The 71,672-nt window shown below is 38.8% G+C and overlaps 4 protein-coding genes across 10 annotated transcripts; all 4 read left to right on the top strand.

The window, feature by feature from the left end:
* The first annotated feature begins 15,593 nt into the window (after positions 1-15,593).
* LOC144707728 (RNA-binding (RRM/RBD/RNP motifs) family protein) lies at positions 15,594-31,227 on the top strand. Of its 2 annotated transcripts, XM_078580959.1 has the most exons (22): positions 15,594-15,708; positions 15,841-16,055; positions 16,177-16,237; positions 21,549-21,585; positions 23,356-23,483; positions 23,572-23,652; positions 23,739-23,826; positions 24,896-25,029; positions 25,153-25,292; positions 26,377-26,427; positions 26,514-26,596; positions 26,704-26,758; positions 26,833-26,944; positions 27,263-27,725; positions 28,107-28,320; positions 28,401-28,471; positions 29,282-29,450; positions 29,525-29,654; positions 30,388-30,659; positions 30,744-30,770; positions 30,838-30,879; positions 30,964-31,227. In XM_078580959.1, exons 2-22 carry the CDS (start codon positions 15,933-15,935, stop codon positions 31,147-31,149), a joined length of 2,667 nt encoding a protein of 888 aa, XP_078437085.1. In that variant the 5' UTR covers positions 15,594-15,708; positions 15,841-15,932; the 3' UTR covers positions 31,150-31,227. The 2 variants fall into 2 exon arrangements, with proteins under 2 accessions (XP_078437085.1, XP_078437086.1); XM_078580960.1 differs by lacking the exon at positions 30,744-30,770.
* A 5,861-nt stretch (positions 31,228-37,088) lies between these two features.
* Positions 37,089-42,686, top strand: LOC144707549 (uncharacterized). 5 transcript variants are annotated; one of them, XM_078580722.1, is made up of 10 exons: positions 37,119-37,207; positions 37,308-37,370; positions 37,450-37,570; positions 38,927-39,160; positions 40,277-40,534; positions 41,312-41,365; positions 41,425-41,478; positions 41,538-41,591; positions 42,112-42,379; positions 42,486-42,686. In XM_078580722.1, exons 4-10 carry the CDS (start codon positions 38,927-38,929, stop codon positions 42,503-42,505), a joined length of 942 nt encoding a protein of 313 aa, XP_078436848.1. In that variant the 5' UTR covers positions 37,119-37,207; positions 37,308-37,370; positions 37,450-37,570; the 3' UTR covers positions 42,506-42,686. The 5 variants fall into 5 exon arrangements, with proteins under 5 accessions (XP_078436850.1, XP_078436848.1, XP_078436851.1 ...); XM_078580721.1 differs by lacking the exon at positions 37,119-37,207 and having other exon boundaries at positions 37,214-37,370; XM_078580723.1 differs by lacking the exon at positions 37,119-37,207 and having other exon boundaries at positions 37,216-37,353.
* Positions 42,687-45,292: 2,606 nt separating this feature from the next.
* On the top strand, positions 45,293-49,310 carry LOC144707547 (beta-glucuronosyltransferase GlcAT14B-like). Of its 2 annotated transcripts, none has more exons than XM_078580718.1 (6): positions 45,293-45,441; positions 45,564-45,737; positions 46,153-46,724; positions 47,705-47,780; positions 47,873-47,988; positions 48,059-49,310. In XM_078580718.1, the coding sequence occupies exons 3-6, from the start codon at positions 46,163-46,165 to the stop codon at positions 48,574-48,576; spliced, it is 1,272 nt and encodes a 423-aa protein (XP_078436844.1). In that variant the 5' UTR covers positions 45,293-45,441; positions 45,564-45,737; positions 46,153-46,162; the 3' UTR covers positions 48,577-49,310. The 2 variants fall into 2 exon arrangements, with proteins under 2 accessions (XP_078436844.1, XP_078436845.1); XM_078580719.1 differs by having other exon boundaries at positions 45,363-45,441; positions 45,608-45,737.
* Positions 49,311-52,106: 2,796 nt separating this feature from the next.
* Positions 52,107-57,683, top strand: LOC144707548 (putative prolyl 4-hydroxylase 6). The gene is made up of 8 exons (XM_078580720.1): positions 52,107-52,316; positions 52,677-52,721; positions 52,847-52,904; positions 53,018-53,122; positions 54,283-54,340; positions 54,441-54,616; positions 56,292-56,352; positions 57,311-57,683. The coding sequence occupies exons 1-8, from the start codon at positions 52,183-52,185 to the stop codon at positions 57,616-57,618; spliced, it is 945 nt and encodes a 314-aa protein (XP_078436846.1). The 5' UTR covers positions 52,107-52,182; the 3' UTR covers positions 57,619-57,683.
* The last annotated feature ends 13,989 nt before the right edge of the window (positions 57,684-71,672 follow it).

Below are 71,672 nucleotides of genomic sequence, written 5' to 3'. Positions count from 1 at the left end.
ATAATCCGGTACTACATGATAGAACAAAGCATATTGAGCTGAACAAGCATTAGATCAGAGAAAATATTTACCAAGTACATGTGAAAATAAACATTGTCAAGTCAGCTAGTCAAGTAGCTGACATTCTCATGAAAGATTGGCGAGATCCCTCTTTGACCGACTGATGAGCAAGATGGGAATCAGAAGTATCTGTTCACCTGCTTGAGGGGGGTGTCAGTCGGAGAGCTGTCTTTACTTATGTTTATTCTCCTTTTAGGGTTAGTCATTATGTAATGGGCCCAATAATGTTCGGGCCCACTTGTAAACACCATAAATATGGGGTGGAACTATCGTTTCAAGTAAGTTGTTGTTTTTTGTTTCAACCCTAACTATCTGCTAAGGGCGTCGTTACCATAAGAAGGATCTCAGGCCATCGCCACTAATAGTATTTCTTATTCTACCCCTATCTCTATCTCTATCTCTATCTCTATTTCTGTTTCTTATCTATACCTCTATCTCTTCTTCTATCTATCTCTATCATTATCACAATCTTTCTCTAGCTGTATCTCTATCTCTATTTCTGTTTTGTACCTACATCTCTATCCCTATTTCTTCTTGTATCTCTATATTTATATCTATTCATCTATACTGCTATCACTTTCTCTACCTTTATCTCTATCTCTATCTCCATCTCTATCTCTATCTCTATCTCTATCTCCATCTCTATCTCTATCTCTATCTATCTTTCTCTCAATGTCTATATTTATCTGTATCTCTATCTCTATATAAATGTATATAAACCTCTATAGGTATCTTTATATCTATATTTATGTCAGTCCCTATCAGCATCACTGTCTTCATCTATCTCTCTTTCTGTATCTCTATCTGTATTGGTATCTCTATATCGATTTATATCTATCTCTTTCTCTATGTCTACCCAAATATCTCTGTATCATTATCTCTATCTCTTGCTCTATCTGTCTTCATCTCTATCTCTCTATCTATCCCTATCTATTTTTATCTCTTTAACTAGGTGTATATTTATCTTTATCTCTTTATCTATCTCTATTTCTGTCTCTATCTCCATCTCTATCCCTATTTATTATTTGTCTATCTCTATCTTTATATATCTCGATCTCCCTCTCTATGTTTACCTTTATCTCTATCCCTATCTACCACAATCTCTATCTCTATCTATCTCAATATCAATCTTTATTTATCTTCATCTGTATCTCTATCTATCTCTATTGTTATCTCTTTATCTACCTCTATCTCTATCTCTAGCTATATATCTATAACTCTACATTTATCTATCTCTATCTATATCTCGATATCTATCTCTACCTTTATCTATCTCTATCTCTATAGTTATATTTATCTGTATCTTTATCTTTATCTATATCTCTATCACTATCATGGTGTATCTCTATCTATATCTCTATCTCTATCTCTATCTCTATCTCTATGCCTATCATTAGTTTCCTCTGTACCTTAATATTTATCCCTATTTCTTTTTCTATCTCTATCTCTGTACCTATCTCTATCTCTATCTCTTCTCTATATCTATCTCTATAAGAATCTCTGTCCCTACCTCTATCTATCTCTTTCTCTATCTCTATCTTATTTCTGTCTATCTTCATCTCTATCTCTATCTCTTTCTTTATTTTCAATTCCTACTCCAGGTATATCTCCGTCTCTATCTACATTTATATCTCTATTTATTGGTCTAATTATTTCTATCTCTATATCTCTATGCATATCTCTTATTCTATCTCTATTATCTATATCTCTATCTTTATTTCTATCTCTATCTTTCTCTATCTCTGTCTATATCTGTATCTCTAGCTTAATGTGAATCTCCATACTTATCCTTATTTATTTCTTTATCTCCATCACTATATCTATCTATATCTCTATCTTTATCTCTATCTGTATATCTATCACTATCTATATCTCTATCTCTATATCTCGCTTTATCCATCTCTATCTATTTTATCTCTATCTCTATTTCTATGTTTCTCTATCTCTATTTATCTCTATCTTTATTTCTATCTGTATCTATCTCTAACTGTATCGCTAGTATCTCCGGCTTTATTTCTATCTCTTTCTCTGTAGCTATCTATCTCTATCTGCATCTCTAGCTATCTCTATCTCTATCGCTACCTCTATCTCTAGCTATCTCTATCTCTTTATCTATCTCTATCTTTATATCTTCTCTATCAATATATCTCTCTATCACTATTTTTATCTCCATCGCTTTTTATCTCTTTATCTATCTCTATCTTTATATCTTCTCTATCAATATATCTCTCTATCACTATTTTTATCTCCATCGCTTTTTCTCTCTTTATCTATCTCTATCTTTATCTCTTCTCTATCAATATATCTGTCTATCTCTATTTTTATCTCCATCTCTTTTTATTTCTTTATCTATCTCTATTTCAATCTCTATATCTATCCTTATTTTTTCTTCTCACTCTATCTCTATCTATCTCTTTCCCTATCTTTTTCTCTATCTATTTTTATCTCTATCTCTATCTCTATTTCTATCTTTATCTCTGTACCTTTCTCTATCTTTATCTATGTCTATCTCTATCTCTACCATTATCTTTATAGCTATCTCTATCTATCTATGTCTATCTCTATCTCTACCATTATCTTTATAGCTATCTCTATCTATCTTTGTCTATCTCTATCTCTACCATTATCTTTATAGCTATCTCTATCTATCTTTTTCTATCTCTGTCTCTTTCTCTACCTCTATCTCTATCTATCTCTATCTATCTCTATCTCTACCTCATTATATATCTATCTCTATCTATATCTCTTTCTCTACCTCTATCTATATCTCTTTCTCTACTTCTATCTCTATCTATCTGTATATGTATTTCTACTGCTATCTTTATCTTTATATCACTCTACATATATATCAATCTCTATCTCTTTTTTTCTATCATTATCCAGTTCTCTATTTCTATCTCTATCTCTTTCTATATATCTATCTATCTCTATGTCTTTCTCTAGATATATCTGTATTTTTCTCTTTCTCTATCTCTATCTCTATCCTTATCTAGCTCTATATATATATTTATATCTATGTCTATCTCTATTTTTCTCCATATCTCCATCTCTAGTAATACTGGTTTTATATCTCTATCTCCCTCTCTCTCTATTTCTCTTAACGTCTATTTCTATCTCTATCTATTTCGATCACAGTCTCTATCCCTATTTTTATCTATCACAATCTGTATCCCTATCTCTATATATTTCTATATATATCACTATCTATATACATCTCTATCTATATCTATCTGTATTTATTTCTATCTCTATCTCTATATCATTCTCTCTCTATCTCTATCGATATCTTGATCTCTATCTTTATCCATATCATTTTCTCAATCATTATTTCTATCTCTATCTCTATCTACCTCTATCTCTATCTACCACTATCTTTTTTTCTCTATCTCTTTTTCTTTGTTTTAATAAATTACTTTTCATATTGATATAACTGTGAATTACAGTGTATAAAATGTTTTTGGGCAACCACCTTGGAGATAGGAGTGTAGAATGAGATGGGTGTTTTACATTAACTGAAACAATCTCCGGCTTGGTGAGATGGATGTTGCTAAAATGGTGGTTTCAGTGATTCCTCTTTTGATGCCAGTGTGCACAATAATTTCTCCGTGATTTCCCCAGTGTAGCTTTAGAATTTATAAAAATCTTCCTATGTCTATTATTCTTGTTTTAAGTTTTATTAGGCGTGTTAATGCAGCGGCAATGTAGAGGGCAATAGTTTAGTACTCTTTATGTATGGGATCCCCTTTTCTCTATATCTCTATGTATCTCCCTCTCTATATTTATCTATCTCTATCTCTATCTCTATCTCTATATATCTCTTTCTCTATCACTATCTAAATCACTACATCTATCTCTGTCTCTATTTCCATCTCTATCCCTATTTCTTGCTCAATCTTTATCTCAATACCTATCTCTATCTCTCTCTATCTGTCTCTATCACCTTCTCTATATCTATATCTATCTATTTCTCTCTAACTTTATCTCTATCTCTATTCCTATCTCTATCAATCTCAAGCTTAATTGCTTTATATCTCTATCTCTACCTCAGAAATTATATTTATCTCTATCTCTATCTCAAAATTTATCTTTATCTCTATCTCAACATTTATCTTTATCTCTATCTACATCTGTATCCCTATCACTATCTTTATCCCTATCTATCTCTATCTCTATCTCTATGTCCGTGTCTATCTTTGACTCTATCTCCATGTCTATTACTATAATTATCTATCTCTATCTCTATGTCCAATTATATCTTGATTTATCTCTATCTCTATCTATATCTTTCTCTCTATCTATCTCTATCTCTCTTGCAATCTCGACCTCTATCTCCATATATTCCGCTGTCTCTATCTCTATCTTTATCTCTCTCTCTCAGTCTCTATTTGTATGTCTATCTCTATCTCTTCGTATATATCTCTGAATCTATCTCTATCTCTTTATATATCTCTATCTCTATATCTATAATTATTTCTATTTCTATCTCTACATCTATTTCTATCTCTACATCTATTTCTATCTTTATCTCTATCTCTATCTATCTCTATATCTATCTCTACATCTATCTCTATTTCTATATCTCTCTCCATCTCTACCCCTATTTCTTTCTCGAGCTCTATCACCATTAATATCTCTCTCTATCTCTACCTTGATCTATGCCTCTATCTCTATATCTATCGTTATCTATCTCTATATCTATCGCAATGTATATCTCTACCTTTATCTTTATATCTATCTCGTTCTCTACTGCTATTTGTATCTGTATCTATGACATCTCCATCTCTATCGATAAATCTATATGTATCTCTATCTCTATATCTATCTATCTCTATCTCCATCTCTATATCAATCTTTTTTATCTCTTTCTTTATCTGTGTCTTTATCTTATTCTCTAGCCCTATCTATTTCTATCTATATTTTTATTCCTATCTTTATCTCTACATCTTTCTCTATCTATCTCTATTCCTATCTCTATCTCTATACCTATCTATTTCTATCTTTAAATCTATCTCTGTCTCTAGGTCTGTCTCAATCTACATTTATAACTCTATCTAAATATCTATATATATATATATATATATCTATCTCTGTGCATATATCTATCGTTATCTTCATTTGTATCTCGATCTCTATCTATACCTGCATATATCTCTCGATCTGCACCTATATCTCTGTCTCTATCCTTCTCTATCTATATCCCTATCTCTATCTCCAAATCTATCTATCTCTATCCCTATATCTTTATCTATCTCTACGTCTCTCTTTATCTGCATCTCTATCTATTCCAATCTATTTCTCTAACTCTGTCTACCTCTAGCTATCTCTATATGTATCTTTGTCTACCTCTAGCTATCTCTATATCTATCTTTGTCTACCTCTAGCTATCTCTATATCTATATCTTTCTCTTTCTGTATCTCTGTCTACCTCAAGCTATCTTTATATATATACCTCCATTTATATCTATCTTTATCTCTATCTCTTTATTTATATTCTGAATTCCTACTCTATCTACATCTCCAACTCTATCTCTATCTATTGATATAATTATTTCTATCTCTTATTCTGCCTCTATCTCTATCATTATTTTTTTGTCTATCTTTGACTCTATTTGCATCTCTAGCTAAATGTCTATTTCCATCTCTGGCCTTATTTATTTCTCTCTCTCCATTACTATATCTATCTCCATTGCTATATCCATCTCTATTGCTATCTTTATCTCTATCACTATCTATATCCCTATCTCTATATCTCTCTATCACTAGCACCATCTCTATCTCTATCTCCCTCTCTTGTAGTATCTTTATATTTATATCTATATATATATATATCTATATCTATATTTATCTCTATATCTATCTCTCTATCTATCTCTATATCTATCTCTCTATCTATCTCTATCTCTATATATCTCTATCTCTATATATCTCTATCTCTATCTCTATCTTTATCTCTATCACTATTTTTATCTATATTTCTATGTCTATTTCTATCTCTATATCTATATATCTTTATCTCTATCTCTATATTTATAGCTATTTATCTGTATGTCTATTTCTATCTCCATCTCTATCTCTATCTCCATCTCTATCTCAATCTTTATCTCTATCTCTATATTTATAGCTATTTATATGTATGTCTATTTCTATCTCCATCTCTATATCAATATTTATCTCTGTCTCGATCTCTATCTCTATCTCTATCTCTATCTCTATCTCTATCTCTATCTCTATCTCTATCTCTATCTCTATCTCTATCTCCATATCTATCTCTATCTCTATCTCTATCTCTATCTCTATCTCTATCTCTATCTCTATCTCTATCTCTATCTCTATCTCTATCTCTATCTCTATCTCTATCTCTATCTCTATCTCCATATTTATTGTTATCTCTATCTGTATCTCTATCTCTATCTGTATCTCTATCTCTATCTCTATCTCCATATCTATCTCTATCTCTATCTCTATCTCTATCTCTATCTCTATCTCTATCTCTATCTCTATCTCTATCTCTATCTCTATCTCTATCTCTATCTCTATCTCTATCTCTATCTCTATCTCTATCTCTATCTCTATCTCTATCTCTATCTCTATCTCTATCTCTATCTCTATCTCTATCTCTATCTCTATCTCTATCTCTATCTGTATCTCTATCTCTATCTCCATATCTATCTCTATCTCTATCTCTATCTCTATCTCTATCTCTATCTCTATCTCTATCTCTATCTCAATATTTATTGCTATCTCCATCTCTATCTCTATCTCTATCTCAATATTTATTGCTATCTCCATCTCCATCTCTATCTCAATTTCTGTATCTATTGCCATCCGTATCTCTATTTCTTTCTTTATCTATCTCTATATGTATCTCTACTTTTGTCTCTATCTTTGTCTCTAGCGATCGAGATCTCTATCTGTATCTGTATCTGTATGGGTATCTATATCTCTATTTCTATCTCTATCTTAATCTCTGTTTGTTATCAGTATACCTAGCTTTATCTATATCTTTATATCTAGTTGTACCTTTTTCTATATTTCTATCTTTGTCGCTATCTCTACCTTTATATTGATCTCTATTTCTAGATCTGTCTCTATCCCATCTCTCTCTCTCTCTCTCTCTCTCTCTCTCTCTCTCTCTCTCTCTCTCTCTCTCTCTCTCTCTATTTTGCAATTTCTATCTCTGTCTCTAGCTATCTCCACCTCTATCTCTATTTCTATTTCTATTTCTATTTTCTCCATATCTATCTCAATCCATAACTCTATCTATATCCCTATCAGTCTTTGTTGCTATCTCTGTCTCTTTTTTTATTTATCTCTATCTCTATCTCTATCTCTATTCCTATCTCTATTCGTTTCTCTAGCTATCTCGATCTCCATCTCTATCTGTATCAGTATCTCTCTCTATGTTAATGTGTATAATCCTCGGTCTCTATCTCTTTGTCTATCTCTATCGCTATCTTTATTTCTATCCCTGTCTATATCTATCTCTTTCTCTATCTCTTTCTCTACCTCTGTCTCTATCTATCGATATATATATATATATATACCCCTACCTTTATATATCTCTATCTCTATTTTTAACTAGCTCTTCCTGTATCTCTTTCCCTATCTCTTTCTCTATATCCATCTCTATCTCTATTTCTATCTTTATCTTTATCTTTTTCTCTGTCTATCTCTAACTATATCTATATCTCTCAGTTTCTCTATCTCTATCTCAATCTCTATATATTTATATCTATCTATCTCTATATCTATCTTTATAGTAGCTATGTCTCTATTTCCATCCCTATCCATGTTTCTTTCTTTATATCTATATCTGTCTATATCGCTACCTCTATCTCTATCTCGAAGTCTATGTCTATCTATCTCTATCTCTATTTGTATCTATGTCTATCTCTTTCGATATCTCCATCTATTTATATCTCTATCTCTCCCAATATTTCTATATCTCTCTTTCTCTATCTCCACCTATGTCTATCTCTATCTCTATCTCTGTCTCTATCTCTATGTCTATCTCTATGTGTACGTTTATTTCTATCTCTATATCTATATATCTTTATCTCTATCTCTATATTTATAGCTATTTATCTGTATGTCTATTTCTATCTCCATCTCTATCTATATCTCTATATCTATCTATATTTATCTGTATGCCCAAAAATTATGTTTGACTTAGGAATCAAACTAGGGACCTCATCATATTGGCAAGAGAAGATACAAAATCACCACTTAAAATAGCTGCATTTACTCCACCCCACGCCTCAAGTGGTGGGTAGGCTATGGCTTTCGGGGCTAGGAGGGCGTATAGGAGGTCCTTTCATGCGATCGAATTAGTTTTGGTGCGATTGTGGGGTTTGGTGTGAATTCTGAACCTCGCATTGCACACCATAAACGAGAACCACATTGCACTTCACACAACCCTTTGTGCAGTGCAAATGTGCCAATTGGTGTGAATTTTTGAAATCGACAACATTGAGGCATTCAGCGAGGCATTCTACAACATTCTGACAGCACTCGGCGAGGCATTTGGCAGTATTTTGGCTGCATTCACATAGTATTCCAAGGACTACACACAGAACAAAGATATTCAAAGGACTCACTTGATGGAAATATATGTGGCCGGCAAGCCAATCAGACATTCCACATCTCATTCCATGTTCATTTATAGAACATATTCATTATATTGCACGTGTGATGCTCATAATGAAGTCCATGAATACATGATCGGACTTAGTGAATTATGATGAGATCATAATACGGAGATCACTAGTCTTTAAGTATGTGTTCTAAACATTCCTATTCGAAGGATACGCGAGAAGGACATCGAAGTATCCAGATAGAATATCACTATCTAGCCTCACTCATATGATGAATATGGCCGTTCCTGTAGCCATTGGTGTGGGGACACTAAGGATAGATAGTGGGTGCTCTTTAGTGGAAAGAGTTCACTGAATTGATCCGTACGAATCCCTGAATGGTATTATACCGAACTATCAATCATGTTGATTCACGTCACAGTTGTGTGAGTGGTCCTTAGACCTGAGACACCAAAGATGTCTTGTGGACGGACGGTTATACTTTGGCTATGGCCAACGAGTCTCTAATCATGGGATTCTAAACGGTCTTAGTTCGAGTGCAGCAAGAAGTTCACGAAGATGAATGAATGGCCAAGATGGGATCATCCACATTTGGTAGAAGAGGTGACAGCTCAAGGAAGATGATGCGATGATGTCCTTGGCCAAGGAAGTGAAATATTAGAGAAGAGTTCTCCTATGATTTCCGAATGCATCAGTACTAACTCGGATGACTGATTAGGGTTTGACAGTTGGTCATACCCTAAGTCGTCCAAAGAGCATCAAGTGAATGAGGGACTAAACATACACGGGAATCGACGAAAAACAGGTTCCATGAGTGAGTCGATACACACTCATATGTATCTTCTAGAGCATGAGGTGTACCTTGGCACCCTACGTGTTGGAGACTCAACCTATCAAGTGGGTTGAATCGATCTGACATTAATTAATCTATACGATGATATATTTAATTAATTTGGAAGGCCAAGAAAGGTTATTGGGCCACTAGAGTCATTAACTAGACTGATACATGGGTCTAGAGGGTCATACGCAATGGTCGTTAGACTTCGGAAGATATACTTAAGTTTTGGGAGTTTTTATAAAAAATACCCACTTAGTATAAATAGGGAAAGACCATGAATGAAATTCACCCAGTCCTGAATTGTTCAGGGGCCTTCCCCTTCTTCTCATTTCTCCCCACACTTCCTCCCAGCTCCCGATGCGATCGGGACAAAGTAACAACGATGACAAAGATTGAACAGGGCTCGTCAATGAGAAGGATATCTAACGTGTCGAGGACTGCGTGGATACGTCTAGAGGTTGCACACTTGAGCACTTTGACTCGTCTCACTCTGGGATCCAAGAAATCATGGATGCAATAGTTGCACAGGTTCTTAGTATAATATTTTTAATGATGTCGTTCGATTCTGTTTAAGTCTTCCATTGCGGATCATTTTGATTTGTTCATCCAGATCAAGGCCTGCAGAGCCCAACAAAAGGAGTGTGTGTCGATTCATTCTTGGAACCTGATTGTCATTGATTATTGTGTTCGTATAGTCAATCATTCACTTTCTTCTTGAGGGACAACTTAGGGTATGGTAAACTTTCAATTCGTAATCGGTGATCTAAGTTAGTATTGATGTATTCAGAAATCATCAGAGAACTCTTCTCTGATATTTCCCTACCATGCCCAATGACATCATCGAATCATCTTCCTTGAGCTGTGTCCTCTTATACTAAGGGCAAATGATCCTATCTTGACCACTTATCATCTCCTTGCTTCGACCTAACTAAGACTAGTTAGACTTCCATTATTATGAACTCGTATGTCATAATCAAAGAACAACTATCCTTTGAAAAAATGTCATTAGTGTTTTAGGACTAAGGATCGCTTTCACATTGTGACATGAATAAACCGTATTGATAGTTTACTATAATACCATTCAAGAATTCGTAAGGATCAATTTAACGAATTCTTTCCATCATGGAGCATCCAATATATATCAATAGTGTCTCCACACTAATGACTAAGGGTCTGACAATACTCATCATAATGAGTGAGACTAGGTAGTATTATTATATCCGAATACTTCGCTGTCCTTCTCAAGTATCCTTTGAATATGAATATTTAGAACACACTCATGAATACTATGTTTTTTTATACTATTATCTCATCATAATTCACTAAGTTTGATCGTGCATTCATGGACTTGATTAGAAGCATCACATGTGCATGGTAACAAATACATTTATTAAAGAATAGGAAACGTGATATGGTACATGTGATTGGGTTTCCAACCACATATATTTCCATCATCTTTCTCATCACTAATCACCATATCAAAAGATATTAACCTCCTCACATCAAAAGATACCTATGGAGATGATCCATGCTCACCAGGAACTAGGGAAATTCTTTTATGAGTCAAGGTCTGTAAATTATTAGTCATTAACTCAAATAACAACAAAAAATTATTGTCCTAAATCTGAGTTCAACAATGTAAAGTTATGGTTTGACTATGACCTAAAAGTTCCTATTCATATAGTGCCAAACCATCTTATCTTGATTGTACTAAGAAACATAGAAAATATGATTGAGTATTCAAAACGAGATTGTCTGGCCTTGGTATAGGAGGAGACAACTGCAAGATGACAATAAGATGAAGTCCTTGTCCAAGGAAATATAATATTTGAGTGATTCTCTGATGATTTTCCAATGCTGCAAAAGTTACTAGGATGAACAATCAGGCTTTAACAGTTAAATATACCTCAAGTCATTCTAGAATTGTCAAGTGCACAAGGTATTATACATATGTACTAAATCCTAGTGAATTATAAAAAATATGTGGAATGTGCCACTATATTATAGGGTATATAATTCCATCAAAACCCACATAATTATTCATAAATTATGAATGATGGATTGTAAGCTTTGTTAGTGTAAATGAATCCATTCTTATTTCCCTCCCTTAATTTGCATTAATGATTTTATTATAAAATTTAATTTTAAATAAACATTTAATTATTTTTTAATATATTTATTTGAATAATCATCCCATATTTATATGAAATTCAATACTTACAATAATTTGAGTCAACCTATGGTTATCAAATATTATATATCATGAACCTGTTTTATATATACACATCTTAAATGAATTTATAACCAAAAAGGATAATTTGGGAATCTAATATGGCTCATAATAAAAAATGTGCACAATATAGTTAAAATCACTAAAATCCCCATTTAGGTCTAAAGCTCTAATGAAACATGTTCCAATCTTGTGGAAAGTTTGACTTAACTCTAATAAATATGTATTGTAATGAAAAAAATAGACTAAACTCTTGCAAAATATAAGACCATTTGATCAGATTAGAGACCTATGCCACCGTAGCAAACACTTTTTTTTTGTGAAGCATGATTCCACACACTTACTGATGTGCTCAACATCATCTATGATTACAAATAATTCTCATACATATTTATAAACATTTTTCCGTTCATCCCATCATCCATCCATACCTCCTTCCCGCCATCCATCCCATAGTCAATCATTATGTCCATCCCATCACCCATCATTACATCTGTCCCATCATCCATCTTTTAAGATCCATTCCATAATCCATCCTCCCAACAGGCACATCATCTATCCTTTCATCCATCTTTACATCCGTCCCATCATCCATACTTACATCTGTCCAATCATCCAGCTGAGACCGCTCGGGCTTAACTGAACCCATTGTCAGGATGGAATGTTTACTTCACAACTGTTCTGCACTAAAAAAATGTTAAAGCAGAAATTAACATCTTTACTCGTCGTGCCATCGCTTCTCCGCTCCTAAAGTCGCGCCCGTGGACGCTTTCTCGCGCCATTGGCTCTTGCACTCGCTCAGACATTAAGAGATCGGCCTGATGAGGGCGCACCGCGATGCCCTATTTGTAAGTCATTAGAAAAAAATATTCTTGGCACACGTCATCCATCCCAGCTTCAGTTCAGTCATCCGTCCCGTCTCGTCCAGTCACATCATCATCCGTCCCAAAGCCTTACCCGGTAACTATAGATCCGGATCGTCTGGGACCTGGACGACGGACGGGACAAGACAAAGATTGTCCTGTCCGACGTCTGGAAAATATGCAGGGACGCGGACGTGACAGTTTTTCGTCCGAGATTTCTGGACGGGACGATTTTTTCATCCCGTCCGGACAAAAACTGACGTAGGACAACTAAGGAAAAGGTGACTGAGGGGATGGATGGATGATGACTTGTAAAGGGTGGGATAAAACAGCCACAGAAATACACATGATCGGATTCGGACTTTAAAACTGATGAAAAACTGGTGGTGCAGCTCCGACCCTTATCGAGGGCAGGAGTACTGTCTTCCCCCACTACGACGATGCCAAAGTACCGAAATCAATACCCGAATTCGCGTCGCGAGGAGACACTTGAGAAAGAGGGAGAAGAGTGGAAAGTCAAACCAAATCTAATTCTGACGGCGGTGGAAACTTCTCGAGAAAATACTAAGCGGGGAACACTTCGACATCAAAGAGTTCATGCGTACCTCGGCACCGTAGTGCGTGAAGAGGATGCGGGAAATTCTTGATTGGACGAGGCTGGGCGAATCCGGGCGTTGAGAGGCCCACTGGACGATGGAATCTAGACGTTCCGGGCATTGAACGGCCCTAGTGGTGAGTGAGACGATTGATGGGCGCTTCGATGCGGGGTCGCGGATCCAACTGCGCGCTCAGTTGGTGGGGGGTCAAGGGGGGGAGTCGCCCCCTTGCTGGGTGCGGGGCAGCGCCACGACACCAGCACGGTATGCACGATGTGCAGTGGCACTGACGGCGTCCCGGACGTTGGGCGGCCCTGGTTGGGGCGGCGTGGGCAGTTCTTGCGGGCCGGCCTGGTTGGCCTTCGGGCGGCCCGAGTGGGCGGCCCTAGTAGGGGCGGCCTGTGCGGCCCTGGTTGGGGCGGCCTGGGCAGCCCTAGTTGGGGCGACCTGGGCGACCTTTGGGCGGCCCAAGCAGGCGGCCTGGGGGCGGCCTGGGCAGCCCTGGTTGGGGCGGCCTGGGCGGCCCTGGCTGGGGCGGCCTGGGCGTCCTTTGGAAGGAGAGAGAGAGAGAGGGAGGGAGAGAGAAAGAGAGAGAGAGAGAGAGAGAGAGAGAGAGAGAGAGAGAGGATGGAAGGCCGACATCGCGCGGCTGCGGCGGCGGCGACGGCTAGGGTTAAGAGGGATAGGGGAGGCTGGGCAGTCCTCCAAGAAGAGTTAAACAAAACTCAATTCTTGAAATTATGACTGCCTAATGTTTCTTGAAAACAATGGCCTATATATAGGCCTTGGAGGAAAGAGAAATTGACGAGAAAGTAAAGACGTGCGCCGTGTCACGCCAAAGGGCAGTTTTGGATCTGCATTTGGCCTTGTGTCATGACGCGCGTAGGGACGTGCGCGGGTGGAGACATGCTAGTCGACGGTTACGGCGTGTTGACTTTGGTGTTAACTCCAGTTGACCGTGGCGGGTTGACTTTGGTTGACTTCGCCGTCGGGTCCATAGCAGGCGTGTTGACTCCGGTTGATCGTGGTGACGCATTCGACGGCGATGTGTTGGCGTCCTCGCCATCAAAAACGGTCCCCTCCGGAGGTCTCGGGACGAATTTCCGTCCCGGTTTTCGTCCAACCTCGCGGACGGGACGATTTTTGTCGTGGGACAAAAAAACCATCCCATATGTGTCCCTGCACTACATAGTTCATTATCGTCCGAGATGTGGACGATGGACAGCACGGGACGAAGATCGTCCCGTCCGACGTCTGGAATCAGTGCTCGGACGGGATGGTTTTTTCGTCTGAGACTCCTAGATGGGACGGTTTTTTCGTCCAAGTAGACGAAAATCGTCCCGTCCGGAGGTGTCGGGATGAATTTCCGTCCTGATTTTCGTCCAAGATCGCGGACGGGACGATTTTCCCGTCCATGTTGACGAAAACTGTTCCCGTCCGGAGGTGTCGGGCTGAATTTCCGTCCTGATTTTCGTCCAAATTCGCGGACGGGACGATTTTCCCGTCCAAGTTGACGAAAACTGTCCCCGTCCGGAGGTGTCGGGACGAATTTTCGTCCAACCTCGCGGACGGGACAATTTTCCCGTCCAAGTTTACGAAAACTGTCCCCGTTCGGAGGTGTCAGGACGAATTTTCGTGGCGCTTTTCGTCCAACATCGCGGACGGGACGTTTTTTCCGTCCAAGTTGCCGAAAACCGTCCCCGTCCGGAGGTGCCGGGACGACTTTTTCGTGGCGATTTTTGTCCAACATCGAGGACGGGACGTTTTTCCGTCCAAGTTGCCGAAAACCGTCCCCGTCCGGAGTTGCCGGGACGACTTTTTCGTGGCGATTTTCGTCCAACATCGAGGACGGGACGTTTTTCCGTCCAAGTTGCCGAAAACCGTCCCCGTCCGGAGGTGCCGGGACGAATTTTCGTGGCGATTTTCTTCCAACATCGCGGACGGGATGATTTTTCGTTCAAGTTGCCGAAAACCGTCCCCGTCCGGAGGTGCCGGGACGAATTTTCGTGGCGATTTTCTTCCAACATCGCGGACGGGACGATTTTTCGTTCAAGTTGCCGAAAACCGTCCCCGTCCGGAGTTGCCGGGACGACTTTTCCGTGGCGATTTTCGTCCAACATCGAGGACGGGACGCTTTTCCGTCCAAGTTGCCGAAAACCGTCCCCGTCCGGAGGTGCCGGGACGAATTTTCGTGGCGATTTTCGTTCATCATCGAGGACGGGACGGGACGTTTTCCGTCCAAGTTGCCGAAAACCGTCCTCGTCCGGAGGTGCCGGGACGAATTTTCGTGGCGATTTTCTTCCAACATCGCGGACGGGACGATTTTCGTCCTGAGACGGAAAACCGTCCCGTCCGCGTCACTGTACTATAGGCTGTAACCTTCTAAAACCCTACATCTCTCTCTCTCTCTCTCTCTCTCTCTCTCTCTCTCTCTCCCCTCTTAATAGGGGAAGAAGAAGCGCTACTGTCACTGCATTGATCATCTCTACAGTCTTCTCCAAGTTCCGAACTTCTTCATCGCTTCCCGGTAATCTTAAACTTCATTCATCCCTCTACAAAAATCTTCGTTGCGGCAGTTGTAAACAAGGCGTTGTCTTCCGTGCGGAAATGTGTTTTTAATTTGAATTCCAAATGTTTGTTTAATTTGAATTTCTTGCAGCCTTTGCGTGGATTTTGAGGAAATTGGGTCAAAATTCCTTCAAGAGTGGGAGTGTTGTCGAATCTTGGTGATTAGCAATTTGATTTTGAGGCATGGGGAAGAGGAAGATGGCAGACAAGGAGGGAGAACCGAAGGCGGTCAAAGGGAGGGATGATGAGCACTCGCCTGCTACCGTGTTCGTGGGCAATTTGCCGTATACTATCCAGGCCACTGAGGTGTTTCACTATGATACAGATTTTCAAAAAAAATTTTGGTTTTTTTTTCTCGTAACTTCCTCTCTGAAGACGGATTGAAATTCTGACTGGCGCTTTCTTGTCCTTGGATCTGTATTTTCAGCTGGAACAAGTGTTCAGTGAGATCGGTCCGGTCAGGCGTTGCTTCTTGGTGCTTCCCAAAGGTGTAAATTTTGATCTTATTTCTTAATTTGCCTTGTTTACTTGATGTATTTTGCAACTTTCAAACGCCATTGCTTCATCTACGACAGAGATGGCAAGAATTGTTCCACATTTTGTCAAAAAATTGTCGTCTTCGGAAGCTGTTATTTCCTCTATGCATGATTGATTTTACTTTATATAAATTGATGGCAGGAACCTCTAAGAAAACATAACTTGTGATGCTTTGGACTGTATATTTTCGGGAATATGATGACGATAGAAGATGCCATGACTGAGAAATGTACTCGTAAGAGTCATTATCTACTCTTGATTCGTCTCCCTTCTTCCAGCAGCCACCTTACCTGTTAGGGTTAGACACAACCCTAAAGAAAGAGCCCGAAACTGACTAATATTAAACTCAGCCAGTTATATACTGGTTCATGCAAAGGGGTCCTGGGCCTGTCTAACTTAAGTCGCTTATTTTCGTATGTGAAATAAGTGACTCGGAATAGTCTTTAAACGTAGTGGTTCACTAATAACCAATGACCCACTTACAGTGGATATATAAAAGTACATATGAACAACTTAAAAACAACACAGAGTAGCTCTCCCCTGCAAGCTGCGTATGGATGTCAGTCATGCCCAACTTGAATGTTAGATTTTGAAATCGTGGACCCACTTGCCCCTTGGTGAAGATATCAGCCGTCAGCTCAGATGATACCAAATATACTAGAGCAATAACCTTCACATCAGTTTTCTCCTTAATAAAGTGTCAATACATTTAAATGTGTTTGGTTCTATCATGCTGAATAGGGTTTTTTTGGATGGCGATTGCATTGGTTGTCATAATACATCCAGGTGTCCTCCTGCAGAAACAGCTTTTGATCTTCTAGTATGCTCCTTAGCCAGAAGGCTTCACATATTCCCTGAGCCAGTGATCGAAACTTAGACTCGGCTAGGTGACTAAGCTTCCCCGAATAGAAGTACAATATACAGATGTGAACTTCCTGTCAACTATAGAGCAAGCATAATCAGCATTTGTATACACTTCAACGGACAACCCTCCAATCCTTTTAAATACGAGACCCTTTCCAATTTTACCTTTTAATTATGGGAGAATTTGATGAGCTCCTTGGAGAGAAATCTCATTTGGGTTACTCGTAAACTGAATTAGATAGCTGGCTGCAAATAAGATATCCAGACAAGTATGGTTCCGATAGTTTATTTTTGCCAACAGTGCTCTCTTCACCTCATCCAATTTTCACATTGATATTCCCAGGAGTACTCACAGTTTCACACCCAATCGTACCTGTCTCCCTGAGAAGGTTCAAAATGTACTTTCGTTGGGAGATGAAGATACTTGACCTGGATTGTGCAACTTCAATTCCCTAGAAATACTTCAGATGACCCAATTATTTTTGTTGGATTCAAGTGCTTACCAACTGTATGAAAGCCAATAGCTGATATTTCAGCTGTATAAGGGCACTAATTTTCATCTTCAAGCAGGATGTTGTAATTCAACACTCCCCCACAACACCTGCTGCTGGCCTAGTTATGACCCTAAAGTGCAGCGTGTTGCATCTGGGATTTGAACCTACCAAGTGGCTCTGATACCATGTTGCATTCAAGCACTTACCAAATGTGCTAAAAGCTATAGCTGATGGTAGGGACACTACTTTTCATCTTTAAGCATGATGTTGTACTTCAATAATTTGATATCAAAATGACAAGATAGCTCTTGACTTAAATGTTCAATCTCCCTCTTTCGTTTCTTGTTAAAAGGATGTCATACACAATGGACCCTGTCAGACTGCCGATGACTAGATTTGATCTCCTTTGCGCTGCTAAAAACTAGAGTTTCTCATTGCACTGGTGAGTTTACTGAATCACACTCTCAGTGACTGCTTAAGACCATACAATGAATGCCCTTTTTAACCTGCAGACATGTGGTTGATCACTAAGTTGGTACCATGGAAATGCAAGATCTTCATGCGAAAATGCAGTCTTGACATCAAACAGTAGATGTCCCCTCCATGCTTGGCAGCAAGTGTGATGAGAATTCTGACTGTGTTGAATTTGGCAACTGGGAAAAAGTTTCAAAGTAATCAGAGACTGTGTGTATAACCCTTTGCCACAAGCCTAGCTTTGTTTCTTTCTAGTGCCCCATCTGCACTGAAAATGGCTGTGTACACGCATTGGCGCCCAACCAATCTCTTACCCTGGAGAAGCTAAACCAGTTTCCATGTTTCATTCCTCTCCAGGGTTAGCATCTACCCATTCATGACTTTCTTCCACTCTGCACTGCTTCAAAACTCATTAGAATAGTTATCTCACTCAGAGTGCTTAAGAACTATTGAACTGAATACTCAGCCTATCATATGATACATACTGGCTAATCAGAGACTTTGTTTGACTTCTCTCGCCTTGTGCTGGTCAATAGGCCAGTGTAGATCTTCCTTAGGTCGAGCCGAATCAGGATTTTCCACACCTTCATGTTCAGTCATATGATTATCGTCACCAGTGGTAGAGTCACCAAGACCTGAATTAAATTGATTCTTATGTACTTCTGTATCAAGAGTTGGCTCCCTTGCCGGTAGATGCATTTTAATGGACTTGGATGTGTCCAACCAGGGATCAACTTCATAAGTTTGATCTTGGAAATGACTCGGTAGATCCGTTTGCAGTTCATGGTGTTCAAAGATATTATTGTTTAGAGACATCAAGGTTTGGTTGTATGATGATCCCACCCAAGTGTTGTTTCCTTTGGCTGTTCCATTGCTTCACCCTTTGGTACTTTAAAAAGCATCTCCTGTTCAACAAAAGTCACATCTGCAGACATGTTAAATTTCCTTGTTGCTGGTTGGAACCATCTATAGCCCTTCTGTACGCACGAATAGCCCACAAATGTGCACCTAAGTGCACTACACATGTACATAAGCCACAGGTCTGAAAAACCTGTACATCAACCCAATGCTCAAGTGAATTCCTGGAAGACATGAGCTCAATTGATTAATTGGACTTTGAATACCCAATGTATTTGTTGAAATTCAATCAATGAGGTGCACTGTTGTAAGTACAGGCTCTTCCCTATAAATCTTCATCATCTGGGCTTGAAACAGAAGTGCCTGGCTGTTGCTAGAATGCAGCCTATGCTCCGTTCAGTCACCCCATTTTGCTGAGGGGTATTAACACTTGACGACTCATGAATAATGTCCTTCGTTGTGAAATATGATTTTACTGATGAATTAATATTCCTTGGCACTATCAAACTTGAATTGCTTGATCCTGCTTCCAAACCGATTACTGATCATGTCACCAGGCTGTAATACAATCTGAGGCACCTCCGCCTTCGATTTCATCAAATATAGCCTTGTTACTTGCATACAATTATCCACAAAATCACAAACCACCTGCAGCTATAAATAATCGTCATGGGACTTGGTCCGAATACATTACTATGCATGCAATGCAAAGTATTTAGACATCTGTGATTTAAATATTTAAAAGACAAAATATTCGCCTCACACGATAACTGTTGGTCATTCACTTCATCAAAAAGTGGCAGATTGTGTGTTCTTAATAGCTCAAACAGAGGATGAATTATGCATCTATGTGATAGGATCCTTGACAGGATCCTCAACCTATCAAGGGGATAGTTTCGTCATGTTAGCGCACAGGGCATTTCAGTCATTTGGCTTTTGTGTATATCCTTTAATTAGGGATGCCCTCCCTTTAGGAGGGCAGCCAAGAAGTATGAAGTAAGGTTTCATGTCTCCCTTCTCCATGTCTAGGTTCTCTCTCCCCCCTCGACAATCCCTGTCCCTCATCATCGTCTCTAACTCACCACATCTTCAGGCGGCTCATCCCAGGGGTGGATGTCTCCTCAGAGGATGCCTTTTGGGGAATCTATACAAGGCCTCACACGCAGGGGCAAGAGGGGCATGGTTGACCCTTCCCAGTGCTCTGGGCGTTATGGCTGCGCGGGAACAAAGTCAACGGATGCTGTTGTACAAGCAGTGATGTGTTTTACCTCAGTGTGGTTTAAAGGCCCATTGCCAATCCACGGGGTGGTCGTGTGGGGGATTTATGTACGTAAAAATTCATATTTATAAATCACAACAGGAGGGTCACCAAATTTGTGTATTCTCTACTATCTTTCTTGAAAAAACAACTTCCTGCTGGCCTCCTTCACGTGTCTTCGCCTTCTGCAATTTGCATTCTTAAGAGCCTCCCTTGGGTCGTCTCGTGGAAGTTGAGTTCCCTCCAATTTAGATCTATTATACCAATATTCGCTGGGTCTCACTTCTCTTTGTCGGAAATGCAGAGGCATTGTTCATAGGTGTTTCCAGCATCAGCTTTAGACAATCCTCCTAGTCCATCAGTTTTCCTTTGGCATCTTCCAGTGTAGTTTCCTTTATGGAGAAGTTGACTTCTGAGATTTTCATACTTGGAATTGAGGCCCATGAGGAAGACAATGAGTCTCTGCTTGAGTATATGCTCCTTCCCCCCAGGTTGACATGGCCAGAGAGAGTCTATCTCCCTCCATATGTCATCACCTTGAAGGCATAGGTCATAATACTGTCAACTCCCTCTCTGGCTTGTGCAACCTTGGTTTTCAACTCATTGATACACCACAGAAGCTGCTGTTTTGCACTATACTTATGAAACTCATCCAGAACTTCTTGACAGTATCCACATATACAAAATTCCTCTTCATATCAAGGATTATATTGCCCAATATCCTCTGCCGGATAAGGGTCTCATTTGTTTTCCAAGTTTTATACGAATGATCTCCATTTGGGATTGGTCCATCAGTCAAGCAATGACACAGTCTACTGCCTTCCAAGGTAACTCAGCCATTTGGCTCCATTCAAAGGTGTTCATCCCATCAATTTTAACCCGAATACCTGGAAACAGCACAGTGCTTGCACATAAGGTCGTTTTTATGTATCTCCTATTGAAAGCCTTGCATTAATATCTGCAGGACTTTTGTCTTAACTCAACCATTTGGCTCCATTCAGACATGTTCACCCATCAATTTTATCCTGATATTAATATCTGCACTCTGAATCCATGGTGGTCGTCACTAGAATGTGTCTCCTATCTAAAAGCTTGCATTAATATCTGCAGGACTTTGGTCTTAATGTGTTTGCTGCGCAATATTTCACTAGCGAATTTGGAAAGTTAAATTGTCATTTATTGTTGAACGCTTTTATGATTCGCATGATGAAACTTTCATTCTTTTTCTAGTGAACTTGCTTTCTTACCTTATTTTGGAATCATGTCGACCTGCGTTCTTATGTTGCCTTTAATTTTTCTTTTCTTGTTTTGCAGGAGCGAACACTCATCGTGGCTGTGGCTTTGTACAGTTGTGAGAATCTATTCCCGTTATATCAAATAAGAAAATCACCGTAGCAAATGAAATAACAAATCAATGCAGTATAGTACAAATAATTAGGCCATTACTTTTCAGAATACAAGTATGAAACCTGCGAAATATTACTTTTCTCGTTTCTCCTTCGCTATTTGCGAGTTGCAAGAATATGAATTTGTATTTTCCCTAGCCTGATTATTTCTTCATACATTTCGAGTTTGGTCAGGCATTCTCCTTAAATATGATACAGGCCATATTTAATGTATCAAAATACAAGTACTTGGGCTACTTCTGTTTTACATACAAATATAAATCCTACGAAAAATTAGATTTCTCACTTCTCCTGTGATATTTGTGAGTAGTAATTTTGATTTAAATTTGCTTGGTATGTTTTCATAAATTTGGAATTTGTCTGGCATTCTCATTAAATATGATACTTGACATATTGAATGTATTAAAATACAACTACTTGGTCTAGATCTGTTATACATTTTAAATATACTTTTTTGAACGGAAAAAGGAAGATCATGTATTTTAGGGCAGTCTATTACGAGCAAGACAGGAAATGAGCTTGCATCAAATTCAGATTGGAGACTTGTCGATCAAGATAGGAAATGAGTGACGCAGCCTTTTCTGGGCTACATCAATGAGTCTTCGCAAAGTCGTCTAAATATAACTCCTGAAAAATATTAGTTTTCTCATTTCTCCTGTGCTATTTGCTTGTAGCAATCATTTTGATTCGTATTTTCCCTAGGCTCAGTATTTTTTCATCGTTTAGGAGATGGTTCTCTTAGAAGTAGGATTATAATTATAATTCCCCCTTCTTAAGGTTCCTATCTGTGATTAATGGAAAGAGAAAAAAGAAGAGAGAAGAATTTGGGGCAAGAAGGAATAATTTTTATTGCTGAACTGGGCCCCCTTTTATAGAAGAAAAACTTCACTTGTTAGAAAGGGAATATTCCTAAGGAATATTCCCTGTTTCCAACGGTCATATATTTTGAATATATGACTGTTTGAAACAGAGAGGTCCAGCTGCTTTTAAAGCAGCTGGACTCTCCAACGGCTGGGTTTCAGCCGTTGGAGAGTTGGGCCTGACTGTGGTCAGGCCCAACATATATTAGGCCCTACTGGGCCTAATATATGGGCCCTACTGGGCCTACACTAATGGGCCCTTAATGGGCCCTTAGTGGGAAGTTAGGCGGCCCATGTTGGGCCTGAAGTAGTTATTTTTATTAATATCTCCTAGGGTTAGGCTATTACAGAGTACAAGGCCTCGGGCCCATTAGTTAGCTTAAACCCTACTAAGTATCCTCCATGACCTAACACTATCCCCATATAGGTTTAGGGAACCCTCTAGTTAACTGAGTCTAGAGTTTGGGTTCATCTTCATCCGAAATAGAGTTTGCTATCTTCTGATTCTACCTCCCTTCTTCCTGTCTCTCTCTTGCTGCTGAGCTCTCATTATCTTCACCATGGAGCTCAACTTGATCCACCAGTTTATAATTCCGCTACATTACATTTTCTCACTTCTATCATACGTTGTACTCCTGGGCGTCTGTATCCACGTCAGTATTTTTTTTGTGAAACATAATATAATTTCTGTTTATAAATGGAATCTGAAGGTGAACGTAAAAAAACCTGATGAACTAGTTTTCCCTGCTTTGTTACTCTGTCATTTTCTGCTGCGAGAGAACGGAAATTTCGTTGACTATTAATTTTGTATAAATCCTGCATTTTTCCTTTGGATCTTGATCTCTTCATTTCCAGTGCTTTGGTAGAGCACGCTGAACGTGCTGTTCAACTAAAGAATGGTTCTGAAATTGGTGGGAGAAAAATCAGAGTGAAGCAGGCAACGCGTCGTGTTTCTTTGGAGCAACGTTGTTCAAAGACAAAGGGTAGTGAGACATGTTTTTTTTTTTTTTTCATGAGCTTGTTTTCCTATTATTGCTAACTGATATTCTTTAAGTCATTTTTTTCACGCAGCTGATCTAGAAAATAGCAGCCAGAGTATGGGTCATGCATCGACTCCAACGCCTGACGATAGTTCACAGATACAAGTTCCAGGTCATATTATTGTTTGTTGCTGACTGTGAAGTGAAATGCCATGATTCAGTCAGATCATTGTATTGATTATTGTTTCATTAATCTAGAAATAATCACCAAACGTGAGAAGGTCAGAAGGAAAATGATCATTGACACCTGCAAAGACGAGAAGATTCCTGGGTCTGAAAAACAGAGGTAATTTGTTTTATATTTTTTTGGCCTCATAATGGGTAAACACATACTTCTTACGTATTTCTTTCATGTTTGTATGGTTGCTCAATCCAATATCATTTTCCTCTGTATCATTCTCTTGTATATTTATGACGCAGCCTTAGTACACGAACGGTGTAGGAACATGACTTGAATCCACAAGCCTTGCACTACTTGAAGGAACCAAGTCCTGAATCCACAGAACTAGCTTCTCCAACCCTTGAGTCCACAAGGGGTTTGCTTGAATCCACAAGCAGCTAAGCACTCTCTAGCAAAGAGAACACTCAGAGGGGAGAAACAACAGTTTCAACAAAACAATAGATTTCAATAATAATCATTCAGGGTTACATGGGGGCCTTATATAAGCCACAACAAGTGCAGGGTCGTCCATAATGACTGTACCCATGAAAAGACGAGTCAAAACATTGAGAAAAACAATTCTGACAAGCTAAAACAGAGGATAAGCAGCCTGAGAGGCCTGAGCAGAGATATCCTGCAGATTCTGGGGCCTGTAGAAGCTGTCAGGAGATATTTGTGTGGCTCAAGAAGATCCTGATAGGACAAAACAGAAGATATGCAGCTCTGACAAGTTAGAGCAGAGATATTGGCAGAAGAAGAATCTGTCAGAGGATTCTATCATAAGATCCTGTCAGAGAAAATCTTGTTAGAGAAAATCCTGTCAGATGATCTTGTCAGAGAAAATCCTGTCAGTTTGATGCTGTATCATTTTACGTTTGCACAATCATTTATTTTTTAAGTCACGAGTTTGTGGAAGTATGAGTCATTCACCTTCTCGTACTAGTTTCAATAAATTTTTTGTCAACATTGGTTTCCTTGGTAGCCCATTGATTGCGTTTTACCCTCAATGTGCAATTTGTTTCTGAATTTGAACATGTTTCTTCGCTGCCTTGAAGTAGGGAAAATAATTTTCCACAATTTTGTGATATCTTCTTGTGTTGAAGAAACACAAATTATGTTTCTTGGAATTACAATTCATATTTATAATATTTTTGGAGTAATAACTCATTGTCTACTCAATCTGAATGTTTTCTAGGGTTGCTAGGACAGTAATTTTTGGTGGCCTGGTCAATTCTGATGTTGCGGATGAATTGTTACGTCGTGCGAAGGAAATTGGACCTGTTACGTCGGTACACTATCCTCTTCCTGAGGAAGATCTTGAACTTCATGGTCCGTGCTTGATCCCATTTTCTCTACTTAAATATATCCAAGGACTCTTCTTTTTTCTCTTTCCCAGTTTATTCATCACCCAAGTGATGTCTTAGCCAGTGAGAAACTATTCTCCTCTTTCAGGACTTGCTCGAGATGGATGTAAACCTGGTGCTTCGGCTGTTGTCTATGAAAGTGTCAAATCAGCACAGGCAGCTGTTATTAAGTTACATAAGCTGAAAATCAATGAAAGTCATGTGTGGGCCCGACAACTGGGCGGAGAGGTAGATTTCTGTCCATAAATTTTATAAGTTATTGTGCCTACAGATTTCCATGTGAGGCTGTTGGCCCGGGATGTTTATTTAGTTGGTTTATTTAAAGTCTTCCCGTGTTATCAAAAGCCATTCCAAAATTTCACCCGGATTTTGTTTGAAAGTTTGGAAATACGAAATTTAAATATATTTTTTCCATAGAGATAGTACCTATGAGAGCAGAAAAGGACCTTATTTATGCATGCCACTTCATGTAAATATAGTTGAAATTGAAGAAATCTTCTTGTATTGACTAAAATTTCACCCTGATTTTGGTTGAAACTAATAGAACTATGAAGTTGATAACATTTGTTTTATTTCATCGATTAATTTATAATGAGAGACAATGACATACTTCTTTACAAATGATATGGCTTGAACTCCGGCCATTTCACATTGAAATATACGTTAAACTCTTCACATCAAAAATGATTTCATGATTGACGATGTGTGTTCTGAAAATTCAATTTTTATAGTACTGTTTTCTACTGTGATAGACTTTTAAGACAACAGGGGGAAATAAAAAAATTCTGATCACCTGTCTACCTATTTTTTTTTTTGAAACATTAAACGGGACGGTCACCCGACAAGTCGGTGACCTGTCTACCTATTTAAGGTAGATACAATTTCCTGTCTCTGGCTGCCCTACCTTCTTTCTTTTTCCTCTCCTTTCCTTTGTAATTTCCAAGAGGATAATTACCGTGCTTTTTATAAACATTAATTATTTTAATTACTGACACCATGAGCCTCTTATTGTGCTTTTTTGCCCGATATGATTCCACTGATTCGACTTGCGTGGTAAAGTTCTAAGGCAACATATGTCACCCTTGCCAAAGTCGATCTTAGTCTTCTTTGAAAGCCTTGTCTTACGGTCTTTGAAGTCTTGTTGGGTATAGTCTTCTTTGAACGTTTTGTTTCTTCCTGTTAAATATAGCTGCTCTATCACATTTTTAGTTTTGTCTTTATTCCTCAAAGATCCCTCATTATATAAATGTGATAGTTATCTTATTGTATTCCATGCATCCATTTGATTTCTTTCTTTTAAACTTCATTTTAGGGCTCAAAGACACAACAATGGAGAGTCATTGCGAGAAATTTGCCTTTCAAGGTTAGTTTTTCTCTCCGACATGAGTCTGTTTGCTATGCCAGTGCACAGAATAAAGATGATCTAATTATCACGCACGTGTAATGTAGGTAACAGTTGATGAGATTATAAAGCTCTTTACTCCTGTTGGCTACGTGTGGGATGTTAGCATGCCTCATCACTCGGATCAAGGGTACTTGCTCGTTATATTTATTTATTTTTTTGAGGAAATTCGCACTTTATGTTTATTATGTGTTTTTTGCTTTCTTAAAAACGTTAGAAGCTAATGTTCTTTTTCAGGTCTTCAAAAGGTTTTGCTTTTATCTCATTTCTGCATAAACTTGATGCTGCAAAGGTGTGACTTAATTGTCTTGGATGTAACATTATCTAGGTTATGCTGCAAATCTTTCATGTGTCATTTTTTTTCAGGCTATCGAGAAAATCAATGGCCAAACCATTAGGAAGAGAACTATTGCTGTTGACTGGGCTGTCTCAAAGAAGAAATATCTTGCTGCTGTGGATGAAGTATCTTCAAAAGACGGTAATACATGGGATGTTTTTGCCTTGTGCATTTTTCAGCTTATCTTCGTCCGACTTTTTCTTTTCCATTTAATTGAAACTATGGACTTGTCTCTTCTTCTGTTTTGGGCACGATCTATTTGTCTCAATTCCTAGAAAATAAGGTTTACTTCAACAAGATTATGATGGATTTCTTTGCAAAAATGTTTATGGAAGAGTTGCATTTCAATAACCGATCAAGGAGATCTTAATATATAGAAGTTTCGGATTGCTCTATTTGACATCTCATCCGTTCCTGTTCATTTTCATTCATTTCAACGATTGAGTACTTTATCTGCAGAGAAATTGGACGATAAACCTATGGTAGATGAAGCCAGTCAAGATTCGATTGATCATGATACCAGTGACGGTGAGACAGGTCAAAATCAAGATAATAAGGAGAAGGATGAGGAAGAGGACCAAGAACACTCTGATGTAATTGACGAAGATATGGAATTAGATATTGCTCAGAAGGTTCTTCAAAACCTAATCAAAGACACTGTGAAACATTCATCAGCTGACAATGATACAAACCCATCTGAGACTGTCATCAAAGATTCAAATTCTAGTACAAATTTAAGCAAGCAGAAGGAAGGGAATAAAGCTGTGCAGCCTTCCCCCGAGTCAAGAGCCGATGCAGGCTTGGAAAGAACATTGTTCATAACTAATCTTCCGTTTGAAATTCAAGGAGGTGACGTGAAGCAGAAGTTTTCTGCGTTTGGTGATGTGGAATCGTTTGTCCCGGTTCTCCACAAAGTCACAAAGTGAGCCTCTATTTTTCTCATTCTGTCATTTGTTTCTCAATAATTTAAGTGGGCCGCATTTTATCAGTGGCCCACATTAATCTTTCAATATTTTTAAGCACTAATATTAGTGGACAACGAGTTATGAATTGCTCACGCCAGTTTTGCTTTTAATTCTCTTGCTCTCATGTGGGGAATAAGTGACTCAAGTCAGATGGGCCTTGGCCCATGTACTTGTAAGCTGGCATTTTTTAAAGGGTCTTTCTGCTCAGTACTTTTACCAAACCCTAATCGGCCAGGAGGGAAGAGATTTGCCACGTTCAAAAATTGTTATTTTTTCTTAAAAAGAAAGAGCCAGTATGTTGATTGAGGACTTATGCACTTGTTTCCTCGTGGAAATAGGAGACCCAGAGGAACTGCTTTTTTGAAGTTTTCAACTGTAGAGGCAGCTGAAGCAGCTGTTTCTGCTGCCAACGCTGCTGCATCTCTAGGGCTCACCGTTGGCGGAAGGCGGCTTACAGTGATGAAGGCGTTGGATAAACAATCAGCTAACAAGATAGAATTGGAGAAGAAGAATGCTCAGAATCATGATATTCGCAATCTCTATCTCGCAAAGGTTATTTTTTATTATTCAATACTCTAATGGTCTACAATTCAGGCCCGTAGAATCTTTAGCATCCACTTTTATGTTCACAGGAAGGCGATATTATTGCTGGAACACCTGCAGCTGTAGGTGTATCAGAATCCGATATGAATAAACGTGCCAAGTAAGTTTGTGTTGATCATATTCCTATGTTTTCTTGTTTTGGAATCCTAGTTAATCATGTGTTGCGACTCCTGAGATTTCGGGGCAATGATAATAGTTAGGAACTGATAAGGTCTTCACTTGGATTTATCATTATAAGAAACGAAGAAGGAATAGCATTCCACGTGCAGGACACGCTGGAATTTGAAATTGTGATGTTGGGAAAAGTCAAAGCCACAAATAAAGGGGGTTGCGTCCAGGATGGGTGTCTATTTTAACATCTTAATGAAGTCAGGTTGAGGCAAGAGATCCTCTTGTCTTCTGGTAGTGATAGGAGAAGCTGATCTGATCCACCCCAGTCGTCGTCTGAAGGTGGAAGGAGGGGTCGATCTGGTCGATTCCCGTTCCCGTATTGAATTGTAACCGTTTAAGACGAATGATCTTCTATCCGTTCCATCTAATTACTATTCCTTCTCAGCTGTGAATTTGGCTGTGGATTAAAATTATTATCGATTTGAACATTTGGCTGTGATACTGCATTGATTTGATCCATCGTTAATTCTTGATTGTGAAGAAACTGACTTATTGACTAGTTAGGTTACAATTCTCCAGAGAAACGTAACAGGAACCCTTAACTACTTGAGTATATGCATTTTTCTCTTTGGTCTGGTTTGCTCTACCCTCTTTCATTTCACAAATTACAAATTTTAAATCTTAATCCTGAAATTCGCAAATTATAACTAATTTTAAAATTCGTATTGTTTTCTTCAAAAAAAACTAATTTTAAAAAGATGCATGTTATTGTCTTCTTGAACTCTGGTTATTCTCTCAGGTTAGCCGAGAAAAAGATGAAGACGCTGGAATCCACAAATTTTCATGTTTCTAAAACTCGACTTATAATCTATAACATCCCAAAGAAAATGACGGAGAAAAAACTGAAGGCTCTTTGCAGGGAAGCCGTTCTTGCTCGAGCTTCAAAACAAAATCCTACTATTCTGCAGGTTCGTCTGTCAATGGCTGAATGAAAAAAGAATCTTTCTTTATCGTGTTTCTGTCAACTCTATCTTTGTGTCAGGTCAAACTATTGAAAGATGCCAAAAAAGGAAAGGTCAAAGCGAAGGGTCACTCTAGAGGGGTAGCCTTTGTGGAATTTCAAGATCATGAGCACGCGCTTGTGGCGTTGCGAGTTCTGAATAATAACCCAGGTATTATTCGACCATTTTTTTTATATGCATCCTTTGATACCAAATGTTTAATTCTGAGCTGTCCATGAGAACGTGTGAAATGTTCACCCAAATCAGTGGGGATAGGGTTTTGATTTCAAGATTTAGGATTTAGGACTTAGGGTTTGAAGGTGAGGGTTTTCCTTTACAAATGTTGTATTGAAAGCTTCTCTCACAAGAATGCGTGTTGTAGCTAACTTGAATAATTTAAATTTTCTGAAAAGTTTCTCTTGTACGATAAATGCCTATCTATAACATGAAAATTCAATTTGTTTATTGCCCTACTTTATCTAAGTAAGAAAATTTGCTGACCTTAAGGATTAAAGTTTTTTCGTAACAAGTTTCTCTCCTAGGATCATCATTATTTCTTGCCCTGATTTCTCGAGGAAAATGAGAAAAGTTGTACTTATATTTTTAGTTTTCTGAATTTTTTTCCGGCTGTATTGTCTAGGAAATAACCTCTGTAATCTTCTTCAGTGATCTTCAAATAGGCAAGTGATAGTCTTCCGTTCGTTAGGTCATTCGATGTAGCTAAAATCGAACCAAGATAGAAAAAAAGGGGTTTTTTTGGTTTGTCCATGAATTATTTTTATTACTTTCTTTTCTTATAAAAAGTCCATAATAGATTTGAGTTGGATATTAAGCAAAAAAATAAGTGGAAATGTCAAATGTTCATTAACTAGAATCCTCGTTTGATTAATCACATGTTCTGCAGAGACCTTTGGCGTTGATCATCGTCCGATCGTAGAATTTGCCCTCGACGACATCCGAAAACTACAACAGAGGAAGCATCGCCTATCCACTCAGAGAGAGAAGTCGCAAAAATCTCCAATGAATCGCGATGGAGGAGCTGCTCCTGAAAAAGATTCCACATTTTCTGGAAATGACAGTGAAATCAAGCGCAGGCCCAAGAAAATTAGATCATCAAATGCTACTGTTCCAGATGCGCCACTTTCTGGAACAGGCACGAGAAAGTTACCGAAAAAGGTTAGGATCTAATCTTTTTTTGGTATTATCCCCCTCTCAGCTCTTGTTTTTCTATTTGAAAAAATTGAAAATTCTTCTTCTCAGGATGACAAGATAAAGTTTCAAGAAAAGGTGAGGTTTTATCTTTTTGGGATGTTGTCTTAGACTTTTTCTAAAAGTGAATTCTCTTACTTTTCAGGACACGCAGCCCGAAAAAGGCAAGAGAAAGTTTCAGGAAAAAGTGAGAGTTAATTCATTTTTTTGAGGTCCTTAACAACCAATATCTTGTTCATCGTCTGACATTTTTATGTTCTTTCATTTTCAGGGAATCGAGGAGGATAACTTGCAGAAAAAGAAGAAGTTGAAAAAGAGTGAGGGCAAAAACCATGGTGGGAAGGAGGTGGTTGATAAATTGGACTCCTTGATTGATCAGTATCGAGCCAAATTTTCGCAGAAAACCGCCAAGAAGACTGAAGGTTCTGGAGGCCTGAAAAGATGGTTTGAGTCCTAAAATATCCAACTAGCCCTCTTGATTTTTTATTTCCATATTAATTTATATAATCCAATACATTAAAGATTTCTATGGTCACCCCCCTCAATTGCATTTGCTCTTCAGTTTATTTTAAAGTATTGCAGCATGCCAGTTAAGGACTGGGGGTAGTTGTGGGCCAGTTCATGAAGCACTGTCTAATCATATTGCTTGCTTTCTAAGCCCATGAATTTAGATATTCTTGTTCATTTGCTGGTGAGAGTTACTTGGAGAAGTTTGTATTTAATAAAATGCTGGTAGTCAATGGTCAAGATCCGGAAGACTTGCAGTGTAAGGGCAAGATTTAAAACAATTATATAGAATCTACCAGAGGAAGAGAAAGAGGGTGGGATGGGGTTTGGACAGTATCCAGAGGGAATTCCTTGGTATTAGTGGATCTCAAGTAAAAACCCATTAAAGTTTGGTTTACACTCAAGTCAAATCTGCTGGAATGGTTCATTGCTGAGCAAGACAGGATATCTCCATGATGATCAACACTTTTTTAATTGTCTTGAGCAATGATATCTAAGGTTAAGCTAGATATAAAAGATTGCAGAGATCTATAATGATGAAGGCTCAACACATACAATACAAATATAGAATGATGCTCTGAACAAGATATAGCATCCTGCAGGAGATAATTACCATGATAGAGCACCAAGTGGAAACAGCAGGGGAATGTTTCATCCCACAGGATAGGAATATTCCTTAAAATGTCAAATACCCAATGACCCAAAGAAAACTAACCTCACAGCAAAAACGAATGCCTTATGCTCCTCATGAAATTATAATTTTTTTTCTAGACAGCAATGTTGCAAGGAATTACATGTAATGGTGATTTCAGGTGGGGTCAAATTATGGACATCATGAGATAATGAAAAATGAGTGTTTATAGACGTATGAGGGCTTATGATTATTAAAATATTTACCCCTCTTGATGAATAATATGTATCATTATACCAGTAGTGGGGTAGTTGAAGATGTTAGAGATGATGATGGTAAATGGGTGGTCCCTCATCATGAAGTTTGTTTTTGGATGCCAAACGACCATCTTTTGAGGTGATCTAGTCACAAATTGTTTAGGAATGCCACTCACATTGATAAAGAAGGAACTAAAGAAGTAAAACAAACTATTGTGTGGCTCTTATTCAACTATCAATTCAATCACATTCAAAGTACAATATTCATAGTAAAGATTTGATCTCTGAGCTTGGGAAAATTTTAGGACACTGTGCTGCACCACAGACACAAAAGCGAGAATAGAGTATTGATCATGCCATATGCTTGAACTGGGCTTGAGACCAATTTCAGAAAGTCCTTACCCCAAACAACTCACCATTAAAACACACATAAATAAATCAAATAGTTCCTTGGCCTGATCAATTATTACCGTTGTTTTGTGGCTTTACTTGATTACATAAAAAATCCATTGACCAAACTTCTCTTAATGGGTCCTTTCTGTTGAGATTATGAAGCCAACCAATCATTATTACATCTAAAAAAACTCTGTACTCTATGAGCTCTCCTTGGCTTTATATCATTTTTTGACACAGGCATTGGAGTGGTTCTGACGCAAAATGGGAAACCAATTTAACATTTCACCAAAGCCCTCTCCATATCAAATCACATGAAGGGAGCATAGGAACAAGAATTGGTGGCGCTCATCTAAGTTGTCATCTGGTCAAGAGTGAGTGTTAAAGGTCTTCTAGGTTTTTAACCAAATCGTAGTTCCATATCTACAGATCCCAGTGAACCGTGTGAGCTATGATTTAAAATTTTATTGAAGAAATGACATCAGAAATAAATATTAAGATGCTTTATCTTAATGAATTCCAATATAAAGTTACAATATTTGCATATCACTCAGCCTTCTTCACCTGACATAGATCAAATATGTGAACATTCAAGCAAGCCCCTAATATGTCCAAAATAACGCAGGCAATAGTTGACCAAAAGATAATGACCTTTTTTTACATAAATTTTACGGTCCTCAAAGTCAGGAACAAATGGGACAAACATCATTCTTTACTGATAATTTTTTAAAATGAAATATGCCATGGGATATATATGAGGACACACAGGTTTCCTCTAGATTTTTAAATAGGTCTCACATCTCATCCACATGAAGGACATGTTAAAAGACATTGAAGCCTATGAATTGAAGTGTGATACATTCCAATGCTGCAAATCTTCCAATTTTGGCCCAAGCCGATCAACCCATTTTGAGTCATGAAAACATACATATCTTAGGTCCATTCCATGCACTATTTTATTGATCTTACATTCATTTTGGTATAAATTCTCATTTCATACATTTATTCTGGAGTTTGCTTAAACACTTTTTAATAAAATTTCTACCTAACTTTTGTATGACATAAATTCTCATTCAGAACATGTTTCAAGATTATTATCTGTAATGGAATTGATTTTCTTGCAAGTTAGTAATTGTACATTTTCAGGGAAGAAATTAAATGAAAATAAAATAATTTGCCACAAGCTGATCCAGAGTCTGGCAGCGCTCAAGCCAGCTGCAAGCTAGCGAGTGCCGCCACGTAGGTAGCCGCCCAAGGAGCTCACTGAAGGCCCAAATTTAGGACGCCCAATATGCATATTTTTGTGGCTGGCGCACACATGCGAGAGGAGAGGTACTTTGTTTAATTTAATCAAATTTGTAACCAAAATTTATATAGTAATTCTATTTCTTAAAAGTTTCCAAATGGGATAACCTATTAATGCATTCCTTCAAGCGTTGCATCAGGCCGGGTGGGCGGGCAAGCAACAAGAGGGATCTCAGCCCAACGGGCCAAAGAAAATTACAAAGGAAATACAACCAGGCATTGATCTTAACTGCCCAAAGCCTGCGTTGATATCCTAGTGAAGCTTCTGATATTTTTATTATTCATGTAGCATTTAGTTTTATTGAATAACATTTTTAATAGAATCACATATTATATGCATTGTTATTGAACCTATTTCCAAAACATTTTGAGGCATAAATCAAACCAAGAATACTCAGGGATTTAGAGGCTTAAAAAATTGTTCACTCATAATTGATATTACATCCAAAGAAACAAATATTAGATGATAAAAAAGATTTGATTTATCCTATTTTTAAAATTTATTTATAATTAAGTAATGATACAAAATATTCCTACAGTAATCGTGTTCATAAGTATCTTTTTCAATTAGTTCAATTTTAATTCTGAATTTGAATCAATAATAAACTGATAATTAGATTTAATTTCTAAAGAGTATTGATGTATCCATCATTTTGAATTATAAACTGATCGATTCAAGTTACATCACTTCAAAATAAACTTGCATTATTTTATTACATAGTTTGAACTAATTATATAGATTCGTGATCTAGTTAATAAATGAAGAATTATCCTTACCTTCTTTACTTCAAACATATTATCTGTTGTAGTGCTTGATAATATTCCTTTTGTCATCAAAATTCTGCTTTAAACTCTATGTTTTACAACAGATTTTTGTTGAGAAAGTTAGCATATGATTCGTCTTCTTTTTGCAATCGCAAAGCACTATCTATACCAACATTTATACTTAATTCTTCATTTCATCAATTGTCATTCTAGGATGCCACTGTCTCAAAATGGCTAATGGATATTAATAATGCTATCTGGATGACATCAGCAAGATTGTTATTGGCATCCAATGTCCAACATCATATATTGGATGTGGATAACATAAATTATTATATTTTTCTACCTGTAATAGTAAACATAATCCATAATTGTAAATATTTTAGATGGCTTTTAGGCTTCTATATCTGATAACAAATATCAGATGAAAAATATGCTAGACACCTAATTCTGGGGCCAGTGCAATAACTGTAAATAAAGGACCAGGATCTCCTATGATTGGATATCATCCGCCTTTGTCTCTAGGGTTGGACGATGCTATAGCATATCGGTTTTTCCAATATCTGGCTACAAGTTTAAATATAACTTCAATAATGTGTAGTCTTAGTAGGAAAAATATAAATACATAACTAAGTTATTTGGCTCTGATCTTCTTTTGAGCATTATGAATAAAAAAATAATGAAAAGTTAGTTAATATATATATAAATAACAAATATAAATGTTTCATCGCTATATGCATGATAACATAGGTAATACTAAGTCAGCTGAGACAGAGCCAACGGCGTGGGATGGACATAAATGCATCGGTCAATGAAAATTGAACAGTATTTGGTTAATAATTTTAGTAAAATCAATTCAGGTTAATTAATAGGAAGTCAACAGAACCACTGAGAGAACCACGGTCAAAGTCAACAGGCGACAATATAGCACAGCCTGGACTCAACTACAGAGTAAAGCACAGTTGACTGATCGACCAACTGATAAAAGTAGGGCCCACCATGAGTTGTATTATTCCGCTTCATATTCCAAAAGAATCATTTATACATCTGTTTTTTTTGTTTTTCTTTCAAATGGGACTCTCTTTATTAAAAAAACAAAGATCTGGATATCAATAATGTTACTGATTTCTATGGTGGCGCGTCATCCGTCATGTCACACGTCACGGTGATGGCAACGTGACGGATGACGTGACAGTGACGAAATTAGGGGGCCGTGACGGTGACGCGACAATGACAGGGGTCTCGGACGAGTGACGTGACAGGATGGCCGTCACGGATGACGGCGGAGACGCGTTTTGAAGACGGACCAAAATAGCTTAAAAATTGTCAGATTTAAGCTTTTTGACGGCCGAGATTTTGCCACGAGGTATCGATAACTCGATTTCTTGTCATTTTGCAGAATAGTCCCTGCATTAATTCACACATGCAAAAGGATGCCATCGAAAGATAATTGGATATATGCCCCTCTAATTCTCTCTCCTCCGCATGGTTGTTTTTCCCGTCACACGGGACGGTGACGCCATCAGGTTACCGGGACGTGACGGGTGATGCGAACATGACAGGACAGTGACGTGACGAAACTTTCATCACGGCACCGTCCGTCACGGATCGTCATTCATCCCGTCATGTCCGGGGCGTCACGTCTCGGACGTGTCGTTCCCTACTGATATCGGAATGCAATTTTCTGTACCATCATCCATCCCAAAATCCAAATCAGGGAAATGTTTGATCAGAAATTCAACATCAACGTCTGAAATCGTCTCGATTTCAGGGGTAGATCGGACATTTAATTGTCAGATATTGGATATCAGACGGATATTGGACAGATGCACCCTATTCCCCAATTCCCGTCCACGGGCATTGGAAGGATGGATATTCTTCCTCTCTCTACGTCAGGGCCCAACAAAGTGCACGAGTGACGTGCACTATATACTTCATAGGTTTAGAGCATTATCATATTCAAAATCATACTCCTTATCAGTTTCCAGCTATCCCTCTATATCTCTCTCTCTATATATATATACTTCTCTCTTTATCTCTCTCTCTCTCTCCTTTTTGTAGATCTCTCTTTATAGATATATATATATCTTTATTTATCTCTCTAAACAATTAGTAGAGGGGGTTTGCTTTGGCGCCCTTTCTCTCTCTATTTTATATATCTCTCTCTTCATTTCTCTCTCTAAACAGTTCTTAGATGGAGTTTGCTTTGGCGCACTCTCTCTCTCTTCTTTATATCTCTCTCTTCATTTCTCTCTCTAAAGAGTTATTAGACAGAGTTTGCTTTGGCCCCCTCCCTCTCCTTCATATCTCTCTCATTATATACATATATATCTTCGTTTCTCTCTCTAAACGGTTATCACACGGGGTTTGCTTTGGCGCCCTCTCTATCTCTCTCTCTTATCTCGCTATCTTATATGTCTCTCATCTCTCTCTCTCTAAATAGTTCTTACACGGGGTTTGCTTTGGCGACCTCTCTCTATCTCTCTCTCTTACCTCGCTATCTCGTATATCTCTCATATCTCTCTCTCTTTCTCTCTCTATATATAAACAGTTATTACAGGGGGGCATGCTTTGGCGCGTAGATCGGAGAGGTGTTTCGAGGAAGTTGCGCGGGGAACGATTTGTACAAATTCATCGTCGATCGCGGATCTTTCCTGGTTAGCGATGTCGTCGACTTTATATTGTTGAATGCCGGCTTCGATCGAGCAGTAGTTTGTTTATTCTTGAGCTAGGTATCTGAAGTTTCGTGTTCCTTAGATTCTTCCTCGGATTCGTCTAAATCGACGTCCAGAGCTTCGTTTAGGTTCGACTGTGATCGAGGTTGCTGGAGCTTTTTTTTTAGTTCGATTCTTCGCCGGATTAGTCTAAAATGGGCGATTTAACGGTTTTTTCGCCGTAGGAGCTGCTGTCTCGTCGCGGATCGTATTTTCTCGACCATCTGATCAATTCTGGTGGATAATTTCTGTCCGGATAAGTTTTTCATCGATTGAATCTGCAATCGACGATCATCGACGAAACCTGTAAGCGCAATTTTCTCTCCAATTGGATCTTTCAAAATTTCTTCGGAATCTTCCCAAAGTCTCCGATCATCGTCTGAAATTATTGTACTGAAAAAACTTTTTGATTTAAGTCGGAGCCGCGATTTGTCGAACGAACCGCACACTTTGATCCTATCAGAGATTGGAACCGTGGATGTTCCAGATGGAACTGTTCATCGGAATTCCCTAAAACTACCGATCATCGTCTGAACTTGTTGTTATGAAAAAGACTTTTGGTTCAACTTTGGAACCTTAATTTGTCGAACCAACCTCACACTTTGATCCGATCAAAGATTGGAACCGTGGATGTTCCAGATGGAACTGTTCTTCGGAAGTCCCCAAAATTACCGATCATCGTCTGAAATTATTGTTATGGAAAAAAAATTTGGATCAAATTTGTAGCCGCGATTAGTCAAACGAAACGCACACTTTGGTCCGATCAAAAATTAGAAACGGGGATGTTCCAGATGAAAATGTTCTTCCGAACCCCCAAAATTTCCGATCGTCGCCTGAAATTATTCTCTTTTTTTGAATGAGTTGTCTGAAATTATTGTTACGAAAAAGACTTTTGGATCAAATTTTGGAGCCGCGATTTGTCGAACGAAACGCACACTTTGATCCGATCAAAAATTAGAAACGTGGATGTTCCAGATGAAAATGTTCTTCCGAACCCCCAAAGTTTCCGATTGTCGTTAGAAATTATTCTTTTTTTAATGCATTGTCTGAAATTATTGTTATGAGAAAGAATTTTGGTTCAAATTTGGAACCGCGATTCGTCGAAAGAACCGCACACTTTGATCAGATAAAAAATTAGAAACATGGATGTTCCAGATGAAAATGTTCTTCCGAACCCCCAGAGTTTCCGGCCAGATTATTCTTTTCTTTAATGCATTGTTTGAAATTATTGTTATGAAAAAGAATTCGGGTTCTAATTTGGAACCGCGACTTGTCAAAACAACCTCACACTTTGATCCGATAAAAAATTAGAAACATGAATGTTCCGGATAAAAATGTTCTTCCGAACCCCCAGAGTTTCCGGCCAGATTATTCTTTTCTTTAATGCATTGTTTGAAATTATTGTTATGAAAAAGAATTCGGGTTCTAATTTGGAACCGCGACTTGTCAAAACAACCTCACACTTTGATCCGATAAAAAATTAGAAACATGAATGTTCCAGATAAAAATGTTCTTCCGAATCCCCAAAATTTCTGATTGTCGTCTGAAATTATTTTTTTTTCTTAATGAATTCTGAAATTATTGTTATGAAAAAGAATTTTGGTTTAAATTTGGATCTGCGATTTTTGATCTGATCAAAGATTGGAACCGTGGATGGTACAGATGGAAATGTTCAGGAACGCAAGGGCGGTGCGGCTGAAGAGCCACCACAACAAGTACCTGACGGCGGAAGATGACGAGGAATCGGTGACTCAGACAAGGAACGCAGCGTCGCGCCAGGCCCGGTGGATGGTGGAGTTCTCAAGTGGAGGCCAAACTATCCGGCTGAAGAGCTGCTTCGGCCGATATCTGACGGCCTCCAATGAACCCTTTCTCCTCGGCATGACCGGGTGCAAGGTATTTTTTTCCTTTATTTGGTTTCAATTTGGACCATTTCTTGGATGGTCCATGCTAATCTTCTTCTTCTTTTGTTGATAGCCGAATCATGATCATCATCGTCATCATCTTATTATTATTATTATTTTGTTGTCAAGCATATCATCATCGTCATCATATTCGTCATCTTCTTTTGTTGTTATCATTGTCTTTGTCTTCGTCTTCTTCTTATTTTGTTTTCTGCCAAATCATCATCATCTTCCTCTTCTTCTTCTGTTGGCAGCCAAATCATCATGTTCTTCTTCTTCTTCTGTTGGCAGCCATATCATCATGTTATTCTTCTTCTTCTGTTGGCAGCCAAATCATCATGGTCCATGCTAATCTTCTTCTTCTTTTGTTGATAACCAAATTATGATCATCATATCATCGTCGTCATCTTATTATTATTGTTTTGTTCTTTCAAAAAATATATTAATACTATTTCGTTGTCAAGCATATCATCATCATCATATTCGTCATCTTCTTTGTTATCTTTGTCTTTGTCTTCGTCTTCTTCTTATTTTGTTGACAGCCAAATCATCATCATCTTCCTCTTCTTCCTTTGTTAACAACCAAATCATCATGTTCTTCTTCATCTTTTTCTTACGTTGTCAACCATATCATTACCATCTTCATCTTCTTCTTTATGAAGAAGAAAACATTATCTTCGTCTAATTCTTTTCCTTTTGTTGACAGCCAAATCATCACCATCTTCTTCGTCTTTTTCTTACGTTGTCACCCATATAATCATCATCTTCTTCTTCATCTCTTTTGTTGTCACCCATATAATTATAATTAGCTTCGTCTATTTCTTCTTTTTGTTGACAGCCAAATCATCATCACCATCTTCTTCTAATTTTTCTTATGTTCTCACCCATATATTCATCATCATCGTCTCCATCTTCTTTTGTTGTTACCCATATAATCATCATTATTTTCATCTTCTTCTTCTTTCGTTGACAGCCAAATCATCATCATCATCATATTCTACATCTTTTTCTCTTGTTGTCAACCAGGATGTCCTTGAAGGGAATATTTTTAAATTAGTTTTGAATGCTATAATTTTTTAATTTATGTACATTTTTTTTCTGGTGCAAGGTTACCCAAACCAAACCTGCTCATGCCCGAGACTCGTCCCTAGAGTGGCAGCCCATCCGTGATGGATTCTCGATCCGACTCAAGACAGCCTACGGCCGTTTTCTCCGGGCCAATGGAGGTCTCCCGCCATGGCGGAATTCGATTACCCATGACATCCCTCACCGTACTGCCACTCAGGAATGGATCCTCTGGGAGCTCGATGTCGTTGAGATTAATCCACCTTCGGTGCCGCCATCTGTCGTTCCAGATTCTCCCCAGGTAAATTGTCATCATTATGTCATCATTATCATCACCATCATCATCACCTAGCTCTTCTCTTGTTGTCAACCAAATCATCATCATTATTCTTCTTCTTACTTCTTACTTTATCATCATCATTTTAATCATCATAATCATCATCATCAGCATCATCATAATCTTGTTTTCTTCGATAAAAATTCGTCATGATCTTTTTCTTCTTTTGCCATTGTCATCATCTTCGTTGTCGTCATCTTATTTTTCCTTTTTTGTTTTGTTTCTGTCATAATCATCCTTATCTTATTATTTTTCTTTTCTTCTTCTTCTTCTTCTGTTTCAGTTATCATGATCATTATCTTCTTTTTTTATTTTCTTCCTCCTTTGTGGTTATCATTATCATTATCATTATCGTGGTCATCATCTTGTTCTTCTTTTGTTGTCGTCATCATCGTCATATTCATTTTCTTGTTTTTCTTTTGGTTTCATCATCATACATTTCTTGTTTTTATTTTGTTGTCATCTTCATTCATTCTCTTGTATATCATCATCATCATCATCATCATCATCATCATCATCATAATCACAATGTTCTTCTCCTCTTGACGTCGCTGTGATCATGACCGTCCTCCTTTCCTATCATCTTCTTTATCATATATTCTTCTTTTTCCATAATCAGCATCATCATCATCATCATCATCATCATCTTATTCATGTCACTCTTCTCCTTTTTATGTCGTTCTCATCACCATCATCCTTCCTACATTCATCATACTCATCATCTTAACCTAAATCTTGCAGTCCATCTCGCCTGATACTGGTGACTCCCCTCGCGGTGCCCGATCCACCTCAGAGGTAAACCTCCTCTTGTTCTTTTTTCCTTTCATCTTCACATCTAACCCTAATTTTTGCAGCCTACCCCGTCTTCGCCCTTCGATACACCTCGCGGCGGATTATCCAGACGAGAGGTAAACATTTATTTTATGCCCCAATAATTTCCTTTAATCTAACCCCCATTATTTTGCAGTCGATCTCATCCACTTCCAGCGATACCCCTCGTAGTGGATTATCCAGGCGAGAGGTAAACTCTGTCTTCTTCCTCAATTCATGTTATCCAATTCCAATCAACCTCATCCCTAATCTTCATAAATTCTCTATAGAATTAGGGTTAACTATTAAAGCTTTAGGGTTTAGTTCTTAAGAAATTAACTATTTCAAAAGGTTTATCGTTTAAGGTTTTGGGTTTAGGGTTCTGTTCAATTGCTTTTTCCTGGAGCAGATCCATCTTTTGGGGTAAAGATATAGCTTTAGGGTTTTGATCATTTATAGTTTCTATTAATTGTGTAGGATCTAAAGTTTACATTTAGGGTTTTGATAAATTCTTCTCCTCCGGCACATTAATTTTTAAGGTTTTAAGGTTTTGGGTTTTTTTTTAATTGAGATTTTGATCGATCTAGTAGACCGGTCTCTGCAAATATCAAAGGTTTTAGGGTTTTGATTCATTTTTTACAATATTTTTGGCTTTACGATTTAAAATTTGAGGTTTACGGTTTAGTGTTTAGGGTTTTGACAATGAGGTTCTTTGTTCTGGAAACAACCAGTCTCTGGCGAGGCCGGCGGGGCGAACAGTGTTTTTCTCTATCTTTGACGAGTCAGGGCACGAGGACGATTCGACCGAGGCGCCGTCGATCCAGTTCTTGGGAAACACCGTGGAGGAGTTGTCGGCCCGGCTGGAGCGGGAGACTGGTCTCTCTGATGTCATCATCTGCACTAGAAACATCCTCACCGACAAGCTCCATCCTCTTCGTCTCCAACTACCCCCCAACAACCGAGACCTCCGCGTCGTCCTCGTCTCGGCTTCCTCCAAAAGTGAGTGGTTGCTCAATTCATCTAATTATCTAATTATCTAAATATCAACCCATCTAATTATCTAATTATTCAGTTTTTTTTAATCTCTTCAATTGTGTTCTTGCAGTGGGCAAGAGCTTTGCATGAGTAGGACAAAGTCAAACCCCCCCCCCCCCCCACCATTTGTAGATCATCCAAATCCCTCCTTGTGGTTTTATTAGATGCATTTTCTTGTGATATTTTTATTTGTTTTGGGGCTTGATCTGTGAGAAAATTGATGTGTAATATTTAAAATTGTGTCGTAGAATTCCAGATTTTTTTAGCTTGAGTCCAGATGTTATTCTCTCCTCGTCTTTGTTTATTTTCCTTGGCTTGAATCCAGATGCCATCAGTTCTTGAATGTGGCATAAATCTAGAGAGAGATAGAGAGAGAACGAACACGAGAGAACGAGAGAGAGCGAGAGAGGATGAACACAGAGAACAAGAGAGAGTGAGCAAGAACGAGAGAGAGAGAACTAGAGAACAAACACATGAGATATATATATATATATATATATATATATATATATATAGAGAGAGAGAGAGAGAGAGAGAGAGAGATGTTAGGAAACTTGAAGACTGGGGATGATATATTGAGGAAGATGAAACTACAAAAGAGAAAGAAGGGATACAAAAGACAGGTAAGGAAATATGTTGAATGTGGTGTTTATAAAGTGCTTTCATGTCCACAATGTACATAATATTCAAGAAGATAGAATTTGAGGGTAAAATAGAATTCGATTTTGATTAGTCAGATTGAATTCAAACTCCGCCCAATTCGTCGTTTTATCAAAACATTCTGTGTGTTTGGATCAAATTGATTTTTGTTTTATCAAATATTGGACGATCCGATTTTATCATTTCATCGTTTCCATCCACCTGGCGAGCACCCATTGGATGTTGCACCTCGCCTTTATGTAGTGGAATTTCACTACCACATGTTTTATTCTTGCGATCTTTGTTTAGTTTTCCTTTTCTGGTTTTTGTTTTGCTAGAAACACTATGATAGAGAGCGAACATATTCCAACTTACACATAGATTTGATTTGTATAAAAATAGTTTATTTATATATTTTTTTTCCTACCCATGATAATATTCAACAATTTTGAAATATGGACAATACAACTAAAACTCCGCAACCCATGACTTCCCAATGTCCTGCATAGGAACTATAGCAGACCTCAATGGGGACGAGAACTAGCTGCTAACGACCAAGGACTCCCCACCAACCTGCCAAGGTCTCATTACTTTTTTTTAAAAAAAGTAAAATACACGGTGCCGGGTACGGCCAACCCTGGGGTTGTGCCCATAGACCGATCCATCCGTGCCCTGGACGCCACCCAGGGGGATTTTATTTATAAAGTGAAGTGTTTATCAATGTTTATAGGTGTGGAGCATGTTTAAATATCCCAATTACACTAGGATCCCACTCGTCTACACCCATGAGCAGAAAAGGAAAAGATACATAAGTGATACCTGGCAGGTGCTCGGAGAAGTGCTTGCGTTGACGTCTCGCCGAAGCCCCCTAGTAACGATGGTGAAGTAGTGTTGGAGTTATCCTCGCCTCAGATGGAGTACGTGGCCCCTATGAAGCACGTGGCGAGGCTCCATTCGAGGTGGGCGTAGTCCACCCTGCTAGCTTGAGATGATGCGGCTTCGAATTAGGCGGAAGGGTGAGCGCTTCCGAGGTCTCATTACTTAGTGTCGTGGTTGTGGGAGAGTGGGGTCCATGCATTATGGGAACATGTAAGCTCGCTCCACGTCAACAAACTCTTGCGGACATTAAATGGGTGGGTCCCAGGTCATGGTTGAATGGGTTTTAGAGCAAGACCCTTGGGTTGGTCATACCCGACATCGTGTTTTTGCCAATAAAAAAACCCCATAATCCAAAAATTTACACACTGGGGTGTCATTAGTCATTATACTCCATTAGTTTATCTGTATAATTTTTTTCCTACTCATGATAAGATTCAAGAATTTTGAAAAAAATGGGCAATGCAACTAAAACTCTATAATCCACAACGTCCCGCAAAGGCAGCATGGCAGACTTCAAGGCGGACAAGAACCACCCACTAACGACAAAGGACTTCCCAGCGACCTGCCGAGGTCTCATTGTATCTCTTTACTTTTGTGTAGTGTGCGACTGGGAGAGTGGGGTCAGCGCATAAAGGGGAGATTTACGCTCGCTCCACGTAAATAAACTCTTGCGAACATTAAAACTTGACATAGATAAAAACCCTCCTGGATGTGTCCCAGGATGTGATTAGATAAGTTTACCCATACGACCCTCGCGTTGGTCGTACCGAGCACCGTGTTTTTGTCAATTAAAGTTCCGGATCGTCCGGGATGTGGACGATGGAGGGGACGAAGTTCATCCTGTCCTACGTCCTAATTTTTAGAGTTTCGTCTAAATCGTCCCGTCCATGGTTTGTCCTGCTCATTTTTTTCGTCCATGTCGCGTCCTGTCCAAGAAATTCTCGTCACGCCCAATGTTCCCGGAAGAAACAGAGCGTGTGTCAGCATTAGACCACTCAGAAATTAACACGTGGCGCAGCACGTGCGTCGGCAGGTAGACCTATCACGCTCGTACTATACTCCCACATGACAAAATAACTGTCCCGTCCTCCGTCCAAGGCCCCGGACGGCACAGTTATTTCGTCTATGGACGAAGCAATCGTCCCGTTCGGGGACGGGCGGACAATTCCTCGTCCCGTCCATCATCCCGTCCAGGACTGTGGACGATTGACGGGACGAAATTATCGTCCCGTCCGCGTCCCTGCACTGCCCTGGGGTGTTATCAGCTATTAAACGTCGAAGAAGAAAAACCACGTGGCAAGCGCCCATTGGCTGCCACCAAGAAATGAGAGAAATATATTTTTCATAAAACGCCTTTCACGGGGGAGAGCGGTAAAGCGTTTTAGTAAATTATTAAATATTTTAACCCGATAAAAAGCGTAACAAACCTCCTCGGCAACTCCATCAACGCTGCTCTCACATTGGAGAGAACGAAGACGACGAAGAACGAGGAAATCACCGCCGATCTGGTAATCTCCCTCCGCAAATCGCGCAGAACGGCGATTTTTGAGTTCGCCGATCTCATTTTTTCTTCCGTTCTTGCGTTTTTTTCAACGTATCGAACGAATTTTTTGTTTTCTTTTCGTTGCAGTAAATTATCGTGTGTTTTCGGATTCACCGAGATCCACATCGCAGAGCTAATCCATAGCTACTTCGTCGCTGGCGCTGGCCGTTGGAGAAAGGAAGACGATAAGAAGGCGATCTTTAGGGTTTCTGGGAGATCGCAGACGAGCTGTCTTTCTCATTTGGCGATACTTCTCCTTTGGTGAGTTGGTCCTGCTCGTCGCGATTTTCATGGATCGGAGGAATCCGGTTCTTTGGTTCTGTTTGTTTAAAGAAATGCTGTATCGTCCGATAAAAATCTTGAATCTTGGTTCTTCCCGTAATTTGTTCTTTACGATGCTTATAAGCTAAAATCACGGATTATAACATTCGACGTGAAAGCATTGTCGTTTGCTGGAATTGAAATATCTGCAAGATCTGCTCCAAGATTTTTGTTTCAATTGAACAAATTGTCAGAATCCCCAAAATGACATTTTTTTCTTCTTAAATTCCCTATTATTCTGTAGAATAATCACTCCATTGATATCTTACACCAAAATTTAATCTGGGCTCGTGTAAGGTATAAATTTTCACGTATCCAAACAATAATCTTGTTTCCTTTTGTTTGGCCTGATCAGATCGAAGGCCATGAAAGGTGCTGCAGTTGGAGATCGGAAATGGGTACTGCCATTGACGGTCTGCTCGCTCGTCTCCGTGATCTTCTTCCTCTACACCATCTCAGGCCACTCGTCCTCTCCATTGCCCTTCTCAATTACATCATCCTTTAGATCTACAACATGGCCAGTGTTCATCGAAGACAAGCTTAGGGCCATGGCAGCGGCTAAAACCTCAAAATCCCAGTCCTTACCTCGGCTGGCTTACCTCATATCTGGCTCTCTCGGCGATGGCGTGATGCTCAAGCGTGCGTTGCTAGCATTGTACCACCCTCACAACCTTTACATCGTGCACCTTGATCTTGAGGCCACGCCGCGTGAACGGCTGGATCTGCGCGATTTTGTGAAGAATCATCCTCTTTTTGCGGCTGTTGGGAATGTGATGATGATCACCAAGGCCAATTTGATCACATACCGAGGGCCTACCATGGTTGCTAACACACTTCACGCCGCCGCCATTTTGCTGAAGGAGGGTGGTGAATGGGATTGGTTCATCAATCTCAGTGCCTCCGATTACCCCCTTGTTACACAGGATGGTAAATACCTTTGCTCCCTACTCAACTTCCCGATTTATTAGTTAAAGAGTAAATCAAATGTTCTTTAATTCCATAAAAGAAATTGGGAAACTTGTCAATTCAAGAATCTGTAGCGTTTCGTTTTGTTAATATTTTGACATTCATTTCTTATTCTCATGTTTGATTCATAATTTTAATTAATGACATTCTCTGGAAACTTGAATTCTATTATGAGACTTAAGAGTTATTATCATAATCTTACAAAGGATTCGAGTGTACGGTCCTGCTGATGTTTTTGCCTGTAACTATCTTATAATTCATCTCTTGTTTTCACGTTTTCTTCTTAAATACTTTATAGATGGACGTTCTTTCATTTCGCTCATCTTTCTGGCTGATGATTTGAATTCTTTAGTGAGACTTGATGTGAAGTTTAAGAAATTTAAACGTTAAGAGTAATAAATTAATCTTACATTGGATGCATTCCAAAAGTTGAAATAAAGCCAGAAATTTTTTTTCCATATAATTAATGATGTTATTTAGATTGTAGATATCTTTAAGGTCATCTCTCTCTTGTTCTGATGTTTTATTCATCCTACTTGATTAATGGCATCCTTTTTTAAAAATATTTGAATTATTGATGAGATTTTAGAGTTGCTATTATCTCCTCATGAGGAATTCGTGGGTGGGGGGGTCCTGCTGACTTATTAGGTTTATTGTAAATCGAACTTTGGATTAATTGCAGGAGCTGAAAAAAAGCAGAAAACTTATTATTCAAGATAAATAATTTTTTTGGAAGAAATTATTGAAGACAGTTAATTTTGGATTCCTAAAAAGATCTTAATAGGTGTCGCTTCTATTTATTTTTTTCAAATTCTTGAAGGAGACTTGAGGGTTGCGGCATTTTCTATCATTTCTCTATCATCTCCCAAGGAATGGTGTTTAATTTTCAAACTTTTAAAAGTGTTCTATTTCGATGTCTAACTGTTTTGGTTTTCTTGCAGATCTGCTTCACACGATGTCCTCTCTCCCTCGAGATCTCAACTTCATCGACCACACCAGCAACATTGGATGGAAGGAGTACGGCAACGGCTCTAATCTTCCCTATCTCTCTCTCTACATATCTATCTATCTATCTATCTGCTAATGCTGCAGTTTCCTTGTTTTCTTAGGTTCCAGAGAGCGAAGCCCATCATCATCGATCCGGGACTCTACCTGTCGAAGAAAGAAGATGTTTTTTGGATCACCCAGAGGCGAAGTGTGCCTACTGCCTTTAAACTCTTCACTGGTGCGACTTTCGTCCTCTCATCTGATATTTCCTCTCTCTAGATCGGCATACTCAAACTTCTTCTTCTCAGGTTCGGCATGGATGGCGCTCTCCAGAGCGTTTGTGGAGTACTGTGTGTGGGGATGGGAGAATCTCCCGAGGGCCGTCCTGATGTACTACGCTAACTTCATATCCTCGCCGGAGGGCTACTTCCACACCGTCATCTGCAACTCCCGCGACTTCCGAAACACGACGGTTAACTCTGACCTCCACTTCATCACCTGGGACAACCCCCCCAAGCAGCACCCCCACTACCTCACCGCCGCCGACTTCGACCCCATGGCCGCAAGCAACGCCCCCTTTGCCCGCAAGTTCCCCCACCACGACCCCGTCCTCGACCGTATCGATTCTGAGCTCCTCGTCCGCCTTCCCGGCTCCCCCACCCCCGGCGGGTGGTGCGCTGCCAACCTCAATTCCTCGTCAGCCGACGCCTGTCTCGTTGTCGGGAACTCTACACTCCTTCGGCCGGGCCCCGGCGCCGCCCGTCTCCGCCTGCTCTTTTCTTTCCTCCTTTCTCCCGAGAATTTTCGCCCTCGTCAGTGCCAGTGACGCCGCTGCCAGCCCCGTTGATCGCCTCATTTTAACCAACTCCATCCTCGTCCGTGTATGACAAATTCTTCTCGCCTCTCGCCCGGCCTTTCCCGCTGTTGCTTCCTCTCGCCATTTGCAGCCCGTTGTTACAAATTCTTCTTGCTCTCGCCCAGTTCGCCTCTCGCCTCTCGCCTCTCGCCATTTGCGGCCCGTCGTTGCTTTCCCGCTGTTGCTTTCTCTTCCCTCCTTTCCCCCGAGAATTTTCGCCCTCGTCAGTGCCAGTGACGCAGCTGCCAGCCCCGTTGACCGCCTCATTTTAACCAACTCCATCCTCGTCCCTGTATGACAAATTCTTCTCGCCTCTTGCCTGGCCTTTCCCGCTGCTGTTTTCTCTCGCCATTTGCGGCCTGTCGTTACATCCATCTCCTGCCTTTGCTGGTTACAATCCCAAACACATCAACCCAGGCTTTCCCTTCACCATTCTAACTATTTTTATTCTTTACTATGTCATTTTATCAGACACCATGTCTCTACAGAAAGTCAATGTTTCCCATCTAGGTCAGATAACTTTATCTTACTATTTATGACCTATGCAAAGTCTCACATCGTCAATAGTTGACTTTTTCTGAAAGCTAACTGAGATTGCACTGTATGATGGGTGACTTTTTGCCTTGCGTTTTCATGTGTGTAATATTATGTTGGTTGTGGACCTTTTTTGAATATAAAACAAAGGAAAATAGACGTGCTAGTTAGATGATGTTGTCACCTTGTTTGATGGATCTAGGGATGGATCACATATGTTAGTCGGTTGCATGACTGTGTGGTGTGGTTCAAACTTTCGCTTTTATCCTCCCTAGCACGCGGGTATAGTGCAGGGTCGCGGATTTGACGATTTTTTTCGTACCAGGATGAAAAAATCATCCCTTCCTAGGATTTTGGACAAAATTTGGGACGAAAATTTGTCCCCGGGATGACCAAATGAGGGACGGACGAATCTGGACGAATTCACATCTGACGGTTGAGATGTAGCCATGTGGCCCCGCCATGACAATTTGCATCAAAGTCCCTGTATTTTTACGCGCGTGCCAACTGACGCTGTTCAGAAATAATTGTACATGTGTCCCTTTGCATTCTCTCTCCTCCGTATTTGCCTAAAAACTTAGAAAAATCTATATTAATATATATAATTTATAAAATGGATATTTTTCGTGCAGCACGAGGGACGGGACAGTTTTTTCCCGAACAGGACAAAAATTTGTCCCAGGAGGACTGGATGGGATGGTTTTCGTACTGTCGGACAAAAATTTGCTCCGTCCTTCATCCCTGCACTGAATCTGGACGTTGGACCGGAACAAAATTTGTCCCATCCCGTCCATTGTCCACGTCTGGGACGATGCAGAACTATACACGCGGGGCCTGGGGTGGAGTGGAGTAAACATGCTATTTGAGTGGCTATTTCGTGTCTACCTGTGCCGATACAATGAGGTTCCGAGTTTCATTTTTTAGTCAGACAATTTTTGGCTAAATTTAGCAAATAAAGGCCATCTAGTCCCCCCGCCTAACTGGGGTGTTGTGGCGGGGCCGAGCGTGTCGAGCAGATGTTGGGCGGAAATCTGAATTGCCCAGGATGCCATCACGAGGGCGATTTGGGACGGCGGGCGGTTCAGATTTCTGCACTGCACACGGTCTGCGTGCCGGCCTATGGGTCTGGGGCAGTCAAAAATTCACCCACTTAGGACAAAATTCCGCAGCGCATAGCGCGCCAACTGAGGTATAGTGAAGGGACACAGAGGAGACAATTTTTTCATTCCGAAAACAAACAATTGTCATGTCCAAAGAAACAGATGAATTTTGGGACGAAAATTTATCTCAGGGACCACCGGATGGGACGGTTTTCGTCCCATGGGACGAAAAAACCGTCTGTCCGGAGGTCTCGGATGTTGGACGGACGAATCTGGACGAAAAACCGTCGGATTCACATCTGAAGGTTGAAACGTAGCCATGTAGCGTCGCAATGACAATTTGTATCAAAGTCCCTGTTTTTTTACGTGTGTGCAAATGGACACCGCTCAGAAATAATTGTACATATGGCCCTTCGCATTATCTCTCCTCTGTAATTCCCTAAAAAACTGAGAAGAATCTATATTGATATTTTAAAAATAAAATTAGTTTTTTTCTTCCACGACGAGGGACGGGACGAAAATTCGTCCTAGGAGGACTGGAATCCCGTCACGTCCATTGTCCATGTCCGGAACGATCCGTAACTATAAACTGAGGATCTCATCTCCATCATCGTAATCATTAGTGGGCCAGAATTTTAAATGGGCCCAAAACGTCAAAAGTCAACGCAAGGGGCCTTCCAGATCCATCCAGAAAAACCCGTGCGTTGCGCGTCGCACAGACTCTGTGCGAAGCGGCGCAGTCCAATGACCTCGGAGTCAACGCCCATGTAACGTAGGGGCTTCGTGCGTAGCGCTTCGTAGCAGAGCAAGAAGTTAACAACACTAGTGAGAGGAGTTTAAATAAGGGTTAATAGCACGAAATGTCCTAAACTTTTTCAAAAATCTGAGATATATCCCAAACTATTTTTTTGGCACGGTACATCCCAAACTCTCTAAGTAGACTCCGACATATCTCGGTTATGATGTGGAATCCATTGTGGCTGCCAGGTGGATTTCTGGCCAGATTTTGACCTGAGCAGAATCCACCTGGCAGACACAATGGATTCCACGTCATAACCGGGATTAACCTTTTTCTCTCTCTATCCTCGATCAAACTTAGTTGAGAGAGCGAGAGAGCAAGAGAGAGAGAGAGAGAGGCGTTCTAGAGAGTGAGAGTGAGAGGCATTCTAGAGAGAGAGAGAGGCGTTCTAGAGAGAGAGAATGTCTCTCTCTGGCTCTCTCGCTCTCTCTCTAGAATGCCTCTCTCTCTCTCTCTCTTATCGAAAAACAAATATCGACATTGAACGCCTCTCTCTCTAGAACGTCTCTCTCTCTCTAGAACGCCTCTCTCTCTCTCTCTCTCTCTTATCGAAAAACAAATATCAACATTGAACGCCTCTCTCTCTCTAGAACGTCTCTCTCTCTCTCTAGAACGCCTCTCTCTCTCTTATCGAAAAACAAATATCGACATTGAACGCCTCTCTCTCTCTCTAGAACGCCTCTCTCTCTCTTGTCTAAAAACAAATATCGTCATTGAATGCCTCTCTCTCTCTAGAATGCCTCTCTCTCGCTCTCTCTCTAGAACGCATCTCTCTCTCGCTCTCTCGCTCTTTCTCTCTAGAACGCATCTCTCTCTCTCAACTAGGTTTGATCGAGGATAGAGAGAGAAAAGGGTTAATCCCGGTTATGATGTGGAATCCATCGTGCCTGCCAGGTGGATTCTGCCCATGTCAAAATCTGGCCAGAAATCCACCTGGCAGCCACAATGGATTCCACGTCATAACCGAGATATGTCGGAGTCTACTTAGAGAGTTTGGGATGTACCGTGTAAACAAATAATTTGGGATATATCTCAGATTTTTGAAAAAGTTTGGGACATTTCGTGCTATTAACCCTTCAAATAACTGACTCGAGTGTTCGCGTTGACCTTGCCAAGAACAGTCCGTCGTCTTCTTCTCCTCCGATGGCGATGCGATCTCGAGAGCAGATCTTCTTCAGCGCTCTTCTGGCAGTACTCTTCCTCGTCTCGGCGGGAATTCCTCTTCACGCTGAGTCTAAATTTGATCTCCGACAGAGGCCTGGCGACCATAAATTGGGGTAGATTCCTTCTTTTTTGGCTTTTTAGTTCCTCCGATTCGAATCTGGCGTTTTTTCCCGCGGTTTCATGAGTGTTAATCTCCGGGAATGATGGGCTGATTGACGTGTTATTCTTTTAATTTGGACAAGGAAGCGTTCGCCTTAAAATAGATTAGTGTTCTTCTACAGTTCGAATTATGAATTGGAGTGTTAGGTATAATGTAATTTATGGGGATTTGGTTTTATCGCGAGTCTCTTCAGCAATAGAAAAATTCCGAATGATTCAATCCAACGTTAGCTTAATCCAATTCTACTGGGATAATTAAAATTTTCATTCATTTATTTTAGCATATATGTTCTTCGCTAATTTTTGCTGTATAGGGAGGTTGATCTCAGGCGAGTCACCCAGCTTTCGTGGCAGCCCAGGTGATTATACTTCCATATTTGAATTTTCCGATCTACTGGCGCTTAAATATGATTACACCCATGATTATATTTTTGTTTATAATTGTTCCTTTGATATGGTCTGTTGTTTTTTTTTTTTTGCGCAGGGCGTTTCTGTATGAGGGGTTTCTTTCGTCTGACGAGTGCGATCATCTCATCGAATTGGTGAAGAGAAAGCGATGGATTTGTTCTCTGTTTTTGAAGTTCTTGTTCTTGTTTTCTTCCGGAGTTGAGTGAATTTTGGGCTGGAATGAAGAGGGATTCTTCTGTTGGAACAGGCGAAGGATAAATTGGAGAACTCAACAGTGGCTGACAATGAGACCGGAAAGAGCGTTCCGAGTGAAGTCAGGACCAGCTCCGGCATGTTCTTGAACAGACGCCAGGTATCCCGGTTATCTCTCTCGTCTCTCGTCTCTCTCTCTCTCTTCATATCTCTCTTTCTTTCTCCTTCCTCCATTCTTGTCTGTCTCTCTCGTCTCTCCATTCCTGCCTCTCTCTCTCCTACCCAGACTTGTCTTTCTCTCGTATCTCTCTATACCTGTCTTTCTCTCTCTTCTCTCTGTACCTATGTTTCTCTCTCCTCTCTCCATACCTGGCTTTGTCTCTCCTCTATCCATACATGTGTTTCTCTCCCCGGCTCCATACCTGGCTTTGTCTCTCCTCTATCCATACATGTGTTTCTCTCCCCGGCTCCATACCTGGCTTTGTCTCTCCTCTATCCATACATGTGTTTCTCTCCCCGGCTCCATACCTGTCCTTCTCTCTCCTCCATCCATACCTGTGTTTCTCTCTCCTCGGCTCTGTACCTGTCCTTCTCTCTCCTCCATCCATACCTGTGTTTCTCTCTCCTCGGCTCCGTACCTGTCCTTCTCTCTCCTCCATCCATACCTGTGTTTCTCTCTCCTCGACTCCGTACCTGTCCTTCTCTCTCCTCCATCCATACCTGTGTTTCTCTCTCCTCGACTCCGTACCTGTCTTTCTCTCTCTTCTATCCATACCTGTCCTCTCTCTTGTATCCATACCTGTCTCTCTCGCCTCTCCGGATACCTGTCTTTCTCTCTCTCTTCTCTCCCTCTATACCTATATGTTTGACGGTCCGGTCCGGTCCGGTCTGGGTTTTCAGCAAAGACCTAAACCTTACGTAAACTTTGGTCTGGTTAAGGTTCGTTCTTGTTCAGTCCTGATCCGGTTCGGACCAGTCCAGGTCCAGTCAGATTGACTATTTATGTTCAAAGTAATGTTAAAGATCCTCTACGCCCACAGATGGTCAAATATATGGCATCTAAGCTGAGCTCAATAGAAACCTCTCCATGGAGTTGGATTTGATATTTATTGAATTTTATTAAAAATCTTAAAAATATACTTGTAGTTCCGGTCCGGATTGACCCTTGGAACTAACCCTGTTTGACAAACTGGTCAAACCGGTCCTCCGTCCTAAATGTCCAACCCTATGTGTACATGCATTCATCTCTCTCTCAAAACCAATGAAGAGCGCGTTGCCTTGTTTTTTCCATGTTTTCTAACTTCAATCGTTTCCTTACAGGACGAAGTGGTATCCAGGATAGAGCGCAGGCTTGCAATCTGGACCTTCCTTCCTGAGGGTAAACATATTCCAGGCTCTCTAACAAAGCAAAAGATAAAACTTAATTCATGAATTGTGGTTGATTATGGCGTGGACGCTGTTGAATTTATCGATTTCAGAGAACGGAGAATCTATCCAGGTTCTACATTATGAAATTGGGCAGAAGTATGAGCCTCACTGTGACTACTTCGTTGACAAGGTAAACATAGCGCGAGGGGGGCACAGGATTGCCACTGTCCTCATGTACCTCTCTGATGTTGTCAAGGGTGGCGAGACCGTCTTTCCCGACTCTGAGGTACATACTGCCTCTATGTCAATGTATATCTGTCTCTATCTCTATCCCTATTCATATCTCTTTCTTTCTTTGTCTTTACATCTACGTCTACCTCCACCTTTACTTGTTCCTCTATCACTACTTCTACCTCTATCTCTACCTCTACCTCTACCTCTATCTCTACCTCTATCTCTATACATATCTCTATATCTACATCTACATCTACATCTACATCTACATCTACATCTACATCTACAACTACATCTACATCTACATCTACATCTACATCTGCATCTGCATCTGCATCTGCATCTGCATCTGCATCTGCATCTGCATCTGCATCTGCATCTGCATCTGCATCTGCATCTGCATCTGCATCTGCATCTGCATCGGTATCTACATCTATATCTATCTATCTCTATCTATATCTATCTATCTCTATCTCTATCTCTACCGCTACCTATTTCTATCTCTACCGCTACTCTATCTCTTTCTCTACCTCTATCTCTATCTCTATCTCTATCTCTATCTCTATCTCTACCTCTACCTCTACCTTTACCTCTTTCTCTATCTCTATCTCTATATCTATATCTATATCTATATCTATATCTATCTATCTCTACCTCTACCTCTATCTCTATCTCTATCTCTATCTCTACCTACACCTCTACCTCTATCTCTATCTCTATCTCTATCTCCATCTCTATCTCTATCTCTATCTCCATCTCTATCTCTATCTCAATCTTTATCTACCTCTACCTCTACCTCTATCTTTATCTCTATCTCTATATCTATTTCTATCTCTATTTCTTTCTCTGTCTCTTTCTCTATCTATATCTATATCTCTATATCTATCTCTATTTCTATCTCTATCTCTTTCTCTATCTATATCTATATCTCTATATCTATCTCTATTTCTATCTCTATCTCTTTCTCTTTCTCTTTCTCTATCTCTATCGCTATCACTATCCTTATCGTGATTGCCATTGCTATCGCTGTCTCTATTTCTATCTCTATCTCTATCTCCATAACTATATCTGGATCTGTGTCATCTCTTTAACTGCATCTCTTTTTCTGTCCTGATTAATATTCTTTTCTCTATCTCTATCTTTTCCATTCCTAAATCTCTATTATTTCTCTCTATACATATTTATCTGTATCTGTATCTTTCTATTCATCATTTTGTGTATTTTCCGGGATCTATATCTCTAGCTCTTTAACTATCCCAGTATCTATCTTTCTCTCAATCTCTATATTTATATATAGCTCTTTCCATACCCCAATCTCTTATTTTTTCTATATCTATTTCTTGTTCTTTACATGCCTTAATATCTATATTTCTCTACTTCTCTTTTTTTGTTACTTCTGTATTATTTTCTCATGTGATCTAGTTTCTCTCACCTCTCTCACCTCTCTCTCTCTGTGCATTTCTCTCTCTCCCGCTCTCTCTCAGTCTCACTCTCTCTCACAATATCCTTCCCTCATTCTCTCAGTCTCTCTCTCTCTCTCTCCATTTCACTCTTTCTCTGTCTCTTTATCTCCTTCTCTGCCCCCCTCACTCTCTCTCAATATCTTTCTCTATCCACTCACTCTCTATCCCTCTCTCTCTGCTATACATAGACATTATATGTTGCCGATGGTCTTCAGCTTTTCTTTGCTGATGAACTTGAAACTATTCCACAACTGTTTAATCCAGATGAAATTTTTCCAAGAGAAGGATGACACCTGGTCAGATTGCGCAAAGAAACGCAATGCGGGTAAGTCATTCACCATGAGAGAGATAGAAATTCTGAGTAGATGGATGATAGAGATAGACATGCATTGAGAGATAGATATATCTATCTCTCGATGTACACATTCTTTGAGAGATGCTGATAATACAGAGTTATTTAGATGGGAATGTACGTAGATTTGGAGAGATAAATAAATGGATGGATATCTATACATAAATTAGAAACTTGGAGATTGAGAAAATAATTTGTGAGATAGATGGATTCATATATATATAAACAGAGAGAAGTATCAGTGGATGTACTTATAGACATCGGGATAGAGAAAAATGTTTGTGTTTACTAGTATAAATTAATATACTGATTCATTGATACATACAGATATAAAGTGGTGACTGATATATATATATATATATATCGGGGAAACACGCGAATGAATGGTAGGATATATGCAATGGAGTTATTTACATTGAATTAGAGAACTTTAGAGAATTGAATGATAAATATTTATAGATAGATGGATCAGTATACAATTTATATTGAGTTAGTGATGGGACTGTGGATGGAAGACACAATATGGGCCTTCATTGTTATGAATTTTATCATTCCTTGGTGGCCGTGAAGCCAAGGAAAGTGATTTGAGAGAGAGAGATGTATGCATATACACATGTAGGTATAGATGGCGATAAAGTTATTGATGGACTTAGATACATTGATATTAAGAAATATTCATGTATTTACATAAATGCACATAGAGAGATCAATAAACATTACCAAGAGAGGTATATGCATGGATAGAAAGAGATAAGGGAATGAATGTATCTAAATAATTGAGTTAGGGAAAAGTAGAAAACAGAGGGAGAGATTTATGGATAGATGAATCCATAGATGGGCGGATTCATATATATATTTATAAAATATTTTGAGAGAGAGATATGAGACTTTAGATGGAATCCTTAATATATGAATCATTCATTGGTGGCAGTGAAGCCGAGGAAAGGAGATGCGCTGCTGTTCTTCAGTCTTCATCTGAATGCCACACCAGACATTCTCAGCCTCCATGGCAGCTGCCCTGTCATTGAAGGGCAGAAATGGTCAGCCACTAAGTGGATCCATGTCGGACCCTTTGACCAATTGCCGTCTGCCACAGTAGGCACCTCTTGCGTTGATAATAATGAGTTATGTTCAACATGGGCCGCCGTCGGTGAGTGCACCAAAAACCCTTCGTTCATGATCGGATCCAACAGTTTTCTTGGCTTGTGCCGCAAGAGCTGCAAAGTGTGCTCTTCTTAGCCCATCTTGTAATATATGATCTACGCTTCCCGATAGACAATAATAAGCCCTTTTTTAATTATCAACCTAGAAAGTAAAGTTGAGTGTATAGTTGTTTGGTTTATTGTTTGAGAAAGTGAATTTAGAAACTCAAACAAGCTTATAGGAACATCAAAAATCAAGTTTGAATTGGATACTTATTATAATGTTTGGGTTTGAGTGTTTTATTTGTTTTTCAGGGTTTTATTCATCTTTTATAAGTTCTAATAGCAAATAAAATTAAAGCTGTTATTAAGCGTAAGGTTGAAGTATGAGAATTTGTAGTTAAGTTTTCTGTTGTTTGAGATAATTTTGTAAACTAAAATAGGCATTTAGGGGGAACATTGCAAGTTAAAATAAAGTTCTTATTACTCTAATCTGGGTTTGTATTTTTATGTTTGTTTGTGTTTCCTATGACTGTAAACTCTGATTTTATCAATTCAACCTGCTGAGGGAGTCTTAGCTTTTAACAACTCAGTATAAAGTTGATGTATGAGAAAGTACACATAATTTGTCTATTTTTCAGAGAAACAATTTCAGAAACTAAGAAAACATCAAGGTACAAGAAAAATTAAATTTGAATAGAATTAATGAAGATATATTTTTTGGCTTTGGTGTTTATACTAGTTTTGTAGGGATTCAAATGGTTCTAAACTCTTACTAGTTTTATTAACTAGGCCCTAAAAGGGAATTTAAATTATTAACGAGTAAGTAAAGGTTGATGTATGAAAATTTATAGGTAAATTTTTACATTTTTTGAGAGAATAAATTTTATAAGCTCTAACAAGCATCAAGTCATAAGAAATGAATTCAAGTAAAGTGTGCGATATTGTTTGGGTTTTGTGTTTTTTCTGGGTTTTTGAATTGTTTTCAACACTTTTTTATGAATTGAACTATTAATTGGGTATGTATAAGATCAAGTATGAAACAGTGAAATGAAGATATAATTAAAATCTTCATGCATCCATATTATTTTTCTAGGTTATGGGGTTATGAATGTGAATGTGGTGGGTGTTTTACATTAACTCCAAAAGCTATGGCTTGCTGAGATGAATGTTGCTAAATATGGTGGTTGTAGAGATTCCTCATTCGATGCCAGTTTTCATGATAATTCCTTCTTGATTCGCCTAATGCAGCGGGGGTGAGTTGATTTTACTATATGTCAAATTGAGAGGTTTGTTGACCCACTTCGGCAACTTGAGAATTTATGGGAATCTGCCATACACAAGAAAGGTGGAGTATATTCTCTTAAACAGTTAATGAGGTAATGATAACTAATGCAATTATATGGTGATAATGATAATGATTTCAAGAATCATAATGCTGTTTAAATTTGATCAAACTGCTCATTTGGATCATATTATTAAAGACGTCCTGCTAGCCCTATGCTAGGTGTAATCCATATGTAGTGAATGGAGATGGATGGAGATCAATCATGCCACCATGGATATAACATGTGACCTCCAATAAAAGCGATACAACATGATATGTACTAATTAGCTGTATGCAGTACACTTCTATTCCTCCAAAGTCAATTCCAGATACAACTGAAGTAGATGAGGGTTAGCATCAACCATACCTAAATGGAAAGAGAATATCAATATTGAGAACTAAGCTTGAGCATTTTCGGACGGCTTGAATATTGCCCTTTGTGCTTGAGGTTCACATAGGTATTTACTCTTCATCTTCATTCTATTCTTTTCCTTGGATGTACTTGTTATGTTATTTGGTACCGCATTGCCATTTGGGCTTTTGTTGATGCCATTGTTTTTCTACATAGTGCTCATTCATGCATCCTCAATTAGCTCCTCCCTTTGTCCCAAGTGTGATATGTTGGTTTCCCTGGTCACCTTCAACTTCCCTAATGAAAGGCTCTATGGGTACAATCTTACACTATAAATAGCGAACAATACAGAAAATGGTACACCATTTTGGAAAACAAATCAAATTATTCCAGATTGTTCATGAGAAACTGTTGGATTATAAAATCCTTGATATGGATGAAGACGAGGATTCCATGCAGCGACAGACTCATAAAAGAATCGAACAACATCGAGAAAACCATTAAACAAAGTACCTGTGCATAGATCGCATCTGTGATTTCTTTAGTCTCGGAGTGAGACGAGTCGAGCTGCTCAAGTGTGCAGCCTCTAGAAATAACCATGCAGTCATCGGGCACGTCGGATCTCCTCCTCATTGACGAGCCCCCCAGCCTAATCGCATTAGGAGTGGAGAGGAGGTGTGGGGGGAAGGGATAGGAAGGGGAAGGCCCTTGAACAATTCTGGCCGGAGGTGTATTTTGTTTTGGGCCTTCCCCTATTTATACTCAACGGGTATTTTTCATAAAAACCCTTAAAACTTAAGTATATCTTTTGACATCCAAAAACCATTTGTGTGTGACCCTCTAGTCTAGGCCCATGTATTAGTCTAGTTCATGACTCCAGCGGCCCAATAACCTTACTGGCCTTCCAAATTAATTAACTATATCATCATATAGATTAATTGATGTCGATTCAATTTAACCTAATCAATAGGTCAAGACACGTGGGGTGCCAAGCTACACCTCTTGCTCTAGAAGATACAAAGGAGCTTGTATCAACTCACTCATGGAACATTCTCATCATCGATTACCATTTATGTATAATCCCTCATCTACTTGACATTCATAGGACGACTTAGGATATGGTCAACTATCAGACCCTAATAAGTTATCCGAGTTAGTACTGAGGCATTTGGAAATCATCAGAGAACTCTTATCTGATTTTTCACTACCTTGGCCAAGGACTTCATCACATCATTTTCCTTGAGCTGTCACCTCTTACACCAAGGGTGGACAATCCCATCTTGACCACTCAATCGTATTAGTGAACTTCTTGATGCACCCAAACTATTTAGAATCCCATGATTAGGAACACGTAGGTCATAGTCAAAGTACAATTGTCCATCCACAATACGTCTTTGGTTTGTCAGGTCTAAAAACCACTTATACAACCATGACGTGAATCAACCTGATTGACAATTCATTATAGTATCATTTAGGGATTCGTACATATCAATTTAGTGAACTCTTTCCACTAAAGAGCACACACTATCTATCCTTATTGTCTCCGCACTAATGATAAGGGGAACGGGCATACTCATCATATGAGTGAGGCTAGATGATGGAGCGCGCCCAAACAACCTTCAGGATACGTCATCAGAGCCACCCTCGCCGTCATCAACATCAGTGCCGTTCTGTGTCCAGCCTGATCGGCACGCCAAAGCATCCGTGAAGATGCCCGAGTTTAAATACCCCAGGTAAAGCACGTCCGCGCACATGCTCGTGTTTTAATTCTCCATTTTTGTTCGTCCAATTCATGTTTTGTGTTTTTCATGATGAGTTCACCGTACTCATCGTAACGCGTTCGTATCATCATGTTTATCTGTCATTTTCATTTTCGAGCCGTTTAAAATTTCCCCATTGTTTTAGTTTAAGTGTTGTAAAAAGGGGTCCCTTGTTGGGCCCCTTGTCTAAATGTTTGTAATGGGCTCGTCAGGGCCCTATATAAGGCCATGATGGGGCATGTCCAAGACCATATCTGGTTTTTCTGTGGAAGTTATTTTGTAAGTTATCAGATCTCATGCCTAAAGAAGAAAGGAGAAAGGGGAGAGGAAGGAAGAGAGGGGAGAAGAAGAAGGCTGAGGAAAGAAGAGAAGAGAAAGAAGGAGCAGTGAGGAGGCCTACCTGCGCTGCTGAATTCCTCTGCTTAGGCATGTCAGGCCGTAACGTTCCCCCCCCCTCCCCCGACCACTTCGTTATTGCACCACTCTCAGACGGCGAGCTTCCCGTTGTTGCAAAAAATGCTACACGTTGAGTCGTCAAGCACCCTTGCGTGCGGACCCCACCCTGCGGGTCAACACTCCGTTGTCTTTTGGACGATCGCGACGGTAGCCTGTCGACCCCCTGGGAAGGTCTGTTACTCACCGGATTGCAGACGCAAACTTTCACCATTTTCCCGCTGCGCACGGTGCCGATACATTAATCTACTCGCAAACAGAGTAGTCCCACATGGGTCAACGCTGCCTCCCGATGACGCAAATCTCCATCCGGTTCGATGCTTCTGGGGCGTGCATTTGGTCGACATCCAATGGAGGGGTTTCGATGCCACACTGCGATGGAACAACGTGATGTTGCCGCTCTGTGATGGATCAACTCAAACAGCAGCCGCTGGACGTCGCCAGTGCCGGATCATGCACATGACCAAAACGACAACACTACCCGCCAATGGAGCAGCCCTCGTGGATCCGTTCTAAACTTTGGTGTCACAAACACCATTCGCATTTGTTGCCTTGGGTGCGGACGCAGGGTTTGTTCTTGATCTCACCTATGCCCGTGTTGTGACATTGTTTGAGATCAACTCTGCTGTTACCGCCAACATCTGTGCCGTGAACGGACTCGGCACACCGCACTTCCAGTGTCTAACTAGTGGTGCGCCTTCTCCACCTCAAAAATTGCCACTTCCCATGGTCGACATGCTGCTTTATTCCACTCACGATCGACGTCAGATTCATCAAACCAGATCCTGTTAGAACGTGCTCATCGGGATGAACGATTGCTTGAGTCGCCTCGCCACCGCTCGCCACGCATCTTCTTCTTCTTCATCCTTGCCTTTTTTTCCCTCCAACAACACGCTCCTGCGTTGTAATGCTACCGCTAGTCGAGCCAAGCTGCGCCCTACCAACGGCACACACTCCTGTACCTCCCCGCATCGATTCATGCCCAATGAAGACAAAGACGACAAACGTCACAACCGACGAGGTACACCGTTCTCTTGCTCATCAGTTATATTACGTCTTCCAGTATACTTTCGGTTGCACTCCATCGCGCTCGAGTTAGTTTAGGCGAGAGATTACTTCGAGAAAACTACGCATTGAGTGTTTCCCTATGCACGGGCAGAGCCCATCCGTTACGTGTGAGCTCCTACGGATTTATTCCGTTCGGCACTGTAGGTGCCGTCGTCTCTCCAATGAAGGTCAGAAGGTCACAGTCATCGTCTTTTTTTGCCTACCCGGAGCTCAAAACTCGGCAAATTCCCACAAGTCGGACCTGCACGTACACTCATCAAGGGCTTCTTTGCATCACATAGTTACATTCACATTAGTGAATTACATGTCGGACGACGCTGTTGACGACATCCAACATCATCTTGGTATCAGAGCATCGTCTTGATACCCGACCGGACGACATCATTGACGACGTCCGACATCACTAGATACTGTTATTCTATCCAGATACTTCGATGTCCTTCTCGCGTATCCTTCAAATATGAATATTTAGAACACATGCTTAAAGACTAGTGATCTCCATATTACATTCATTATAATGCAAAATTAATACATTTAATTTTCTCAAATTGTATCATGAAAAATATGAAATAGTTCTATATAATGAATAAAAAAATCATGTAATAAATTTACATGATTTGTTTATTCATTATATAGAATACTTGACATGCTACATATACATACAAAAAGCTCTTTGCATGAAACGACTGTACCTTGGTAAGTCAAGTATTCTTGTGTTGAGTCCAGTTAGGCTATTCAATGCAGCGCAATTATAGAGGGAAGTATTTTTTGAACTTTATGTATGAGATCCCCATCTTCTCCATACGATAACTTCCTCTTTCATTGAGAGGTAGTTCCTATAAACTGCAAAAAAAACTGATTTCCTTGTTGTCTAATCACATGATTAGCTAAGGCATCACCTATATAATTCCCATCATGATGAGTATGTCTAATGCAAAATGCTTTCGGGAATAAAGAAATAATTTTGACCCAGCATCATTGTAATTTCCATGACTCACAGGCTCGCGTAAATCCTATGGCATAAAGCTGTCGAATCTGCTTCTACAATAACATGCTAAATTCCAATTTTATCACAAGTAATCATGCCATCTAAAAGAGCCCAAGGTTCTGGGGCCATTTTTATTCTTGAAAGAATGATAATTTGAAAAGACACCTATCATATTGTGATTAGAATCGTGTCACACACACCCCCCCCACCCAATACTTACCCTCGAGTTACCTTTGGATGCCCCATCTACATTTAAATTGTACATGGAGGTAATGGGTGGCATCCAATAAATAAACTTAACTTGATGAGTATAATGATATGACCAATGGGAAGATTCCGATTCCGTAACCCCACCATGTATGTTTTAGAAGCAACCTTCAAAGGTTTGATAATCTCATCCATAGTCTTAATCCATAACTTAAAAAATTCCATGATGGACCTATATCCTCTACTTCTGTTTTCCCACTTTTGGCAATCTATTTTCTTTCATATATCCCACAATAAAAATATACAAGTATAGCATTTAAGAATAGTGTCTTTGCTTTCTCCCAATGTGTATTGTAGAAAGTATTGAATCCGATGCAAGAGTGAGAAGTCTGTCTTTTTTGGAATTTCTCAAGCTTTAAGCATCCATCTCCACGTATGTGTGGCCCATTCTCCTTAGAAAAATAGATGATCACGATCCCAAATATGTGGCTTTCTAGTGCAACAAAGGCATTTAGATGCCGTATGAATTCCTGATTTCTTAACAGATGTATGCACCGGTAATGAATTCCTTAACAACCTCCAAATAAAAAATTAGATTTTAGTAGACAACTTCATTTTCCACATCACGTAAGCTAAAGGATCAAAAGATTAAGCTTTTAGGGCATTTTAGTAAAATTCTTAAATGTGAATTTTGATGAATTTTCAAAGTAATGCATGCTTCAATAAGGGTATTGCTCAAAACACAATAGATCCTCAGTCCACTAGTTGACTGTTTGTAAGTGAAGATAAAATAGCAGCCTTAGTTATACTAAAAGGGTACTTAGTTTAGCCATACGGTGAACAAGTCAAATAATGCATTTAAGACTTGTATTTTCTATGACATGAAGATAAACATATTTTCTAATTTTTTAAAAAATGTTTGTCTTAATTTGACTTCATTTGATTGGTTCAATAACTTCTTCAGATTCCTAATTACTACCTTCAAGTATTTAAGTCTAAATTTACTGATGATTTGATGAAAATTAATTACATGAAGATATTACTATCCAATGGTGAAATTTTGATTAAAGTGATCTGGCAAACATACCTAAAATTTTCAGATTATTTTAATGTAATCTTAATGTAATAAATTTTGAACATTTAAGTAGGGATAGGAACATGTGGTGTTAGGGAAATTCTCAAGGCATCCGTAACCTATCTAGTTTGCTGACCAAACATTGATCTGGCCATGCCCAAACTTCCATTGAATAACCTCATTCATTTCTTGCCATATGGAGATGAGATTTTGAATTATTTTAGGCCACCTCCTGCATATGTTATTCAAATCCAAGATTACAAATTTGACTCAAAGTAATCTAGTCTAAAGAGTGTCTTTCATACGAAGACAAGCTCTTTTCATACGAAGACTTTTCATAATATCATCCAGACATTAAATCCCAAAGCCATTCTCATCTTTAGGGAAACAAATATTTTCCCAAGATGTTCAATGATAGTGTTTTTGGCCTCCACTATTGGCCCATAAAATTTTGTTAATATCCTGATAATTGATGTAAAAACGTTTTGAGGTAGGTGACGAAACCAACAGAACATGAATGGGCATGATATTTAAAACAAACTTTATCAATGTTAGATGCCTTCCAGGGGAGAAAATTTTACCCTTCCATCCTTCCATTTTCCATCTAAATTCATAAGAAGTCTATCAGAATAAATAGATTTAACTTGACGAGTGAAGACAGGGCAGCCTAAAAAAGTAAATGGAAAGGATCCAACATGAATATGTGTATCTTCTTGAATTTTAGTCCTCTTATGTGTAGGCATTTTTGCAGACATGTAAAACACAGTTAAAGTTTTATCTATTTTTTGATCTGACTTCATTTCATATTTCTCTAGTAATTTAGCATGTTCTTGAGGGAGTTTTTTTCAATTTAGGAAGATAAGTGTATCATCTGCAAAAACATTATGTGGTATTGTTGGAGCTCCATGTTTGGTGAAATATGTCCCCACATGTCTATTAAAAATACAGTTTTTTTATATTTCTACTAAGTATTTATTCTGCTAAGGCCTAAACCCTAAACCCTAAGCTTGGAGAGATTGGATCTCCTTGTCTAAGGCCTCGAGATGCCTGGAAGAATGGGGAAGAATGTGTTATTTTCCACACACATACGAATCATCTCAATCTATGATTCATAGAAACTTTTAACACATCAATTTGAAAAGTCCATTCCACTCGATCATTTGCTTTTTCCATATCCCACTTCAGAATCATGTTCTGTCCTGGAATTTTGTGATTTATAGATTGAAGAACTTCTTGGACTAAACTAATACTCTCATGAATGGATTTTCCTTTTATAAAACTAATTTTTTCCTCTGAAATAAATATCTGGTTTAGCAGATTCGTGATGATTTGAAGTGCAACATTACTTAAATTTATCGATCTAAGGTCAGAAAAGGAATTTGGTGTCTGACTTTTGGGAGTCAGTGCTATGAATATAGCTTTATATGATCTTGGTAAATATTTAAAGTGGAAAAGGCTTGAATTGTATTACAAACATATATGTGAATAATTTCCCAATAATAAATAAAAAATTTCGGTGTGAAGCCATCCGGTCTAGGAGCACTATCAGTATTCATTGATTTCAATTTGTCTAGAATTTCTAATGTAGTCAGTATGCTACAAATCATTTCATTATCCATTAGATTCATGCAACATGGAATCACCTGAAACAGTGTAGGATCACTACATATAGGTTCTGATATTAGCATCTATCTGTAAAAGTCTGTCGCACCTTCTTCCAATTGTTTTGGGTCATTGTTATGGTTTATACGAATATGCTTATAATAGTTTATTTTTGATATTTCACTTACAATGGAATGAAAGTACTTTCTGTTTTTATCTACTTACAGGAGACATTTTTTATTTGCCCTTTGTTCCAAGAACATTTGATATTTCTCCCCTCTTAGTGCCTATTCTATTTTCAATGTGGTCCAAAGAGTGTGTTTAATTTCATCCATGAAAATTAGTAGGTCTATTTCCAACATTTCAATTTTATTTTTCATTTTCTCTTTTTTTTGTTAATATTTCCTAAGGATGTTTTATTCTATTACTTCAGAATCATTTTTTAAAACCTAAGTTTAATACTTCAATTCACCATGGGCTCAGAATGACCTACCTTGTACTAGTTATTAGCTACTGTTTCATAAAATTTAGGATGTCTAGACTACATAGCCTGAAATTGGAATGGTGGTTTTTGTATTGTTTTTTGGACTTGTTGAAATCTAATAAGCATTGGGGCATGGTCTGAAAGGCCTTTCAGAAGATAGCTAATGGCATATGCAGGAAGGTTATGCATATGAATATTTATTATGATTTGATCAAGCCTCTTGATAAGCCTAAAAATGCACGTAAAAATGTCGTTGATTTTGGATTTAGACTTATACAATAAAATTTATAATTTCCCTTAATCACTAAATATAGAATACAGAGCAAGGGGTCGAACCACAGGGAGGCAACAAATGAGAATTTTATCCAATTTCAATGAATTAATTCAAAGATGATTTAATTTTGCAATTAATAAATCTTAATTATCCTTAATAATAATATTTAATTATTCAAAATTAAGTAAAACTTAATTTTTATTTTTAATATTTCGGTCAGAAAATTCAAGATATGAATATTTTAATTTTAATCTCAGATTAATTCAGGTTATTAATTTCCCAATTATTAAAAAAATTTAAAATAATTTTATGAATTAAAATTGGGAATTAAATAATCAAGAAAGGGATTTTTAAATTGGACTTCAAGATAGATGAATTTTCGATTCAAATTTTATTTTTAGGTTTTTTATATATTAAGTTAAATTCCTAAACAATAAATATCCAAATCTAGAGAGAGAAACTAAACAAATTAACCTAGAGAGAGAAAGTGAAGAATTTGGGGAAAAGATGAAATCCGACCCTAAATAAAAAAAACTAATGTTGCAGAAATGTTCTAAATTTATTTATAATTAAGTACAAAAAATCAGATCTTGAATCACAATCAAAACGAAGTGCTAATTTCATTCAAAACAAACTTCTAGGGCATGTACATTTCGCCCATGCCTCGGCGTTTTAGAGTCGTTCAAGAAGATGATTGAAATACAAATCAGAGACTTACAAATTTGAGTTCAGAAGCAAGATCTGTCGACTTCAAGAATCCCTCATGTGTCCTTCTTGGCCAATTGGTTAGGGAGAGCCTCCAAAAGTATTTTTCACCCTTTTTCAGACCTCCATTTAAAGATCCAACCGTCTGGATTTAGAGGGAGAAAAGACAAACTTAACCTCAAAATTTCAGCTCAATCCGACGTCTAGATCTCAAGATATCAAGGTTTTAGTGATGATAAATCTAGGCCGTTGGATCATTTTATCTCTCGTCCAAGAAGCTTGGAAATGGCGTTTTCTCATTGGTTGCCATATTCTTTATCGTTTTCCGCTTCCTCGGATCGCATTTTGAGGCTTCATTATTCGCGTCGGCCGCCCGTAATGATTGGAGATTGATTAGCCTTTTTTCAATGGCTATAGAGAAGCCACGTCAGCCTGTATATATATAAAAATAAAAAACAAACAAGGCCAGCCGCAATTTTTTTTACCCACATGCGCCGTAGCCGCAATGTTTGACTATTCTTCTCTCTCTTTATTTACCTATTTTTTTACGTGTGTCGGTGGCCGCAGTTTTTGACTTGTCCTATGATAAAAAAAGCGGTGAACATACCGTTTTCATTTTTTTATTGTTTTCGGCATCGATTTCCGCGTGTATGCGGAAAATCGACGCCATAAGGCGTTAATTTTCAAAAATGTCGGTCGCCGCATGCACGTTGCGCACGTGCATGTCGGTGGGCGTATATATATATAAATAAAAATCTCTCTCTCTTATTATATATAATTATTATCCACTCATTCGCCCGAATTTTGGGCGAATGACGTGGATGCCCTTTAATATATAAAATATATTATAAAATTCCAAATAAATTAAATATGTATTATTTAAATATATAAAAATCATTTCTTGGCTATATAATGGTCAAAAAATTATATAAAAATATGGAAAAATTCCAGAAAAATCATGAAAACACTTACCAACCTTAAGCCATGTATTTAAAGCCCTGCAAAAAATATTTCTTCACTAAAATGAGGTTAAATGCCATGTGATAAATGATAAAAAAATCAGAAAAAATAATAAAATGAAAGTGTAACTGATTTATCTTTATTTTAATAAGATAACATGAAAATATAATCATTAAAATACATAAATATAATGTAAAACTCATTAATTAATCATGTTAATTTGCAAGTTATCACCTCTCATATGTCCTATACATCCACATATGACCATTCCACCAAGATAATTGGTTTCCTTCATGAGGGAGCTCAATTAATTGTAACTGCATAATAATATTTTTTAACTCATCCATATCTCTAGAATTGGGGACATTGCCTCCTTTCTTTTCTCCGGCATGCCTAATAATAATGAAATCACCTACTATCATTCATGGTATAAGCAAATTACTAGATTTACTGATTATATTTTTTCCATAAACCACTCTCACTTCAGGGCAATACGATGCATTTATGGTTGTAAGCATCAATGAATATCCATGTCCTTGTATTGATGCAGTAACACTTTGGGAGCATTAATGAATGATTTATAAATTAGTCTCTTTTTTCCAAACGATCTATATCTTTCCATTTATTTGTGCCAAACAGCAATCTAATCTAATCTTTGTTCTATATATTTTAATAAGATGAAAATTAGCTATCAGTTAAATTAATCCTATGATGCTGATTTTATATTCTCGAATGATTTCATATTCCTCCATCAAATTACTTGTCTAATACATTCAATATACCCCTGCTATTCCAGATGAGTGTATTTATCATAAATTAAAATGGGTATGTGGCCTCTTGTCCTCTAAGAGGCTCTTGGATTCTAATTGAGTAGGATCATGAAAATACCAATTATTTTGAGTTGTTGTCAAAGAGGTGTCACAAGAATTTGATGAAGTGCATACTGTAGTTGGGATCTCTTCTTCATCTGATGTGATGTTCTCTAAGTAATCATCAATATACCCAAAGACTTTCCCAAGAAGGATGTCTAAGGATTTAGATCTTCGGATCTTGCCATATGATTCCGGTTAAACCCTATATTGATACCTCTTTAAGTATTGCCTATCATTTCCTAAATGAAGATTTTTTTTTCATTTAAGTTATTTAAGGAATTCAAACGAACTAGTTTGGGACTATAGTAAATATTGTTTTCCTTCATGGAGGTCAGGTATCAGATGTGAAAGCAAGTGTGGGAAAGGAATTTTGACTTTTTTGTGTTGTTTGTTTTTTGTGCTGGGAAGTGTGGTGTGTCAGATTGAAGTTGTGTTCTTCTCTTGTCCTTTTTTATTTGAGATGCGGTATTGACTTTGTGAATCCATTGGAATTTCTCCCTAGATGTAGAATTGTTAGTGTGTTTATATGTTTTCCTAAAAGTACACTCTTCTATCCGAGTAAAATTTTGTTTATTCCTAGGGATTGCTACAAATTATGTTTGGCATATTTATAGGTTTTCCTAAAAGTAAAAATGGTATGTCCAACCATATGACAATGTGAACAGAACATAAGATATATTTCAACAATTATCCATTGCTTAATAATATCTAGGGACCCATTATGGATAAGAATAAATTCAGTGATTGGTTGTGATATATCCACTTCCACACATGCCCTCGCGTACCCTGGTCATGTACAATTCCTAATTCCTCTTTCCGTAGCAATAGATGTTCCCAACATAGATACGATGGATTTGAAGGGTGTTGGATCAAAGAACTAAGGACGAAGGCCTGGGAATCCTACCCATAGTGGAATATAAGTAGATTCCTTTTCTAAGGAGAAATCAAGTGTCCATCTAAAGGCTGACATTATAAGGCGATCGATCTCCAAACATTTTTACTCCAAGCCCTCAAAATACACTTAATAGAATTCCAATATAGGTAGAAAAGAATGAGAACGTAAAAGCCAGATAATCAAAGATATACCCCCACATATGATAGAGTGTAAGACGTTTTGTGAGAAGAAAACATGCATCTATACAAGGGTTTGACACATAGTAGATTTAAAAAACTTTAAACCTGTAAATAAAATAAAAAATAATGAAAATAAAAAAAATTAACAAAAATAAAAAGTAAAAAAAATTAGAAAATTAAAATAAAAAATTTTAAATATAAAATAAAATAAAAATGAGCTAGCAAGTCGGGGTGTGAGGCTTCGCCGATTGAGAACTCCTGAGCTAAGTTGAGGGTTCGCCGATTGAGAAATCCTAAGCTCAGTACTTGGAGGCATCGCTGATTGAGAGCTCCTCAGCTCAGTCCTTGGAGGCTTCGCCGATTGAGAACACCTCAGTTCTTAGAGGCTTCGCCGATTGAGAACACCTCAGTCCTTAGAGGCTTCACCGCTTGAGAACACCTTAGTGAGACTTCGCCAATTGAGAACACCTCAATCCTTGGGGGTGAAGCCTTTCTTGTTTGTAAGCGCTTCCTCGAGCTTGATTACTCGGGGTTAATCAAAACCCGTATTTTTACAAGGGAAAGTTTCAACTATTTATTTACTAATCTTAACTTTGTGAAGTATTTTTAAGAAACGACCAAGGTGCTCTCTATAGGGCATGGCGTATAACACTTTATTTTGCGGCAGTCAAGGTCTGTCTTGTATAAGCAATCAAAACCTGTGATCCTAAAGTCGCACCTAAAGTAGCTCATGTTCTATCTAAGTGGGAGCAGAGTTCGCCCTCCTTAAAGAGGGGGGAGATGAAGTGAAGGCAACCATTCAGAATAGAATGCAAGGTGTGTATGGAAGTGAAGAGGCAGAAAGGCAGGCGCTTGCGGCTGCAAGCGATACACTTTATTTATTACCACCAGGTTGGTTGGTGTAGTCATGCTTTAACCAAGAAGGTAATGTTATCCAAAGACACTTAGGA

Source organism: Wolffia australiana, chromosome 9 (assembly GCF_029677425.1).
Source record: "Wolffia australiana isolate 7733 chromosome 9, ASM2967742v1".
NCBI lineage: Eukaryota > Viridiplantae > Streptophyta > Magnoliopsida > Alismatales > Araceae > Wolffia > Wolffia australiana.
This window is presented reverse-complemented; position numbering and strand designations above follow the sequence as displayed.

Coding starts and splice junctions, on each gene's coding strand:
- LOC144707728 (XM_078580959.1), top strand. CDS start 15,933: ATGGGGAAGAGGAAGATGGCAGACAAGGAGGGAGAACCGAAGGCGGTC. Junction 23,484..23,571: donor ACGTTGTTCAAAGACAAAGG/GTAGTGAGACAT, acceptor TTTTTCACGCAG/CTGATCTAGAAAATAGCAGC. Junction 27,726..28,106: donor GTTCTCCACAAAGTCACAAA/GTGAGCCTCTAT, acceptor TCGTGGAAATAG/GAGACCCAGAGGAACTGCTT.
- LOC144707549 (XM_078580724.1), top strand. CDS start 38,927: ATGGAAATGTTCAGGAACGCAAGGGCGGTGCGGCTGAAGAGCCACCAC. Junction 41,366..41,424: donor GTGCCCGATCCACCTCAGAG/GTAAACCTCCTC, acceptor TAATTTTTGCAG/CCTACCCCGTCTTCGCCCTT. Junction 41,479..41,537: donor GCGGATTATCCAGACGAGAG/GTAAACATTTAT, acceptor ATTATTTTGCAG/TCGATCTCATCCACTTCCAG.
- LOC144707547 (XM_078580718.1), top strand. CDS start 46,163: ATGAAAGGTGCTGCAGTTGGAGATCGGAAATGGGTACTGCCATTGACG. Junction 46,725..47,704: donor CCCCCTTGTTACACAGGATG/GTAAATACCTTT, acceptor GTTTTCTTGCAG/ATCTGCTTCACACGATGTCC. Junction 47,781..47,872: donor AGCAACATTGGATGGAAGGA/GTACGGCAACGG, acceptor TTGTTTTCTTAG/GTTCCAGAGAGCGAAGCCCA.
- LOC144707548 (XM_078580720.1), top strand. CDS start 52,183: ATGGCGATGCGATCTCGAGAGCAGATCTTCTTCAGCGCTCTTCTGGCA. Junction 53,123..54,282: donor TGTTCTTGAACAGACGCCAG/GTATCCCGGTTA, acceptor GTTTCCTTACAG/GACGAAGTGGTATCCAGGAT. Junction 54,617..56,291: donor CCGTCTTTCCCGACTCTGAG/GTACATACTGCC, acceptor TGTTTAATCCAG/ATGAAATTTTTCCAAGAGAA.